Source organism: Danio rerio, chromosome 2 (assembly GCF_049306965.1).
Source record: "Danio rerio strain Tuebingen ecotype United States chromosome 2, GRCz12tu, whole genome shotgun sequence".
Classification (NCBI taxonomy): Eukaryota; Metazoa; Chordata; class Actinopteri; order Cypriniformes; family Danionidae; genus Danio; species Danio rerio.
In genome coordinates, this window is record NC_133177.1 from 8,399,489 (window position 1) to 8,471,577 (window position 72,089).

Consider the following 72,089-nt stretch of genomic DNA (forward strand, 5'->3'; position numbering starts at 1 on the left):
TCTCTTGGAAATTTTTCAAATAATATTGGGTGACGCTTTATATTAGGTGACCTTAACTAATATACACTCACACTGACATTAATGAATCATTACAATTTTACTTTTAGGTCAAAAACCTAACATTAGGTAATAAATATAATATTAATGTAATGGGTAACACTTTACAAAAAGTTTCATTAGTTAATGCATTTACTAACATGAGCTAATCATGAACAACACATGTACAGCATTTATTAATCATAATTGAACATTTACTAATGCATTATTAACATCCAACTCCATGCTTGTTAATATTAGTTAACGCACCATGAGTTAACATGAACTACGAACTACTGTATTTTTAATAACTAACATTGACTAACATGAACAAATACAGTAGTAAATGTATTGTTCATTGTTTGTTCATGTCAGTAAATGCATTTATTAACATTAACTAATGAACCTTATTGTAAAGTGTGACTATGTAATGTAATATTAATATATCTTAACATTAGAATATTAAGTAAAATCTTGTTCTATGTACATTTCCTACTGTGACTACATCAAACCTTAATTTGTGATTATTAATGTGCACGGTGAAGGACGTAATTTGGACATTTAAAAGGTGTTTTTCTCAGTATTCTGATTTTTTTGTTCACCCTCAGATTGCAGATTTTCTAATACAGTATTTCTTGGCCAAATATTAAGTGTCGCTTTATATTAGGTGGCCTTAACTAATAAACACTCACAATGAAATTAATAATTTTTTACGATTTTGATTTTATGTCAAAAATCATTAGAATATTAAGTAAAGATCATGTTAGTGAATATATTTTGTATATTTTCTACTGCGAATACCTTAAAACTCAGTGTGTGGTTAGTAATGTGCACTGTGGACTTAATTTGGACAACTTTAAGGTGATTTTCTCAAAATGTTGATTGTTTTGACCAAAAGTTTTCACCCTTGTTGTCCATCCTAAGAAACCAAACATTAATGGAAAGCCTATTTATTACATTTTCAGGTGATGTACAGTATGATCTGAATTTTAAAAATTTAAACTTGTGACTAGTTTGGTGGTAACCTTGTGAGGATGAGCAAATATTGTTTCCAACCCTGTTCCCAGAGGCACACCAACAGTACATATTTTCATGTCTCCCTTATCTGACTCAATAACGTCAGGTTTTGGAGTTGATTGTGTTTGATTAGGGAGAGGTTGAAGTGTGTACTGTTGGTGAGCCTTCAGGAACAGGGTAGGGAAACACTGGTTTAGACTGACACACAACATGTTTGATTGCCAGATGAATCCAACCTCATCAAACTGAATTAATGCGCAGATCTGCATGGCTCAAATAGTTCTGGTGGGCATCTTTATTTATGTATCGTTAAAAATATCCAACTATTTACAATCTGGCTCAAAAGGAATCATTTTAATGAGAAATGGAAAAAAAATAGTCACAGTTTTCAAGAAAACAGGTACTGCCTTTCAATAATCTTACATCTGCAAGCAGATTCTGCAAGACATTTTGAGATGCGCTTAAAGAGTTAGTTCAGCCAAAAATGAAAACTCTGTTATTGATTACACACACTGATGCCATTCCAATCCTGTGAGATCTTGGTTCATCCTCAGAACGCAAGTTAAGATATTTTAGATGATTTGAGAGCTCCCTCATCATCCATAGACACAGAAAAGGTTTCGTGATGTTCAAAGTCCAGAGAAGGAACCAAAAACATTGTCAGAACTTTTCATGTGACTTCAGTTTTTCAACTATAATTATACAAATCTCCAAAAACATGTAGTGATAGTCTATGGAGGATTCGAGCGCTCTAAGATTTCATCTAGTTTGTGTTGATGCGTTGTGACGAATCTTCAACGTTTGTCTCAAGGTTTGGAATGACATGTGGGGAGAATTTTTGTATGAACTAACCCCTAAATAGAAGCTTGTCATGAAAGACAAATGTCTGAGGAAATATATATATATATATATATATATATATATATATATATATATATATATATATATATATATATATATATATATATATATATAACAATTTGCCTTAAAGCAGTGTTTCTCAACCATGTTTCCAGAGGACCACCAACTCCGCACATTTTCCATATCTTCTTAACCAAACACACCTGATTCAGATCATTAGCTCATTTGCAGAGACTGAAAGACCTGTAATAGGTGTGAAAGTTGAAAGAGACATCCAGAACATCCAGTGTTGGTGGTCCTCCAGGAATGTGGTTGCGAAACACAGTCATGGGGATTGAGGCTATGTCTACAGTGGAGATCAAAATTAGAGAACCACATTTCCTAAATTTTAAGGTCACTACTTGGTCCTGTCTGAAGTTATCCTAACAGGAGAAGTGAAGACTCTACATTGATTCGAAAACAACATATTCACTTTAAAGCAATAAATGGAAGTCAGGAGGAGGAAAAGTGCAACGTGAGGGTTGTGTGTTTCTGACAAGAGTCCTTCATAAAGGTCAGCCGTCAACTTTCTTCAAGCCTCTTCCCATAAGGCACGCGAACACCGTCATCACCATCTTGGGTTTGACCTCCACAAGGTCATCGGGCAGGGCGTACACCTTGACTCCTATTTTTCGCGCCACAGAGATTGCATATCTGCGAGTGGGAAACAGAGATAGGGAGACAGTTGCTGGAGGCGAGACAGAAGGCAATTTGGCGTCAGATGCGTATCGGGGTAATTTATGTGAGGGAACTTACTTTGCATTGTTTAGCTTGTCCTCTGCCGTCATGTCGCCGCTCTTCACCATCTCGTATTTAATGGCTTTGGGCACAATGGTGTCGATCAGATCAATCACTGGCAGGCTTGTGCTGATCGATTTGTCCTGTATTGATGCATTTTTTAAAATATATTTAAACAGTTTTTTTTTATATGATAATGGTTTGTTATTGTTATGGCACATTATGAAAGCGATTCTGACTGTAAATGTCTGATGGGATTCACCTTGAAGCTGCTAATGGAGGAGTTTTTATCGCCTTGTTTCAGAGTGCTGTTCACCCAGTTGATTATTATTTGGTCACTGACTTTTTCCCCATCACCAAGATCAGACAGAACCTTCAGTGTGTATCTGGGAGAGTTATTGTTTATAAGAAAGAAGGAAATTAATGAGACATTAAAATAAAAATATAAACAGTAGAAGTCAGAATTGTTAGCCCCCCTGAATTATTAGCCCCTGTTTATATTTTTCCCCTAATTTCTGTTTAACGGAGAGAAGATTTTTTTTAAACGCATTTCTAAACATAATAGTTTTAATAACTCATCTCTATTAACTGATTTATTTCATCTTTGCCATGATGACAGTAAATAATATTTTACCTGATATTTTTCAAGACACTTCTATACAGCTTAAAGTGACATTTAAAGGCTTAACTAGGTTAATTAGGTTAACTAGGCAGGTTAGGGTAATTAGGCAAGTTATTGCATAACGATGGTTTGTTCTGTAGACTATCGGAAAAAAAAATAGCTTAAAGGGGCTAATCATTCTGACCTTAAAATGTAAAAAAAAAAAAAATAAAAGCTGCTTTTATTCTAGCCGAAATAAAACACATAAAACTTTCTCTAGAAGAAAAAATATTATCAGACATACTGTGAAAATTTCCTTGGTAAAGTCCATTTGGGAAATATTTAAAAAATAAAATAAAATTCTAAAAGGAGGCTAATAATTACGACTTTACCTGTAACTGATAAATTATGTGCCGGAAATCATCGTGAAGATTGTGGAAAAAATAAAAAATGCTAGACTTTCTGCGATGATGTTGTGAGGCGTCGCAGACATGGTATATATATATATATATATATATATATATATATATATATATATATATATATATACAGTTGATGTCAGAATTATTAGCCACCCTGAATTAGTAGACCTCTTGTTTATTTTTTCCCCAACGGAAAGAAGATTTTATTCAACACTTTTCTAAACATAATAGTTTGTTCAGTAGATTATCGAGAAAAAATATATAGCTTAAAGGGGCTAATAATTTTTTCCATAAAATGGTGTTTAAAAAAATATAAAACTGCTTTTATTCTATCCGAAATAAACACATAAAACTTTCTCTAGAAGAAAAAATATTATCAGACATACTTTGAAAATTTCCTTGGTAAACTCCATTTGGGAAATATTTAAAAAATAAAATAAAATTCTAAAAGGGGGCTAATAATTCAGATTTTTACTGTAACTGATAAATTATGTGCCGGAAATCGTTGTGAAGATTGCGGAAAAAAAAAAAAATGCTAGACTTTCTGCGATGATGTTGTGAGGCGTCGCAGACATGGTATCGGTTGTTGTGAACTATGCCAGGTTACATGAGAAGAAAATATTTTTTGTCGTTTATGACTCCCCACGACATCCTACGTCAAGGTAATCGTACTGAAATCATGACAAAATCATGTGATCTGATCGGGGCTTTAATCGTTTTTTACAAATTTAAGTGGACTAAACATAAAACTGTTAATTTGTCCTGAAAAAAAAGACTTAAGAAGTGTGTTGTTTTAACTCATTTTAAATAAGTAGTTTGAACAAGCAGCAAAGGTATTTTATTTTAGATCCTCTTCCAGTAAACCAACTTGTATATTAGATTGTAAAAATTAATACATACATATATATATATATATATATATATATATATATATATATATATATATATATATATATATATATATATATATATATATATATATATATATATATACAGTTGATGTCAGAATTATTACCCCCCCTGAATTAGTAGACCGCTTGTTTATTTTTTCCCCAACGGAAAGAAGATTTTATTCAACACTTTTCTAAACATAATAGTAACTCATTTCTATAATGGATTTATTTTATCTTTACCATGATGAGAGCACTTAATATTTTACTAGACATTTTTAAGACAATTCTATCCAGTTTTAAGTGACATATAAAGGCTTAACTAGGTTATTTAAGTTAACTAGGCAGGTTAGGGTAATTAGGCAAGTATTTGTGTAAAAGTGGTTTGTTCAGTAGATTATCGAGAAAAAATATATAGCTTAAAGGGGCTAATATTTTTTTTCTCCATAAAATGGTGTTTAAAAAAATATAAAAATGCTTTTATTATAGCCAAAATAAAACAAATAAGACTTCCTCCAGAAGAAAAAATATTATCAGACATACTGTGAAATTTTCCTTGCTCTGTTAAACATCATGTGGAAAAAAATTATAAAAGGAAAAAAATTTGAAGGGGGCTAATAATTGTGACTTCAACTATATATATATATATATATATATATATATATATATATATATATATATATATATATATATATATATATATATATATATATATATATACACATACACACATATATATACATCATACATCAACTGTGTGTGTGTGTATATAATATATATATTTTTAAATATATATATATATTTTTAAATATATATATATATATTTAAATATATATATATATATATATATATATATACATATATATATATATATATATATATATATATATACATATATATATATATATATATATATATATACATATATATATATATATATATATATATATATATATATATATATATATATATATATATACACATATATATATATATATATATATATATATATATATATATATATACACACATATATATATATATACATATATATACATATATATATATATATATATATATATATACACACATATATATATATATATATATATACACACATATATATATATATATACATATATATACATATATATATATATATATATATATACACACATATATATATATATATATATATATATATATATATATATATATATATATATATATATATATATATATATATATATATATATATATATATAATTTCATTAAATTTGCCAAAATGTAAAACAGTCACGAACTGGCATGCTCGTGTACTGAAAGCAATATCATATATAGATCTAGTACCTTCTCATTAGTTGCCAGACCAGTGCCAGCGTGTGCATGGGGCTTCCCTCATTGATATTCTCACCGCCGATTCCTACCAAGGAAAACTTTGCTTCCTTTTTGCCCAGTGCGACCGCATAATTGCAATTCTCAAGCTACAAAACAAACATATGTCAGGCGAATTAACATGACATGTATAATTCAACTCCATCTACAGCAGCGTTCCATACACAACTAGCATTTTTGATGAATAAAGTGTGCATTTGGAATTCTAAAGAGTTAGCCGCTAGCCTGGGGGAGCTGCGCTAATCAGTTTAGCAGATACAGGAATTCAACATAGCTGGGTGCACTTTTATTTTAATCTTCTGCCAGAAACGTATTTTTTGACTGGCTAATGTTCTGAAGTTACTTGAAGGTGATCTCAGCTATTAGCTTTTTAATACTTTTAGCTTGTCAAAAGGCAAACCTTCTTCATGTTGGAGCCGAGTACAGGGTAGGGAGGTTTGTTGACTCTAGGCCAGTCAACCGGTATCTGGATTCTCTCATATAACTGAAGAATGATGAGGCCGTCGTGCAGATCACTGGAGAAAAGAATGATCGGAATGAACTTTACTCTTTTGGTTGTAATGTTTTATGCTTAAGACAATGAATTAAGATCAACTGTGTTTAAAGGTTGACATTACCAGAGATATGTCAGCACGTTTCTTCATAGCCACTCAACAACAACAACAAAATAAGGTGTGTATGCTCTGGCATTTAAAGGGATAGTTCACCCCAAAATGAGAATTTACTGTCTATGTATCCTCATTTAATTACAAACCTTTATTTTCTTTCGCTGAACCTAAAAGCAGGGTCCCCACACTTCATGAAAGTACAAACCCAAATCAGAAAAAGTTGGGTCAGTATGAAAAATGCTAATGAAAAAGACAGAAGTGATTTCTAAATTTACTTTGACTTGTGTTTTACTGCAGGCAACAAACATTATTTAATTTGTTCCTCAAAATTTTTATTGTTTTTTTAATACACTGAAAACCCTAAAAAGTTGACTGAACTAAATTAATTGAATAAACTTGTTGCCTCAATTTAATTGAGTAATGGAGTCTCTCAAAACCACTACCTGACACAAGTCTTGACGTTGATCCCAGTTGTAAGAGCAACAAATAATAACTTGACTTCTAGTTATGGTAGAACTGCATCTTAATCATCACAAATACCGCAGAAGACCTATTGTAACCCGAATGCACCCAAGATTCTCAATGAAATTCATGGTTTGGGGTTACATGCAGTACGGGGGCGTGCGAGAGATCTGTAGAGTGGATGGCGACATCGACAGCCTGAGGTATCAAGACATTTGTGCCGCTCGTTAAATAACAAACCACAGGAGAGGGCAAATTCTTCAGCAGGATAGCGCTCCTTCTCACACTTTGGCCTTCACATTAAAGTTCCTGAAAGCAAAGAAGATCAAGGTGCTGCAGGATTGGGCAGCCCAGTCACCATACATGAACATTATTGAGCATGTCCGGGGTACAATGAAGGAGGAGGCATTGAAGATGAATCCAAGGAGTCTTGATGAACTCCGGGAGTCCTGCAAGAACGCTTTCTTAGCTATTCCAGATGACTCTAAGTGATTTGAGTCATTGCAGAGATGTATGGATGCAGTCCGAGCTCAGGAGTCAGACAAAATTACATTCTTTTTCCACTGCACCATGACTTTATATTCTATACTGTACATTATTTCTGACAAGACTTTTGTCTAATTAAAGACCTCACTGTCCTAATTCAATAATTAAAAATCAAGGCATGATCATATTTTATTTCGGTAAAATAAGCGTAATCTAGAGGCCTTTGCCTTTCAAATAAGCCATTTCTTAAGTCAAATGATCAACTAGAAGTCAAGTTATTATTTGTTCCTAAAAAGTCTTTTCTCAGATATAGGGTATATTCTGTGCAAACCTTAGTTTAGTTTGGCCTGCCATTTTTAGAGTATGTTGTCATAATAATAAAAAAAAGGAGAAACAATTACAGTAAATGTCTGTATTACCTGTACAGGTGATTAACGTATGGAGAGACCCCCAGAGAATTCATCCAGTTCCTGAATGTTCTGTCCTCTCTCGTTTCCCCTGTGCCAAGAGACAGAGATCACTTATTAATAACACGCCACCGTGTTGTGCCTGCTATTTATTTTAAGGATCATTATGGACTTTAAATATAGTTTATTTACTGAATTATTTTCATTGGATGCCCATGTTTAAATCGACCTTAGTTCACCAAACACTGTCCACCCTCTTACTCAAATAAACAGGCTATTTTTGCTGCCATAGCTTTAGGGCTTCTACTTTATATACAGCCTATTAGCATTGCTGAATAGACTGACATTGATACAGTTAAAGTCTGAATTATTTTTCCTCCTAAATTCTTAGGCCCCTTGATATATATATATAGAAAGTAGACTTTTTTTTAATCACATTTCTAAACATAATAGTTTTAATAACTCATTTCTAATAACTGAATTCTTTTAGTTTTGCCATGTTGACAGCAAATCATATTTTACTAGATATTTTTATAGTTTTCAAAGTACTAGTATTCAGAGAACAACTTTAGTAAGACTTTTTTTTTTGCTGAATATGCACTGGACTCATCTCACACAATGTAGTTTTTATGCTCAAATAATCACTCATACTATACATTTCTGTTTATTATTTTACAATTAGAAAATTGAGGAGGTTTGTGAAATTACTAAAATAGTTGTTAGAAACCTTCAGTACACACGATCATCAGACTGCTTCTCCACAAACAAGGAGAGGGGGAAAATCACAAGATATCGTCCCAAAAAAATTCCAGAAACTTTATGATGATTAAAATTTATGATTTTGCTATCAAATTCAAAACATATACTCAAGAGATGTGTGGATTTTGACCTATTACTTTTGTGTATTGCTCCAGGACTCATTTTATATTTGTTTATGAAATAATAAAATGTTTAGTGCGATGCATTTTCTTTTTACATTACTTAAACATCGATAACCTTTTTTTTTTTTTTTTTAGTTTTGAGCATTATAAATTAGATGATGAATACTAAAGCTCAAACTGTCTTCTTTGCAAAGATTCATGAAGTGTGAATGCAGCCCAAATTCTTCAGCAACTGTTATTGTTTTAGTTTAGGAAGGTCATTTCTGAGAAAATGCCTCTGACAGTGAGGGAAAGAAGGACATCGATGTAGTCTCGAAAAACTTTTCAGAAATCTCAATTTGCATGCTATCTCCATCATATTTTAAATATAAACCCATGACACAATTGGCTTTCAAGGTATATCTTTTTAGGTGATTACATTAATGTCAGGCTGTGTTTGTATATGAAAACACAAATATTGCATTTTTCCTTTCTCATTACTTCATAATGTATAACTTTTCATATTTTTCAGCATGAAACTTTCTAGATCAGGGGTCACCAATCTCGGTCCTGGAGGGCCGGTGTCCCTGCAGGGTTTAGCTCCAACTTGCCTCAAGACACCTGCCTGAATGTTTCAAGTATACCAAGCAAGACCTTGATTAGCTTGTTCAGGTGTGTTTGATTAGGGTTGGAGCTAAAATCTCCAGGACACCGGCTCTCCAGGAACAAGTTTGGTGATCACTGTTCTTGATGGACTATAGTAAAGCTCAAAATGTCTTCTTTTCAATGATACCTTTCCAATGATTTACATTTAAATCTCACTGGGGTCAAGAACTGTTAAAATTTTAAGTTAGGTAGGTGTAAATACCCAAAAGTGAGTGTTAAACAGGTTTAAGTGCAATTTAAATGCGTAACTAAGTTAATTAAGCAAGTTAGGGTAATTAGGCAAATTATTACGATGGTTTATTCTGTAGACAATTAAAAATATAGCTTAAGGGGGCTTATAATATTGACTTTAAAATGTTTCTTTTTTTATTTTTATAAATATATAATAATTTAGCTGAAATAAAGCAAATAAGACTTTCTCCAGAAGAAAATATATTATAGGAAATACTGTGAAAAATTCCTTTCTCTGTTAAACATCATTTGGGAAATATTGAAAAAAAAAATATAATTATAATAAAAAAATAACAGGAGGGTGAATAATTTAGACTTCAACTGTAAATGTGATATATAAATAACGAAGAAGTTTGTGAATTTTAGCATATCCTCCCTCATTAATGTGTTTAAATATACAGTATAAATCAAAATTATTAGCCCCCTTGTTTATTTTTCCCCCAATTTATGTTTTTATTTATTTATTTATTTTTATTTATTTATTTAAGTTTTTTCAACACATTTCTAAACATAATAGTTTTAATAACTCATTTCTAATAACTGATTTATTTTATCTTTGCCATGATTTCAGTAAATAATATTTGATTAGATATTTTTAAGACACTTCTATACAGCTTAAAGTGACATTAAAAGGCTTCACTGGGTTAATTAGGTTAAATAGGCAGGTTAGGGTAATTAGTTGGTGTATTCAGGCAAGTAATTGTATAACAGTTGTTTGTTCTTTAGACTATCGAAAAAATATATAGCTTAAAGGGGCTAATAATATTGACCTTAAAATGGTTTTAAACATTTTTTTTCTAGCAGAAATAAAACAAATAAGACTTTCTCCAGAAGAAAAAACATTATCAGACATTCTGTGAAAATATCCTTGCTCTCTTAAACATAATTTGGGAAATATATAAAAAAATAAAAAAATAAATTCAAAGAGGGGCTAATAATTCTGACTTCAACTGTAGATTAATATCTATGCTGTGTGCTCATCCCACTGCTCTTCATGCTGCTGACCCATGACTGCACTGCTAGGTTGAGTTCCGGTGATATCTTCAAGTTCGTCGATGACACAACAGTGGTATAGGTCTCATCAGCAACAATGATTAAACGCGCTACAGAGGGGAAGTTTCACAGGCGTTATTTCTATTGCTCATAGAGATTAATGCAAAAGACGCCCAATGTGAATGGCCCCTAACGTGTTTATTCTGGGATTACCTCTCTAAATTAATACATTTGTATAAAGTAAATTGTATCTCAAAGATTACTGGGGCACAGCTGATTTACAAGATGCCGATCCCTGGCCGATCACCCATATTGCCCATGCCTAAATTCGCCACTGCATCTCTCTGACTCTTGCGCCAGGTTGCACATTTGCACTATTGACACTTTCCTAATCACTCCATGTCTTTTGGAAACACTGTGCATTTCAAATCGTGCTTCTTATAGGTGAGTGGGCCTGACAAACCACCTGTAGAAACATCTTACAAGGACTCAATAAGGAAAGCCATGTTTGCTACAGTGTAAATGTACCACAGTCATGTTGCACTGCTTGCTTTAACCTTAAATAACTCATTTGCACAACATTAAACCTTAAATACCTCTTTTGCACAATATCCTGCACAACATTGTTCAGTCCCATGTAAAAGTACTTGTATAGCCTGTCTTATAGGTAAGTATCTTACAGAATGTGATTGTATTTATGATTAATTTATGTAGCACGGTGGTCCTGCGAGACACAACATTTCATTCCTGTCTGTATGACCACACATGTGGCGGAATGACAATAAAGCTTAAATAGCAAAACTTCTGAACTAAAAAAGATCTTTTAAACATTGGCTTTAATTAAGAAGAGACTCAACACTGCGAGCTGAATAAAAGCGTTATGTGTTCAGCCAAGAGCATTGTGGTAAAATAATCATTCACAGTATCTCTCTTTGCAATGTAAATGGAGAAAAAAGGCAGTTACTGTAAGTGGGTTCAGGCAAATCAGCTTATCTGTATCGGTTTGATGGCATACAGACACAGAATGGAGGAGAAAATGGGACAATCGGTTTAGCAGGACAGAAGAGAAATAAAGAGACAGAGAGATGAACTTAATTACCCACATTTACTGCTGTCATCTGTGAGCCTCTAAAACGTGCGCAGGCTCGCATTGGTGACCCTCTGACAAACATGAAAAGTCATTATATGTGCAGAAACCACAGCGCCCCCTGTTGCTCACAGATGTGACTACAAACATTGTTGCAAACTGTTATTAGCCTTTCTGATATTATAAATTTAGCTTAATTCATTAACTAACTAACTATCATTATTCATAATAATCATTGTTATTTAAACTAGTTATAGTAGCAGCAGTATTGTCATTTATATTACCAACAATGTTATTAATAATAACACTAGTTTCTATTTGGTCAATTATATTTAATTAATTATATTGTTATAATTATATATTTGGTTTATTAATTATAATAATAATAATAAAATAATAATAGTAGTAGTAGTTGTTGTTTCCAGCAGCTGTAGTATTGTTAATAATAATAACAATTATTATTATTTTTACTGTTGTGGTTGTTATTATCATTATTATTATTCCTAGTTATAGCAGCAGAATTGTTATAAAAATTATTAATAATAATAAAAATTAATAATAATATTTGTAGTAGTAGTAGTTGTATCAGCAGCGGTTCTATTGTTATTATTAATTAATTATTTAATAATAACAAATATTATTATTATTGATCTTGTTGTTATTATTATTAGTTATAGCAGCAGCAGTAATGTTGTTTTTGATAATAATAATAATAATAATAATAACAATACTCATTATTACTATTATTGTTATTATTTATAGCAGCAGTATTGTTATTATTTTAAAACATTACATGTAAAATAGTAATAAAATAATAATAATAATAATAATAATTAAAATAATTAATAGTTAATTATAAAATAATAATTACTTCTACTACTACTAGTAGGTTTTGTATCAGCAGCAGTACTATTGTTATTATTATTCATTCATTCATTCATTTTCTTGTCGGCTTAGTCCCTTTATTAATCCGGGGTCGCCACAGCGGAATGAACTGCCAACTTAATCCAGCAAGTTTTTACGCAGTGAATGCCCTTCCAGCCGCAACCCATCTCTGGGAAGCATCCACACACACATTCACACACAGATTCATACACTACGGGCAATTTAGCCTACCCAATTCACCTGTACCGCATGTCTTTGGACTGTGGGGGAAACCGGAGCACCCGGAGGAAACCCACCCGAACGCAAGAAGAACATGCAAACTCCACACAGAAACAGCAACTGAGCCAAGGCTCGAACCAGCGAATAATATAATAATAATATTAATAATAATAATAATAATAATAATAAATATTAACTATATAATAATATAATGATATTAATACTAGTACTACTAAGAATAATAATAATAATAATAATAATAATAATTATTATTTTTTATTGCATATAGTAAAAAAAAAAATTAAGCAACAATCCACTGCTAATTATTGGTATTTACATGATAGGGAAAATTAAATATAAAAGTGTCTTATAGAAAACCACCCTCATTATAATTTATGCACAACCTTATTTCAATCTCATTTCAGATTAAACCATTGCTCTCAGAAAACAATCATGTCTTGTTTTGATCATGGGAAACGTGTGGTTGTGACAGGACGCAAGCTCAGATGTAGAGCACAGATAATGCAGCGAAAGGGCCTGATAAACACCAGAATGCGTGAGGCGTATTCACATGAAAGAACTCACCCTCGATCGCATAATCAATGCCGTTGTCGGTGGGTCTGTTCAAGGCTGGGTACATGTTGAAAAGATTGGCCACGAACGCCATGTTGAGCTTATGGTTTCCTGCAACCACGTCCTTGGGAGTGACAAACTGTCTGCAGTCCAGACGAGCCGCCTGCCTCAACATCAGCTCTGCTCGCATCTCATCATCACGCTCCTAAAACACAGTCATTAAATCAGAAGAACTGCTCTACATCGAAACCGTCTCATGAAGCTGTAAAGCAGAACGTTTTTTTTTTCCCAGAGGACTTCTGACATATGATTATTGGATGCTCTGTGCTACAATAAGAAGATAATATGTGGGCATAAATGTTCATTTTACTGCTTCATTCAGCATTCTGAGTCACTTTTGTTGGCATTAAAATTAATGGGTTTTGCCACTGATCTATAATAGACAACTGGATTGCTCATTATATCATGAAAAGCGGTCACCACCATATTGAAAAGCCATACTATGCTCGGGCATTCTTTGAAATTAATAGGAAATTGTATGATTTTAATGAGAAACACACTCACTTGGATTTAAAACACTCATGTGTACTTTCCTGTCTACACAAATGTCCTAAATATGAAAGGTTAAGATGTCAATAACATCATTGGAAGAGGTCGCTTTGAACTTTTTGTTCAGATACTGAATGTTCACTCGTACACATATAAAGATGTGTATCAAGACTAGAATTATAGTCACTGAATAAAAAAGTCTTGTGTATTTGTAGCCTTTTCTGATTTGGTTAATAGGGGTTTGCTAAAATTACGTATTTGTTTGTTTTAGTAAGTTACGTTAAGTAAATTCATATGATGGCAATAACATTTGAAGTTAACAACAAATTAATAAATGCAATTGTATTTGTATATATGGCCTGTTTTAAAAAGATACATTGCTTCCATCAAAAACTGTCAGACGGATTTGCTATGAGTACATTTTAGACCTACACTCACCGGACCCTTTATTAGGTACACCTTACTAGCACCGGGTTGGACTCTATTTTGACTTCAGCACTGCCCTAATCCTTCGTTGCATAGACTCAGCAAGGTACTGGAAATGTTTCTTAGAGATTTTAATCCATATTGACATGATAGCAGCACGCAGTTGCTGCAGATTTGTCAGCTGCACATCCTTGACGTGAATCTCCTGTTTCACCACATCCCAAAAGGGCTCTATTGGATTCAGTTCTGGTGACTTTGAGGGCCACTTGAGTACGGTGAACTCATTGTCATGTTCAAGAAACCAGACTAAAATGATGACATGGCGTGTTATCCTGCTGGAAGTAGCCATCAGAAGATGGGTACACCGTGGTCATAAAGTAATGGACATGGTCAGCAGCAATACTCAGGTAGGCTGTAGCATTGACACGATGCTTAATTGGTACTAATGTGCCCAAAGTGTGGCAAGAAAATATCCCCCACACCATTACACCACGACCACCAGCCTGAACCGTTGATACAAGGCAGGATAGATCCATGCTTTCATGTTGTTGACGCCAAATTCTAACCCTAACGAATATCTACCTTCAATAAATGAATAAACCACCTTGTTTTTTATGTTAAATATTTGGAAGACTGCAAAGCACTTATTATAAGAGATTCTTATTAAAGAGATAATTCGGCCAAAATTGAAATCTACTCACTAGAAAATCACTCTCCCAGGTTTCAAAATCAGTCACAAAAAGGAACTGCATGTGTGTTAATCTCAACAACTAGGCTGAGAGAAACCAAAAGTAAAACTAATCCATATATATATATATATATATATATATATATATATATATATATATATATATATATATATATATATATATATATATATATATATATATGTAGTAGAAGTCAGAATTATTAGTCCCCCTGAATTATTAGCTCCCTCTGTTTATTTTTTCCCCAATTTCTGTTTCACTGAGAGAAAATTTTTCAAGACACTTCTATAAAACTTAAAGTGATATTTAAAGGCTTAACTAGGTTTATTAGATTAATAGGCAGGTTAGGGGATCTTAAATTCATATTTTTAATAGGAAGCTATGCTATATTGTGCGTATACTGTACATTAGATTAGTCAATACTGAAGCCAAATCTGGAGCTTATCTAACAAAATAAGTTAAAGAAGCGGTCCGAAAACTAGTACACTCAAATTTATATGATATAGAAAAATATTAAATACAAATTAAAAAAATCAAAAGAAGCAAAATAAATTGAAAAATTTAGTTGAAATTTTGTAGGTTGTATTTTTTTTTTATATTTTGCTTGAATTTAATTGCACTATCTTTCAATTTCTAAATATGTTCGGTGACTAAAAAAATATATTTGAATAAATATGTCTGTTTAATAAATCTGTTTTGTTTAAATGCACCAAAATACATTGCCCATATTTACTTAGAAATTAATACAAATGTTTATTTCTAAAATGGGGTGTACTCAATTATGCTGAGCACTGTAAATCAAAAATTTTGGGGAGCCAAATGTTGCGTGATTATACAGTACCATGATAATGTGATGATATTCTTGTATCAAAAAGATGCTTTTCTATTGAGCTATTCAAACTAGTTGTAATCAATTGCCACATGACTAAGCAATGTCTTTCCTGTGACCTGTTTGTTAATCTTTACTCCATCGACCTGTGATAAAATGGGCCATTAAAATAGATATGAACTTAAGGACACGCTCCCCGAGCTGCTGCAGTTGAACAAAAGATGAACTTTAAAGTACAGAAAGCCGGTTTGAAAAGCAGTGTAGTACAGGCCAAAGAAAAGTGTTCAGGGAAATAATGGATGTCAAGCATGTGTTATCTTTGGTGTCTGAAAACAAAGAAAACTCTAATGGAAATCACAGCCGCTACAGAACTTCAACAAAATAAAAGAAGTTAAATGACAAGGAATTGTAAAGAAAATGAGACTCGGTGGAAAGTTGAATCATTGATTAAAAAGACATTCTACCCAAAAATGAAATTCTGTCATCGTTTACTCATTTTTCCACTTGTTACGAACCTGTTTAAGTTTCTTTCCTCTGTTGAACACCAAAGAGAATATTTTGGAGTATGTTGGAAAGCTGCAGCCATTGACTTGCATGGAATTTTTAGTTTGGATGTTAATAACTGGGCATAGATATATACATTAGATGTCGCCTGGCCTATTGTTGTCTATTGGACGGAATGCGTTAATAGCGCTGCCATCTTGGTACAGGGTAGTGCTCCTTTGAAATGAATGCGGGACCAAGGTACAGTGGAGGACTGTGGCCATCCAAAGCCAGAGATATACACATATATACATATATCTATGATCGGGAGTTTTCCTGGATTATAGTATGTTTTTTTTTTCTAATTACGAAAATTATAATTTTACATCACTTTGCTACATTGATGGATCAGTGACCGCACGGGCATTCCTGACAAAAAGCTTGTGTTTGTGTGTACAGAAATGTAATATCCACCCTCAATGTTAAATATGTCCTGAAGCACACCTCCTCTCCTGCTTTCACTTCTCATACTGACGGAGGGAGCGATTCGTTTGTGAATGAATCCCCCGAACGACTCTTTCACTAGCCGACAATAATACAAGTTTCTGGCAGCGCAGCGTCTCGTTGTCATATTTCTTTTGCATTGTTTGCTGATTTTATTCAACAAAACTAGCATAAGCCGAGTGTTTAGTGCGAGTTGGAGCTGCTTTGCCTTATGGTGAATGCAGTAAGTGACTGTTATCATCATTAACGTTACCTGATTAGCAAAAAAGTTCATAACATACAAAAACAGAAAAAAAATTAATATTACCTATGAAATGTTCTGCCTTTGTGCTTTGTTTTCTTTGTTTCCTTGTTACTACACCCGTAGACAGCGCTAAAGTCCAGCATCTTCACATAATAACACTGTCTTGTCTAGTGCGGTTGAATGACATTTGTCCTGGGAGCACTGTACTAATGTGGCGGAGCTATTGACGCATGCTCAGGGTCCCTATGCGATATCTAGTGTATATATCTATGATAACTGGGCGGCATAGTAGCTCAGTGGTTAGCATTGTCGCCTCACATCAAGAAGGTTGCTGGTTCGAGTGCTGGCAGAGCCAGTTGGTATTTCTGTGTGGAGTTTGCATGTTCCCTGTTGGCATGGGTTTCCTCCAGGTGCTCTGGTTTCCCCCACAGCCCAAAGACGTGTGCTAAAGGTGAATTGAATAAACTAAATTGGCTATAGTGTATAGCTGCATCCCAAATCACATACTTATGCACTATTCTATGCCATTTTGTAGTATAAATAGTGTAAGTAGTGCGTTCACACTGAAAACTCTAAAAATAATAAGTGCACTTTAATTACCAGGATGATGCACTCATTCAGCTGGTAAAATGAAGTGTGTAATGTTGGACCTGTGTGAAGCACACCTCAAAAATGCACATACAGGGGTGCTTTAGCGCTACTAATAAAAGAACACAGGCTCATTGTAAACACATGCCTAAGTCTATATGTTTTTGTGCAGCTGCAAATACATACACTCACAGGCCACTTTATTAGGTACACCTTACTAGTACCGGGTGAGACGCTCTTGTGCCTCCAGAACTGCCTTAATCCTTAAGATTCAACAAGTTTCTGGAAATATTCCTCAGAGATTTTGGTCCATATTGACATCATATTTGCATATTTGTCAGCTGCACATCCATGATGTGAATCTCCCGTTCCACCACAGGCCAAAGGTGCTCTATTGGATTGAGCTCTGGTGACTGTGGAGGCCATTTGAGTACAGTGAACTCATTGTCATGTTCAAGAAACCAGACTAAGATGATTTGCGCTTTATGACATGGCCACGTTGTCCTGCTACCATCAGAAGATGGTTACACTATGGTCATAAAGGGATGGACATAGTCAGCATTAATGCTCTCGTAGGCTGTAGTGTTGACACAATGCTCAGTTGGTACTAATGGGCCCAAAGTGAGCCAAGAAAATATCCCCCACACCATTACACCACCACCACCAGCCTGAACCGTCAATACTAGGCAGGATAGATCCATGCTTTAATGTTGTTGATGCCAAATTTCTTCTGCTGCTGTAGCCCATCCGCCTCAAGGTTTGATGTGTTGTGCGTTCAGAGATGCTCTTCTGCATACCTCAGTTGTAACAAGTGGTTATTTGAGTTATTGTTGCCTTTCTATTGGCCATCTATTAACCAGTCTGGCCATTCTCCTCCGACCTCTTGCATCAAAAAGGCATTTGTGCCCACAGAACTGCCGTTCACTGGATATTTTCACGGTCAAAGTCACTTAAATCACCTTTCTACCCCATTCTGATGCTCGGTTTGATCTGCAGCAGATCGTCTTGACCATGTCTACGTGCCTAAATGCATTGAGTTCCTGCCATTTGATTGGCTAATTAGACATTTGCGTTAACGAGCAGTTAGACAGGTGTAGCAAATAAAGTGGCCGGTGAGTTTAAATTTCATGTGACATCTTGTATCGTCCATTAAGAAAAAAACAAAGTAAAAAAAAAAAGCTGAGTGAAATGTGATCAGGATAAGTTACTGTATTTCCAAGGAACCACTGGATTGAGCCTGTTGGGCAATTTGCATTATGAATTTGCATTATTATATTGCATCCTGTTGTTTTTGCATTCACCAGCTGTCGGGTTAGTGGCTGGATCAGTCTCATCACAATGAAACAATACACTCCTTCACCAAATATAGAGTATTTTGGCTTCATTTTAAAGCATTTGGCTTCATTTTTATTACATTAAAAAAACAATCTAAGCATGTTGGGTCAAACATTTAACGCCACCAGCTTCTTCACACAAATCTCAGTCCTGAATTTGTTCATATATAAAACAGCACTGGGTTACCCCCAAAAAAAGAAGTGTTTTTAGAGGGTTGTATCTTTCATGTCTGTAACACAAATGACTTTCATTCATTCATTTTTCTTTGGTTTAGTCCCTTATTTATCAACCACAGCGGAATGAACCGCCAACTATTCAGGCGTATGTTTTATGCAGCGGATGCCCTTCCAGCTACAACCTAGTACTGGGAAACACCCATACACTTTCAGTCACACACAAACACTCATACCCTTTCGCCAATTTTGTTTACCCAATTCTCTTATAGCACTGTGTGGGAACTGAAGCACCCAGAGGAAACCCACACTAGGGAAGTACATGCAAACTTCACTCAAAAACATGACCCCATTCCTATATTAGTTTTGGCAAAAATGCTGATTATCGATGCAACTTTCCCTGAATCAGCTATATTACCAATTAAAATATTATTTATCTAGTTAACGTTGGTTTGTTTACAATAGCTTGTTGCATAGTGCACTTCAACTGACACACCAAAGCCATTTTAAATAAATTAATTTGTTCTGAAACAGGGATTAAAACTGTTACATTGTTGCTCTTTGTTCTTGGTGCGGTTTGCATTCATGCGTCCTTATTAAAGTTATGACAATAAGCAATAAGACAATAAGTTATGTGAAGACCGGGAGATTTGGTGGTGTTTGACCGGGTGCGCACGACGTGTCTGAAGAGCGAGGAGGGATGAGGTGGAGAGGTGTGAGAAGGGTGTGCTACGTATTTGAGGACCGGGAGGGAGACGCACGATTTCAGGGAGATTATCACTCGTTTGAGGGCATCAAGGAGTCTTTGTGCATTTGCGGGACGTCTGGAATGATCTCCCGCCCTACTCATAATTCTCCTTCATATAGCCATATGCCTATTACATATCCATAAAACACTGTGATTTAGCCGGGCTCGGATCGTATCGCTTTCTCACTATAATCAATCCGCTCCAGAGTTCGTTTCAATCAAGCTGAGACTAACTCATTCAGGCGATCTTGTCCCGATTGTTTTGGCGCGGATTCGAGCACGATCGCTGCATTCACATATGCCAAATGAACCGCGCAACTGGGCAAATGAGACAGGTTCCGAAACAAAATTCTAGGTGTGAAAGCACCCTAATTTTTATAGTGACATTTTGTTATTTATTTAGTTTAGCAAAGGGAAGCAGTGGCCCGGAAGACTGACTTATTTTTTATTCTTTTCCTGGGATCTATAGGTAAGATCTCTCCTGGAAGAATAGCTATAGTCAGGGAATTGTTTTGTTTAGCTGCCCTACCTGTTTACAGTTATTTGTTATTAATATTTTTATTTTTTTGCTTTTTTTTGTAAAGTTTGATTTAACGAAATTAAAAAGTATATATTGATGGGGATGTCAATCTGTCATATTTAGGCATCTGAGTCTTTCATATGTTCAGCTCAAAACATTGATTTCATTAATAGAGCCACTTTTGGATTTTTTTAACGCTAACATAGAATATATTTGAATTATTTGGAAGTAACTTGAGTTTGTCCCCTGTAGAAATGTGCCAAGCAAATGTGATCAGAACACAAAGGAGTCACAGGTAATGAAGTCTTAAGCATTTCTCCCAAAGAAAAGCCTATTTTTGTTTACCCCCGGTCGGTGCAATGACGTGCAAACAAAATGATGATGGTTGGCTATGCCCACTTGTTTCTGCGCTATTCAGAAACCTATGGGTGACACTGAAAAGTGTTGCATGCAGAACTGTTGCAAACAATTTATTTGTGTTAAATTTAAACAAACAAATTAAATTTAATAATGTTCAACTTAATTTGTTTGTTTAAATTCAGCCCAAATAAATTGTTTACAACCACTTAACGTAAAAAAATTTAGTAAATCCAAGGAATCATCTTTGAATATTTTTTTCCAGTGTACGCTATGGAGCTAATAATATGCCAAAACAATCTGAATTTCTGGTTTTGGAGTTTAGAATATTGAATTTGATGTTCTGATTTTTTTTTTTCATCTTGAAAACTTGAAGCTGTATTTCTACAAACTGAATATCTGCAGTCTATGAATTCTATAAATTCAGAACATAAAAATCTGAAGTTTGAAAAAGCGTTAAAAAAAATTCTGCCTTGAAAAATTCAGTTGTCTTTAGTTTTAGACGTTCAATATTCAAGTTATGAAATTAAAATTCAAAATAAGAAATTCAAATTCAAAACTTTTTAAAATTTTTTTTTTGATTTAGTCAATAATTAAAATTAACACAATTCAAATTCAGATTGTTTTGGCATATTATTAGCTCCATACTACACCCATGTGTGCGACGCAAAGGTATAATTCAGCTTTAACTGTGGCTCTAAAAGTACTTGTTTCCATTTTTATTCAGAAGGTGGTTTTGGACTAGAATGTACTAGCTTTTACACCATCATGGTGATACCACTTCTTCAGTCATTTAGCCATTCTACAGCTTGAGCCACGGCAGAAAACACAGCATAACAAAACCTTCTCAATGCAAATGTACAAAACCAAACTCGCTCTGTTTTTCAGGACTTGGCTTGTTTTCTTTTGTTCTCATATTTCCCTTCACTTTGTTTTGACAGCAATCAGTGTTGGGTATCATAAAGCCGTCGTCTTTCTTATCTGCTCTAAATCATGCTAATATGTGATAGAACAAACCCTGACACAGGAAGCCGATCAGCACGCTCACTTCCTGAGCAAAGAGGCAAAGGCTGTTGACCCAAGCATTCAGGCTGACTTACGGTGAGTCCTAACATGTCAATGTCAATCCTCATCTGGTCATCCAAGTCTCCTTTGGGTGAGATCTGATTAAGCAGGTGGAAATACGCCCTGGAGTCCTGAGAGAGGAAAAAAAGGGCTCTGTTTATGATTAATCTTAAGTGACAGGCAAAGACAGTTCAAAAGGATTTAATGTCAAACCAGACCAAAGGCTAAAGTATATGGTAAATATGTGTTCGTAACAGTGTTGTTTAAAGGTTCCATTTAGTTTTTTAGATTTTAGTATCAGTATTGTTTGTTTTAAAAATAACTATAAGCCAAAACAGTTACAAAACTTGCATTTAGAAAATATATAACTGATATAAACATGTAAAGCTTAAAGTTTGTCACTTCCCCCCAAAAAGGAATCAATGATTTTATTTACGTCAACCCATACGACAGTTTCTCAACAAATCATAACCAATCAAATGCTCTCTAGTATCTGACAAGCCCCACCCCCTTCAAGACGCTTCTCATTTGATTTTCATTTGATGCTCATGAACTCAACCACTGTCACTGGCAGAGCGGTGGTAAAACAAAATGCCATTGGCTGTTTTTTAAGTGGAGGAGCTACACTATACGTCCCACCCTCGATTCATGTTTTGCTTGAGATTACTTCAAACATTGAATAAAAGTGCACATTTCAAACCACTTTACATTTACATTTACATTTAGTCATTTAGCAGACGCTTTTATCCAAAGCGACTTACAAATGAAGACAAGGAAGCAATATACACAACTAAGAGCAACAATGAATAAATGCTATAGGCAAGTTTCAGGTCTGTAAAGTCTAAGAAGGGAAGTATTAGTAGTATTAGTATTTTATTTTATTTTTTTAAAATTTATTTATTTATTTTTTTGGGTACAGTTAGTGTGATATTCAGAGAGGCAATTGCAGATTAGGAAGTGAAGTGGAGACTAATTAGTTGAGTTTTTAGTCGTTTCTTGAAAGTAGCGAGTGACTCTGCTGTTCTGATGCAGTTAGGGAGTTCATTCCACCAACTGGGCAGATTGAGCGTTCGCGAACTATAGGTTCAGGGAACCAATAGTTAATGTTAGTTCATTTATATGAACTATGTATGAATTATATTGCACAGCATTTATTATTGATAGTTATTCAACGTAGGGCTGGGCGATATTGCAAAAATAATCATCATGATATCATGCTTCATATCATTCGATAACAATGATTATTGAATATTTTTAACAATACATTTAGGAATATTATGATTTTTTGTTATTTAAAGTCTTTATTTTAATTTACCAACATTAATAAGGAAAATAGTTTTAATAGTCAAAAACTAAACAAAAATTAAACAAAATATCTGATCTCTTTAGAATGAAATACACATGTTAAAGAGACTTTTAAACGTGATAAATACAATTTTGCAAAGTGTGTGCAATGGTATAGGTAGAGTGACATTCTTTTCTTGTGCATCAAGCACCCTGGGATGCACAAGAAAAGAAACCAAAAAGCCACTCTGGTGACATCCTTACATCGTTTTTTTATTTACAAGGTCCTCACTGCTGCTTTACGGCACTCATTTTCACATGTCTTGTTATTCTGACCTGAAGTGACAAGCGCGAGAATGTGGTTTCCTTTATAATTTTCTATATCGTCTCTCATAACTAGGCGACCATCAAGCGTTTTCTCAGAGGATGACAAACGAAAAACCATTGCTGCAGCTCTGATGCAAGTTTATGGAAAAAAGTAAAAAGCACTGCAGTGTTTGGATGTTCTGTGTTTGTCTGAGGTAATTAGTCTGCCGTTTTAACTGAAATGTGTTTATTCCATACAAAGTGTCATGCAGATTGGTTAGTTCTACTTGCACGAATCGCAGTGCGCATGCAGCATTCAGAGAAGTTCAAATGTTTTTTTAACTAGGTGTACCTGGAAAATGTATGGGCACACCATTGTGCAAGTCATGCGGCTTCATTGGAACTGACAAACTTACAAAAAAAAAGCTTACTGGCATTTCTTCTAAGGCGTACACTCAGCCACATTTTAATAAATCTACAACGATTCATACCGAAACTTCCTACCGAATTAGTTTTTATCATTATTGACAATGGTGTTCGGTCAATAAATATCGATACTGATTTTATCGCTCAGCCCTACAACATTTACTGATGCAATTTAGAATCCAAGGTTGCTCATGTTAACATTAGCTTATGCACAGTTACCTAGAACTAACAAAGAACAACTTTATTCTGATTAACTTAATGCTAACGAAGATGAATAAATGCTGTAATATATATGTATTGTTCTTTTTTTTTCTAACTACATTAACTAATTGACCATTATTTTAAAGTGTTACCAGATGTTTTGAAAACATAAAAAAATATGTCTTTAAATTAGATGTAATTAAAATGACAAAAATATCTATGAGAAAATAAATCTGCAATTAAAATTTAGGAAATATATTTTCGCCAATGCACAATGTATTATTTTAAATATATTTTAGGGTGTCACGGTGGCGCAATGGGTAGCATGATTGCCTCATAGCAAGAAGGTCACTGGTTCAAGCCCTGGCTGGGCTAGTTGGCATTTCTGGATTCACACTCATACACTATAGTCAATTTACTTAATCTAATTCACCTATAGCACATGTTTGTATGAACTGTGGAACCCAGAGGAAATCCACACGAATACGGGAAGAACATGCAAACTCCACACAAAAACGCAGGGACTCGAACCAGCGACCTTCTTGCTGTGAGGCAACAGTGCCAAGCGCTAATCCACCATGCCACCTGAATGCAGCTTCATTGTCATTTTTAACATCAGAAGATATTATTAATCTAATAATTTATATTTCAAAGATAGCTGTAATGATATCTGCTCCTAAACACACATTTCTTACCATTATATGAATGACTACAAGGTTGAAAACTTGCAGCCTTGTTTGCTTCTATCATTGGCTATCAGTCTTTTTTGTAATTTCTTAGTAGAATATATATATATATATATATATATATATATATATATATATATATATATATATATATATATATATATATATATATATATATATATATATATACACTGTACTGAACACTTCACCACTCAGAAAACATATTTCTAATGATGCTGTTGAATTAAAAGTGTCACCAGATGTTGGTAACAACCAAATCAAATATGTAAGGAAAATAATATTAATTAGTTTTCAAATGAAGTTATGTGTAATAAAATGAAATGACACAGGAACACATGAAGAAAGGGAGGTGTAGAAAGGCAGTGAAAGCCAAGACAGCAGCTGAAATCTCTCAGTAGTTCTTCAGCAACTATCTGCCCTTCCTCAGTATAAATGAATATCAGCTGCTTCAGTCCAACATCTACATTAGCAGAATGATGAAGATGAAACCAAGGTGAACATTTCAGAAAATGATCCAAAACACAGCCAAGGAAACTCTCAAATGCTTTCAGAGAAAGACAACCAAGTTGTAGAATGGCCTAGCCAATCACCTGACATGAATCCAATAGAAAATGCATATTAAATATCAGATTTGATAGACGAGACCCACAGAACCATCAAGACTTGTACACTCTGTTAAAGTCTGTGAAAAACACACGTCTGAGCAATGCATGTGACTTCATTCTCCAAATGAGAGGCGTGTTTAAGCAGCCATAACCAAAAAAGCCTTTGATATAATTTATTTAACACGTTTCAGTTGTTCAGAACTTTCTCCTTGGTCATTCTATTGTTATTACACAACTCAGATTTACCAGTTTTGTTTTATTTTTATGTTCTTATTGTTTGGGTATTTACCGAAATCTAGTTCGATTCCATGTCAACAGCTCCTTTTTAAATATTATTCCCAGGAAAAAACATGACGTGCTCAATACTGAATACAGAGATCGATATTTATGTCTCATGTAAACTCCAGTCAATCATTAATGTCAATTATGCACATCAACTGATAACCATGACTGATAAGCAAGCTACCTTGATATCTTCACTGAAGTTTCTGATCTGTTTCCATCCAGCAGCTTTGAGGTGATAGTTGACCCACCGAAGCAAAAGGTCCTCAGGGGACATTGACATAAGGTGGTCCAGCTCTTCTGACTCATCCAGCAAAGCAATTAGCGCTACACACACACACACACATAAAAACACAGACACGTGTTATTGTAATGCTTTTAAGAGGTGTAAATCAGTCACTCAGGAACAGGTGTGCTTTTACTTATTTATGGCAGCAATTACAGCCTCCATTTGGATAGCACTGTGATTACAAGAAAATCAATTTAGGCTATCAGAGCAAAGTAATGACCTTCGTTGCGAGAGATCTCAATGTCAGCGAAGAGGCCGATTTTTATGATTTGCCACAAGAGGCCGAGCACAAGGTGAGGGGTCCCGGCTTTCATGTCCTGCGCGTCGATGTTGACCACCGTACAGCCGATCGCAGAAGCAGAGTTGAGCGCCAACATCAAATTCTCCTGCATTAGTAGAGAAACACAATCAACTATTATTCAACTAATCAACTAAATTATTAGCCCTCCTGAAAATTGGCATTTATATCCACAGCGCAACTTAGGGTGCTTTCACATCTGTAGTTTGCTTCATTTGGTCCGGACCAAGCGCAATAAATGATACATTGTTGCATCTTCTGCCGTCTTTGGGTCGTTTTCACACCACACTGATGGCTTTGGTCCGAACCAGTTGAAACGAACCAAAATGCAGTCATCTGACAAAATCCACATCTCTCATTGGCCAGATGTTGTTGAACATATTTCCTAAACTGCATATTGATTGGTCAGAATTTACGTGCGGGAAAATGCCAGTGAACTCCCGCAGGTAAACAAAACCTTTTACTCTGGAGGGACGACTGCGCTGACTGATTGTAAGCCTGCTTTAGATAAACTATACATTACGAAAAATGAAGCACCGTCGCGGCTGGAAAACAGTGTTTAATGCATCGCTCGTCACTTCAGGAGGAGCCGTGAATTAATTTAGCTAAACTGCAACATGGTTATCTTGCGGAAATATTACCAACGATCCATCAGGTAATGTTGTCCTCCCTCTCTGTTGGTAAAGCGCTGTCAACAAATATTTTTCCTCCATATCCCATAATGCACAGCGCATCGGCGTACGGCAGCTGAATTAGTCCAAAACGCGCAGTACTTTTTGCGGTTGGACCTGTTTTAGTACGTATCATCTTCTCACCCCAAACGAACCGCTCCAGGGTTTGTTTGAAAGCGTACCGAGACCACCTCTTTAAGCAGGTCTTGGTACGCTTATTTGGTCCGCTTTTGGTGTGCACTCGAGTACGACTGCTGCATTCTCACCTGCCCAAACGAACCGTACCAAAAGGGGAAACGAACTCTAGTGCGATTCAATCGAACTAAATAAGGCAGGTGTGAAAGCACCCTGAATTATGAATAAGTCTCACGTTATACTATTAAAGGTATTATTAAATGTCCTGTGAATTTCGTTTTCTTTTTTAAAATATTTCCCAAATGATATTTAACAAGGCAAGAAACTTTTCACAGTATTTCCTATAATATTTTTTCTTCCTAAGAAAGCCTTGCTTCTTTTATTACAGCTAGTATAAAAGCAGCTTTTAAAACCATTTTTAGGTCAATATCATTAGCCCTTTCAAGCAATAATTTGTTTTCGATTGTCTACAATATTTTTTTTTAATTGTTGCAAATTTATTAAAAATAGAAAACCTGAAAAATCACATGTACTTAAATATTCACAGCCTTTACCGTGAATATTAAATTGAGTTCAGGTACATTCTGTTTCCACTGATCATTCTTGAGATGTTTCAGCAGCTTCATTGGAGTTCACCTGTGGTAAATTCAGTTGATTGGACATGATTTGAAAAGGCATACACCTGTCTATATAAGGACCCAGGGTTGACAGTGCATGTCAAAGCACAAACCAAGCATGAAGACAAAGAAATTGTCTGTAGACCTCACAGACAGGATTGTCTTGAGGCACAAGGCTGGGGAAGATTACAGAAAAATTTCTGCTGCTCTGAAAGTTCCAATGAGCACAGTGGCCTCCATCATCCGTAAGTGGAAGATGTTTGGAACCACCAGGACTATTCCTAGAGCTGGCCGGCCAAGCTGAGTGATTGGGGGAGAAGGGCCTTAGACAGGGAGGTGATCAATCAGGGAGCCTCTCTTTCTGAGCTCCTGCGTTTTTTTTTTAAGAGAGAGGAGAACCTTACAGAAGGACAACCATCTGAGCAGCAATCTACGAATCAGGCCTGTATGGAAGAGTGGTCAGACGGAAGCCACTCTCCACCTGGAATTTGTCAAAAGGCATCTGAATGACTCTCAGACCATAAGAACAGAATTCTCTAGTCTGATGAGACTAAAATTGAACTCTTTGGAGTGAATGCCAGGTGGTACGTTTGGAGAAAACCAGGCACCGCTCATCACCTGGCTAATACCATCCCTACAGTGAAGCATGGTGGTGGCAGCATCATGCTGTGGGGATGTTTTTCAGCAGCAGGAACTGGAAGACTAGTCAGGATAGAGGGAAAGATGAATGCAGCAAAGTACAGAAACATCCTGAATCCAAATCTGCTTCTGAGTGCTCTTGACCTCTGACTGGGGTGACGACTTATCTTCCAGCAGGACAATGACTTAAAGCATGTCGCCAAAATAGCAATGGAGTGGCTTCACAACAACTCGGTGAATGTCCTTGAGTGACCCAGCCAGAGCCCAGACCTAAATCCTATTGAACATCTCTGGAGAGATCTGAAAATGGCTGCACACCGTTGCTTCCCATCAAACCTGATAGAGCTTGAGCAAAGAGGAATGGGCAAATATTCCCAAAGACACGCGTGTTAAGCTTGTGGCATCATATTCAAAAAGACTTGAGGCTGTAATTGGTAAAGGTGCATCAACAAAGTATTGAGCAAATGCTGTGAATAATGATGGTCATGTGATTTTTTAGTTTTATATATATATATATATATATATATATATATATATATATATATATATATATATATATATATATATATATATATATATATATACATTTGGCAACAATCTAAAAAAAATCTTTTTTCACATTGTCTTTGTGGTATTGTGTGTAGAATTTTAAGGGAAATACCTAAATTTAATCCATTTGAGAATAAGGCTGTAACATAAAAAATTTGCAATAAGTGAAGCGCTATCAATACTTTCCGGAGGCACTGTATGCTTGTATGTATATATATATATATATATTTTTTTTTTTTTTAAATATAAATATTTATTGTTTTTAAAAATAAATTATTTCAAACTTATTGAACTATGACAAATATATGTAATTCTGGAAAAAAAATGCTAATACACACAATATCGGAGATATCTGTACAAATTTTGTCTTTATTTACAGTAATTGCATTCATTTAACCACTTTAAACATTTTTTTAACCTTAAGGTGTTAATGCCTATAGATAACAACAACTAATTAGAATATGTTGGCGCCAGTAGCCTTTCAGTTAGCGTGACGACATATAGCACTAAACTGCTTGCGGTGACTCAAGTTCAAGTTAGCGTGTTTATGTGAAATCAAAATTTACATGTTAATTTTGCTGCCGCTCATTGCTATTTACTTGTTTTGCCGTTTGTTATAGTAAGGATTTTTTCCCCGAATGAGCCTGTAATGCCCTTTTTTATTTATCACGGAAATTCCACTTTTTTCAGTGAAAATCAGGGAAAAGTTAGAAAGTTTAGCTTAGAGTAGGAACCTTAAATGTACTTTTGTCTAGTGCCACACATATATATATATATATATATATATATATATATATATATATATATATATATATATATATATATATACAGTTGAAGTCAGAATTATTAGCCCCCTTTTGATTTTATTTTATTTTTTTAAATATTTCCCAAATTTTCACAGTATGTCTGATAATATTTTTTCTTCTGGAAAATGTCTTAATTGTTTTATTTCGGCTAGCATAAAAGCAGTTATAATTTTTTTTTCGATAATCTACAGAACAAACCATTTTTTAACAATAACTTGCCTAATTACCCTAACCTGCCTAGTTCACCTTATTAACCTAGTTAATATATATATATATATATATATATATATATATATATATATATATATATATATATATATATATATATATATATATATATATATATATATATATATATATATTCTTTTTTTTTTTAACACATTGCTAAACATAATATTTTTAATAACTCATCTCCAATAACTGATTTATTTTATCTTTGCCATGATGACATTAAATAATATTTTACCTGATATTTATTTAAAGATACTAGTATTCAGCTAAAAGTGACATTTAAAGGCTTAACTAGGTTAATTAGGCTGCTTAGGGTAATTAGGCAAGTTATTGTATAATGATGGTTTGTTCTGTAGACAATCAAAACAACTTATTGCTTTAAAGGGCTAATGATTTTCACCGAAAATGGTTTTAAAAGCTGCTTTTATTCTAGCCGAAATTAAACAAATAAGAATTTCTCCAGATGAAAAAAATTCAGGAAATACTGTGAAAAATTCCTTGCTCTGTTAAACATCATTTGCGAAATATTTGAAAAGGAAAACAAAATTCACAGGGCATTTAATAATACCTTCAATAGTATAATGTAAGAATTAATCATTAATTAAGTTGAGCTGTAGATTTAAATGCCAATTTACTTTTTAGTTTATTATTATTATTTTTTAATTATTTTGATTTATAGATCCCATGAAGTAGACCTCTATGATTTAAAAAGTAAAAGTGCTTACAGTCATTGTGAATGGAGTGCATTTCTTGTTGATGACCCGCTCATCGATGGTGTCTGGCTGTGACAGGTTAATCATTTTACTGTAAAGAGAGACGCCAAAGCGAAAATTAAACATGAAAAAAAATGATACCCCAGCATATTTAACGGCATGACAAACAGAGAGCAGCCCAGAGTAAACCACAGTTAATGGTATATTACCACAGCAAAATTCCATCTTTCACAGATTTGAATAAACTGTCAGTCCCAGGGTCCATCGGGATCAGATGTTTGCAGTCGGGATCGTTTGCCAAAGCTTTATTGACCCAGTTCACAAAGGCCACCTTTTCTTCATCTGAGAGGAGATGGAAAAACAAAACATTAGCAGAATGACATTTGGTCCATCTGTGTCAGGGGTCATTAATAGACACATCTCTTTTCAAACTGTTCACACTCTTCAGAATTACAGCACAAAAAGCTTACATGTCATTTTGTTTTAGCTTTTCCAATTAGATCTACAGACCATCCGGAAATTGTTAATAGTGCTTTACTTTTACTTTTAATAGTGCTTTACTTTACTTCCCACATTTTTTTATGCTACAGCCTTATACCAAAATGGATTTAATTTATTTATTTCCTCAAAATTCTACACACAATACCCCATAATGAAAATGTGAAAAAAGATTTTTTGAAAATGTTTTTTGGTCTAACAGGGTTGAGCTTATTCTCTTAATGAATTATGTGTTTTGAGAATGAAACAATCAGAGTCTCATCTTCCATTACCTTTAAGAGTCAGTTGCGTCCGTGCCATGGCGCATTAGCTATTCACTTGGCGGACTTTGTAAGTGAAAAAACTAAATCTAAGCGCTTCTTTAGAGAGAAAACAGTTAAACAGAGCATCTGCAGCGCGAGGATAAAGAACGAGCCTCCTTCAATCGGCCTTTACTTTCACTTTTTTTTCTCTCTTTAATGGATAAGGAAACGGTGATGTATACATGAAGACATATATTAGCTTACATATTTAATTTGTTTGTTAAGCGTAAATATTTGTTTCTAAATGCAGTTCTAATTTCCAGCAAACAAATAAATGAACAAAAATAATAATAGTATGGTCAAAAACTAAGTTATATCCAAACATGTTCTATGCCCTATATGGTCCAAAACCCGACAGGTGGACAAATCTAAGCTTGTTTTTAATAAAACAAATATAAATATGCATATACTAAATATAAATAATAATAATAATAATAACAAAATTATACAAAAGCAAATTGTCATGAATAAACTACTAAAAGCCCCCCGAGATGAAGAAGACATGCAGGCAGTGAATTTTATATTTATATTTTATTATATTCATTTAATAATTTTTGTAAAATTTTAATCTTTTAATTCTTTTTCATTTGTAAAACAATTGCGTATTGCTCTACATACTGTGTGTATTAATCAATGTGTACAGCTTTAAGGCGCATAAATAACACGCTCTGCGCTGGACTTTAAACCTGCTTTCAGCTGGTCTTTCAATTGGGCAGTTTATTTTAGTTTCTCAAAATTGTAACGCACCAACAATGCGCCTTAACACACCTCTTTTCTAGATCAGCACACTCATAAGTCCACAAAGTGGCGCTAATAGATTTTCTTTTTAAACAGTGTGGCGCAAAATGGGAAAATTAGGGTTGCGCTGGTCTGAAAAAATAGCAACACATTGTTGCAAACAAGTCTTGCGCATTACTTTAAGCTTTTACTGATTACTTTAAAATTAAGTGAACTTAACCTTTTTTTTTTTTTTACAGTGCAAGTTTACTGGAAAAAAGTTCTCAACTCAAAATTGTAAGGCAAGTTGCTGCAGAGCTTTTTTGAGTTGACTCAACTTTTAAACCAAGTACTTGACTCAATTTAAGTTGATTAAACTCGAAAATATCCTAAAGCTGAATGCCTTTATTTTTAAAGTTGAGTTTTTCACAGTGTAAATGCTAAAATGAAGAAATCAAAATTTTAAACATCCTCAGCTGAATTCTTAACTTCCATAGAACAAACCTAAACATGCAGTTAAGTAGTTTTTATGAGTAAACTAAACACTGAGCTCGAAAATGTCCGATTACAATTTTGAACTGAGTTGACAATTTGTAAGTTGGATTTTTTTTACAGTGTACAGTTTAACAAAGTGACTTATACTGGCATTTTAGTTGTTTGAAATAATATAACGCATAATATAATAAATATTATAATGTTTATTATATAATAAGAAACATTGTTTAATATTTAGTAGAAATATTTAGAGAAATAGGTCTGTAAAATAACAGAAAATATAGCTGCAGTTCATTAGAAGGCTTTTGTACTATAATATACAACACCAACGCAGACAATATATCACTTTAAACTATTAAAAGTGTTAATAAAAGTCACTTTGACTAAATTATTGGTGTCAAAAGTTGCAAAAAAGCAGAAAAAAACGGAAAGAAATCACATAATTTGGAAAATTGCTATTAATATAATGTTTTTTAACAGTGTACTTCATAGTGAAATACAATGGAAGCAGTTGTTTAGCTTAATAACATTTCCTCCACACTAAAAGCCCATCCACATCAAGAGCAATAACATGGTCTCGTAATTATCGTAATTACAGGATTCACAATAAACAAGTATATACATCCTCCTACAACTCGTAATTACAACTACACACTTGGAATTTTAGGTATGTTCACGACATATTGGAATTACCATAATTACAAGACTCCAGCTTGTTATATGATTTGTCAAACTCATAATTACAAATTTTTAACAGTTTTAGTTTTCTGACAGCTTGTACCACATGGAACTGTGCACCTCACATGGAACCAGAGAAAAAAAATATTTGAGCATTTCTTTAATTATATTTATGTTTAAAAAAAAAATAATAAAATAAATATATATATATATTATATATTTGAGTGAGATGCTAATAGTCACAAATAAACACAAAGACTGGCTGAATGAATTCAAAAAGGATCAATCTAAACTGTTTAATTTACGCTAAAATGAGCCTATTTTCATAAACAACGTGGAGTGTGGCTTTAAAAATATAGGATTTGCAAACCACCTGAGTAGGACCTCTTCTGTCATTTTTGAGTGAGTGCTAATGGTCTAATCTGATTCAGTGATTTATGCTAAGCTAAGCTAAAAGTTCTCACTACAGATACAGAACCCAGCTGAATGGATTAAAAATATTTATGCTAAACTGCTTATTTTACTCTAAAATTATCCTATTTTCAAAAAAAGTGGAGTGTGGCTTTAAGAATATAGGATTTGTATAACACCATCTGAGTAAGACCTCTTTGGTCATTTTTGAGTGAGATGCTGATTCAATGATTTGTGCTAAGCTAATCTAAGCTAAATGCGATCACTCCAGACAGAAAGACTAGTTGAATGAATTCAAACACTGTAAAAACTAAACTGTTTAATTTACTCTAAAATGAGCCCATTTTCAAAAAAAAAAAAAAATAATAATAAATATATATATAAATATATATATAGCTTTAAGAATATAGGATTTGTATGGCACCACCTGACTAGGAACTCTTTGGTCATTTTTGAGCAAGATGCTAATGGTCTTATTCAATCTAATTCAATGATTAATGCTAAGCTAGGCTAAAAGTACTCACTCCAGACACAAAGACCGGCTGAATGGATTCATACATGGTAAAAACTTAACTGTTTAATGTACTCTAAAAAAGCTATTTTCAAAAAAAAAAAAAAAAAAAAGTGTAATGTGGCTTTAAGAATATAGGACTTGTACAACACCACCTGAGTAGGATCGCTTTGGTCATTTTTGAGTAGGATGCTAATGGTCTAATCCGATTCAATGATTTATGCTAAGCTAAGAGCTAAATGTGCTCACTATTTTTTTGAAGGGATTAAAAAAAAAACAGTAAAACTAAACTGATTAATTTACTGTTTAATGAGCCTATTTTTAAAAATGTGGAGTGTTCCTTTAAGAATATAGGATTTGTTTAACACCACCTGAGTAAGACCTCTTTGGTCATTTTTAGGTGAGATGCTAAATGTCTAAATCAATGATTTATGCTAAGCTAACCTAAAAGTGCTTGCTACAACCACAAAGAAAGACTGAATGGATCCAAAAATGGTCAAACTAAACTGCTTAATTTACTCTAAAATGAGCCTGTGTTAAAAAAAATGTGGAGTGTTGCTTTAAGAATATAGGATTTGTATTACACCACTTAAGTAGGATCTCTTTGGACATTTTTAAGCGAGATGCTAATGGTCTAATCTAATTCAATGATTAATGCTAAGCTGAAAGTGCTCACCCTAGACACAAAGACCGGCTGAATGGATTCATACAATGAAAAAAGTGTTGCATGCAAAACTGTTGCAAACAATTTATTTGTGTTGAATTTAAACAAACAAATTAAGTTTGATAATGTTCAACTTAATTTGTTTGTTTAAATTCAGCCCAAATAAATTGTTTACAACCACTTAACGTAAAAAATTGAGTAAATCCAGGGAATCATCTTTGAATAATTTTTTTCAGTGTACATGGTAAAAACTAAACTGTTTAATTTACTCTAAAATGAGGCTTTTTTTTTTTTTAAATGAGTGTGGCTTTAAGAAAATAGAATTTGTACAACACCACCTGAGTAGGATCGCTTTGGTCATTTTTGAGTAGGATGCTAATGGTCTAATCCGATTCAATGATTTATGCTAAGCTAAGCTAAATGTGCTCACTATTTTTTTGAAGGGATTAAAAAAACAGTAAAACTAAACTGATTAATTTACTGTTTAATGAGCCTATTTTTAAAAATGTGGAGTGTTCCTTTAAGAATATAGGATTTGTTTAACACCACCTGAGTAAGACCTCTTTGGTCATTTTTAAGTGAGATGCTAAATGTCTAAATCAATGATTTATGCTAAGCTAACCTAAAAGTGCTTGCTACAACCACAAAGAAAGACTGAATGGATCCAAAAATGGTCAAACTAAACTGCTTAATTTACTCTAAAATGAGCCTGTGTTAAAAAAAATGTGGAGTGTTGCTTTAAGAATATAGGATTTGTATTACACCACTTAAGTAGGATCTCTTTGGACATTTTTAAGCGAGATGCTAATGGTCTAATCTAATTCAATGATTAATGCTAAGCTGAAAGTGCTCACCCTAGACACAAAGACCGGCTGAATGGATTCATACAATGAAAAAAGTGTTGCATGCAAAACTGTTGCAAACAATTTATTTGTGTTGAATTTAAACAAACAAATTAAGTTTGATAATGTTCAACTTAATTTGTTTGTTTAAATTCAGCCCAAATAAATTGTTTACAACCACTTAACGTAAAAAATTGAGTAAATCCAGGGAATCATCTTTGAATAATTTTTTTCAGTGTACATGGTAAAAACTAAACTGTTTAATTTACTCTAAAATGAGGCTTTTTTTTTTTTTAAATGAGTGTGGCTTTAAGAAAATAGAATTTGTACAACACCACCTGAGTAGGATCGCTTTGGTCATTTTTGAGTAGGATGCTAATGGTCTAATCCGATTCAATGATTTATGCTAAGCTAAGCTAAATGTGCTCACTATTTTTTTGAAGGGATTAAAAAAACAGTAAAACTAAACTGATTAATTTACTGTTTAATGAGCCTATTTTTAAAAATGTGGAGTGTTCCTTTAAGAATATAGGATTTGTTTAACACCACCTGAGTAAGACCTCTTTGGTCATTTTTAAGTGAGATGCTAAATGTCTAAATCAATGATTTATGCTAAGCTAACCTAAAAGTGCTTGCTACAACCACAAAGAAAGACTGAATGGATCCAAAAATGGTCAAACTAAACTGCTTAATTTACTCTAAAATGAGCCTGTGTTAAAAAAAATGTGGAGTGTTGCTTTAAGAATATAGGATTTGTATTACACCACTTAAGTAGGATCTCTTTGGACATTTTTAAGCGAGATGCTAATGGTCTAATCTAATTCAATGATTAATGCTAAGCTGAAAGTGCTCACCCTAGACACAAAGACCGGCTGAATGGATTCATACAATGAAAAAAGTGTTGCATGCAAAACTGTTGCAAACAATTTATTTGTGTTGAATTTAAACAAACAAATTAAGTTTGATAATGTTCAACTTAATTTGTTTGTTTAAATTCAGCCCAAATAAATTGTTTACAACCACTTAACGTAAAAAATTGAGTAAATCCAGGGAATCATCTTTGAATAATTTTTTTCAGTGTACATGGTAAAAACTAAACTGTTTAATTTACTCTAAAATGAGGCTTTTTTTTTTTTTAAATGAGTGTGGCTTTAAGAAAATAGAATTTGTACAACACCACCTGAGTAGGATCGCTTTGGTCATTTTTGAGTAGGATGCTAATGGTCTAATCCGATTCAATGATTTATGCTAAGCTAAGCTAAATGTGCTCACTATTTTTTTGAAGGGATTAAAAAAACAGTAAAACTAAACTGATTAATTTACTGTTTAATGAGCCTATTTTTAAAAATGTGGAGTGTTCCTTTAAGAATATAGGATTTGTTTAACACCACCTGAGTAAGACCTCTTTGGTCATTTTTAAGTGAGATGCTAAATGTCTAAATCAATGATTTATGCTAAGTTAACCTAAAAGTGCTTGCTACAACCACAAAGAAAGACTGAATGGATTTTAAAAAAATGTTTTTAATTTACTCTAAAATGAGCCTATGTTCAAAAAAATAGTGGAGTGTTCCTTTAAGAATATAGGATTTGACCATGCAAGAACATCCTTAAAATGTTCATTACCCTGTTGTTTTTGCCAGATATTTTAAGTTACAGTATTAGATTTTATATACATCATATATGTTGTCAGTATTACATTACATATATACTTATATAAAAAGAATATAAGACTTGTATAACACCACCTGAGTAGGAATGCTGCGTTCCTTCACTCGAGATACCTGATGTCCCACCAAACGACCGAATCCCATCCCGCCTGGAGATACACTTGCGGAATGTTTCTCTCACTTCTTTACTTCTCAGCTCTTGGGATATCTGAAGACATTATTGAAATCAGAACACGCGATCAGCAGCTGAGACATTCTCTGACCAATAACACAACACTCATAGTCAGGCTTACGGCAACAAACTCTTCGAAACTGATCTTCTCATCTTTGTTGGTGTCACCGGCAATGAACTTCTCTACAATCTCCCGTATCTGGTATCCCGGGAGGTGAAAGCTGGCTTCACGAAAGAGCTCTTGAAGCTCAAAATCACTCACGTAGCCACTGTTATCGATATCTAGAATGAAGTACAGTGTCAATATTGCATTTTAGAGCAGCTGAATCCATCACTGCAGCAAACCGTTGACAAAATACATTGGTTTTCCACTTAAAACACTAACTAAACACTGCTAAAACCAGCGTGACAATGATCATCCATAAAATAAAAAAAGAAACATTTACATGAAGTCAGTTATTGTAATCTTTGGTAATGTTTGACGGACTCAGTCATGTGATTCCAAACCTTTGATATTTTTCAATGCACAATGACTTGAACTGACCAATCTTGTTGAAAGCTTCTCTCAGGTCCTCCAGATCTTCTCGAGAGATCTGCGTGACTTTGTTCTCCATGCTGGTCTCCTCGAAGCACTTCACACCATGCAAAAAGGGTCCTGCCAAACAGGTTCAGAGAGAGTTTGAGCACTATATATCCAGTTTGTCCACCCTTATATCTTAGTGATAAGCAAATCCTCAGTGGACACAGCTGGTAAAAACACAAATGCTAAAAATGCAGTTATATGAGTTGCTGGCACACTGACTGTACTGTTCAAAAGCTTGAGGCTGGTAAGACTTTATTATTTTGTCAACTTTATTGAGATAAAAGAGATATATTTGATTGAAATACTGTATTGTGAATGGTTATGACGGTTTAAAATAATGGCTTTCTCTTTTAATGTAGTTTAAACAGTAGTTTATACGTTCCAATCTTTAATTTCACATGGTCCATACGACACAACTGCACAAAGTTCCTAATCTCAGACTGATATTACATTATATCCTTAATTCTCCTCAGCAGACTTAATATTACAGTGTCATCAGAGTGTTTGATAATGTTATTGGTCTCATAAAGACTAAATCAATCATCTGTGTATAAGTAAACAGGATAGGAGAGAATACAAAACCCTGAGGGGCATCTATACTAGTTAATTTAACATGGTCACATGGTCATTATACTAAAATTGCACTTTATTTTATAGAATGTGCTGTTAAAGTGTACAGACAGTACTGTTAATATAGAGCAAGTACATGGAATATTGTTAGGATTGGTTGTAAGTTCAGGGTTAGTAATTACCCAGATGTTATTGTAATTATTACAATAAGTATATAGTAGTACTTGTGGTACTGGACAGCAAATTAAAGTGCTTCAACTTTTGGAAAAAATTGCTGTTCAATAATGTTTGCAAAAACAATTTTTAAAGTTTAACATTAATTAACATTAATTTAGAACAGACACTTTTAAAACTTTTGTAACAAATATAAGTATTCACTGCCACTTTTGGTCAATTTCATGCACTCTAATTGCATAAAATTGTTAATTTCTTTAAAAAAACACTTTTTAAAATATTTAAATAACTAATTTTACAGTTTTTTAAAGTTCCCATGAACCAGCCTTTTTCTTGTGATGCAGTTTCTACAGAAACGAAATTTTAAATAAGAAAACAGCGGGCGTGGCCTGTTTTTTTTACTGCAAGTTGATTGGATGCAGAAACGTAGGCATTTTATTCAGAAAGATAGGACAACAGATACCTCATGCACACTATTTCTATTTGTTGTCAAATCTGACAGTTGGAGGGACGTGGTTATGTATGTTAGCCACGCCCAATTCCAAAAATGTACATAATCTAACAATTTAACTGAAAACAAACAGGAAGTGCATTTTCAAATTTCAATTAAAGATTAGAAGGGGCTTTTTTTTTTTTAAAGACACGAACAGATGAATTGTTCATCACAAAACTATTGTGAGCTAACAATTTCATATGGTTAGTTTTGATTTCTTAAGGATTTTAATTACCCTTTAGTTGATTCCAAAAAAAAATTTGCTTGAGTGACATCTGTGGGAATGTAAACATAGTATTGATCCCATGACCAATACCAGGTTGGGAACAATGCAATCTCATGGCAACTTTGATTTACTGGCTAAGTCATATTAATTTTTTAAATCTCATTTAGTAATATTTGCTCATCCTCCAATGAGGGGTGAGGTTAGGGGAGGGATTTGGGGGCATGTTTCCTTTAAAAAATCATATATTTTCATACTAATTAAATTGTATGAATTATCTACTTTTCTGATAACACGTAAAAGAGATTAAGATTGAACCAAGTAGCATTGACGCGATCAGCCTCGTAACAAGCACAGTGTGAACAGAAGCCAGAACCAATATTGTAAATAAACCTTTTTCATTCAATGGCTGACCAGCTGCCACATTGATAAATCACTTCCGCTTTTCTTCTTATCCTATACTTCCTGTTTTTGGCGGCCTTGCATTTTTGCCTCATTGTAGGCCACAACCCAAATGTCACATGTCTTTATGGGATCTTTATGGGTTGTGTGTAAAAGCAAACACAGAATCTTAACTTTTGGATTAGGGTGGGGCCAATAGGATCTCTCACTCTGATCCCTCGGGCTCTGCAAGGGTTGGGGAAATTCTAAATTGAACCAAAACAAATGATTACAATTGGCCTAAGATTGGCATAGAAAATTAGGCAATTTTAGTATAATTTGCTCATTCCCCATAGTTTAGTGGTGGGATTTGGACTTTTTTTAAAATTACCATACAAATCATATTACTTTTTCGGCCAACATGTAAAATAGTTTTATTTCCTCTTGAGATTAGGCTAAACCTAAATCAAATTGATCCCAGGACAATTCCCGAATCACATTATCCATGTTTTCCAGAATCACTGTGTGAAAGAGTCTTATATGATTTTCCAGAATTGTAAATAACGATTACTCGCTGTAAAAAATACTGGGTTCAACATTGTTTCTTCATGTTGTCCCAACACAGATAGATTAACTTAATTGTTTAACTAATTTAAGTTGATTGAATATAAAACAATTAAGTTGTCCCAAAAAATACCTCAATAATTGTGTTGTTTCAGCTTATTTCTATAAGTAGTTAGAACTATTTTTTTTCTGGAATACTTCTATGGGAAGTATCATTTCAGTCTTTCTACTAGGGCTGGGCGATACGGCATGAATGCAATCTCGATAATTATTTTCCATATTAAAGTACAACAATATATCAATATATACTGAAATAAGAAGATTGGCCAGAAAAGAAATGGTGCCCAACAGAGCCTGGTTTCTCACAAGGTTTTTTTTTCCTTTACTTCGTCAATTGGTGAAGTTTGTTCCCTGCCACTGTTGCCACTGGCTTGCTTGTTTTAGGGCTTGTGTAGCTGTGCATTGATGGATTTGCTCTTCAGTGTTTGGACTTTTAGCAGTGAAATTAAAACCACATTGAACTACACTAAACTGAACTTCAGCTCTGAAAACCGGACTAACAGTTTTAAATTACTAGAATATCTTTGTTAAGCTGCTTTGACACAATCTACATTGAAAAATTTATTGATATGAGCTGTTAATGCTTCCAGATTAAAAGAGTACCCCAACAATGACTGAAGCCACAAAAAATAGAGGGTTCATTAAATAGCATAACATATTTTCGGCCAATAAATTTTCGGTGGCCGAAAATTGGTACATCACTATTAAACACACTTTAAGATTCCCATAATTGCACATTTCTGCTGTGATTTGCTAAAACAGAGTAAAAAGGCCCTGAGCTTATCATTGTTGTGGACATAAATTTTATTGTGATTCAATATAATATAGTTTATCGGCCCTGCCCTACTTTCAACCCTAAAATGCCCCATTTAATAGGGCTTTCACATTTTCATGTGAGACTAAGAATTAACATTATGAAACTCTGCTCCAGATTAGGTCCACTGCTCTGCCTTTTTTTTTTTTTTTTTTTTTTTTTGCAGTGTAAACCCAGCAACGTAGTACCAAATCATACAATATGAAATTATATGGTATTAAAAACTTGCAACTACATGCACTCTCAGAAATAAAGGTACAGGAGCTGTCACTGGCGCCATTTTAAAAAATACATATTGGTACCCAAATAGTCCACAGTGGTACCTACAAGGTGCATATTAGTACCCAAATGTACCTAAAAAGTACCTTTGAGTAGGGCCAGACAAAATCTGCAGACTTTTTTTTTGCTATTTCGGCTAAATTATTTTGGGAGTATCATAACTAAAACCTTAATATATGAAATAAAAATAATATCTTTTAAACTTTTATTTAATGTTCATTCATTCATTCATTCATTCATTCATTTTCTTGTCAGCTTAGTCCCTTTATTAATCACCTTTTATTTAATGTTTAAAATGCAAATCCAATTAGATTCACTTCATTTGGTAAATGAAGCAAGTTTGTCATATAATATATCTAGTAAAAGACAGAAAATATTGCTGTACAAACTGCATTGTACATAAATCAGATGAACATTTTCACATGAGTCAATAATATTACTGAAATTAATTAAAAAAACTGAATAAATATAGATTTACACACATTTACTCAAGTAAATAAACAAATTAATGATGAAAAAATCTGCGGAATTCTGCGCGTGCAGATTCCGGGTGGGCCTATCTTTAGGGTACCATTATGGACCCTTCAGGTTCAAATATGTCGTTTTAAAAAGTTACTGCCCCAGAGACAGCTCCTGATCTTTTATTTCTGAAAGTATGCTAATAGGCAATTACACACCTGTTATTACAAACACCATTCATTTAGCAGTATGTCTCAGCTATTGAGCAGAAAAATGGATTAATAAGAGATCATAATTACTTTTATTCGAAAAGCCCACTCAGGATGTGCAACGCAAGCAGATTTGTCCACTGAAGTGTCATTAGTTAGTGTGAAACAGCAGTTTATGAGTACCCAGGATTAACTGTTAACCCAGGGTAAATTGAGAGCGATGTCAAATGTGAAACAAGGTAACGGGATTCCTTTTACCTGAGGTTTAAAATGTCCCATTGACTCTTTGACATGCCCTAATGTGTTACACGCAGTAGCTTGTAGCTAATTGTAAACACCGACTAGCAAACTGTTTCTATAAGAACATTTTTTGTTAGAGGTAGTATAATTTTAAAAGCCACTGAAGTGTTAAAGATGATGATTACAAGTGCAAACATAGCATGTAGAAGCTCAAATAATATGAGACCATAAAAGCTATAAGGAAAACATCTATAAAAGAACTTGCGAAATGCTACGCCATCACACCGCAAGACATTAACATCCTAGAATAGCTGAAACCAACATTATCTTCAATCAACAGAATGCTAAACAAAACGAAAGCTACCAAACATATAGACATAAAAATCAGCATATTTATAAGATGACAAAGCTTCACCCCTGCGTCATATGGAAATTATACCTTCCTCCAAAACGTTGTTGACTTTTCGTAAGATTAACTAAGAAAAGATGCAGATATTCCTGTCGAGTGCTTTGCAGTGGCGTCTGTCGTCTTTTACCGTGTACGTGGAGCTCACGAAGATAGCAGGGAGGTAAGAGACCTTTGGCCCTTGATGTCAATTAAAGGCAAGGGCCTTGTACTAAGACAGATCTGGAGTTAACGTTTAACACCCAACCCAACGCTGCGTCAGCTGAAGCTGTCGTGACATTTGCTACTAGTCCTAAATCTAACTGTGACACGCGAGTATACTTTACCCTTTCTCATTCACTTAACACTAACTTCCTGGCCAAAGACTTCACATTTGACTGGTTTTATTATCAAAGCTCATAAGTGACCTTGGACCACAAAACCACTCCATTTTTGGAAATTGAGATTTAAAAGCGAAATAAATGGGATTTCTGTTGATGTACACTGTAAAAAAGATGTACTCTTGCGCTACACATAATTAATTTGTGTTGGGGCAACATGAAGGAATTAAGTTAATTTATTAGTTTTTATAAATTCAAGTGGATTGAGCTTAAAACAATTGAGTTGTCCCTCCAAAAAACTTAAGAATTGTGTTGAACATAACTCATTTTAATTTTCTGAATGTTTTATTATTATTATTTTTTTGATTGTATGGTTTGCTAGGAAAGGACAATATTTGACCCAGATACACCTATAATTGTTCTGTAGACTATCTGGAAAAAATATAGCTTAAAGGGGCTAATAATTCTGACTTTAAAATGAGTTAAGAAAAATAAAACTTCTTTTATTAGATTAATAATCTTTATTAAAAAATTTTAAAATTAAAAATTAAACTTTATTTTATATATATATATATATATATATATATATATATATATATATATATATATATATATATATATATATATATATATATATATATATATATATATATATACACACACACACACACACACACACACACACACACACACACACATGTATATATATATATATTTATACACACATACATACATACATACATATATATATATATATATATATACATATATATATATATATATATATATATATATATATATATATATATATATATATATATATATATATATATATATATATATACATATATATATATGTATGTATGTATATATTTATACACACATATATATAATTATTGCCTTTAAAGTTGTCCAAATTAAGTTCTTGGCAATGCATATTGCTCCTTTTTAATACGTTTTGATATATTTATGGTAGAAAATGTACAAAATGTCTTCATGAATTATGAACTTTACACAATATTTTAATGATTTTGTGGATAAAAAAAATTATTGTACATTATTTTCACCCATACATTGTATTTTTGCCTTTTCCCACAAGTGCGACATAAGGCTTGTTTTGTGGTCCAGGATCACATAAGTTTACCTGTAACACGCACAACCATAAACATAATTAATCTGGAAGGGCTCTTTGATAAAAGTGAAATCAGCTGATTAACCGGTCTTATAACTGGAGTGACTGGATATGGCTCATGTACAACGATCACAAAAACCTCATGATACCCTCCTGCCCTGCAATAAGACTTTATCAGTTTACCTGATGATCAGGAAAAGGGAATCACCGTCCATAAAACCATAGAACAAGCTGGAAAATATTATTCTACCACCAGTCACTCCTCTGTGCTGTTAAACGGATAGTTCACCCAAAAAAGCACATTTTGTTATCATTACCTGAGTTAATAGTTCATTGCACTTTGCAGGAAACCTGTCTTAGACTCAATATACATCTAGCAATAGATCACAAAGTATAATAAAAGTACCATAAATGTCAATGCCAATAGATGCAGGTATAAATTCTGTCTTGTATTGCTTACTTCTACATAAAGAAACTCTGTATCGCTTCTCTGATAGCATTTGTTTTGTACACTGCCCATAACTTGACCATTTGTAAAAACCAACAACCAACCATTGACTGTTGATGACTGACATACATCAACTTTGACAAGACATGCAAGTTTTGCTTTTGATTGAACTGTAGGTTTGCCATTCCCTGCACATAAACAACTTCTTGATAAAACAGCAGCATGAGATATTGAAGTGTGAGCATAAAATATCTTGGATGGATTTTTGAGCAGAGATAGTCAATGTGGGCTTTCCAAGTCAGTGTACGGTCATTGACCACCCCAAGATACTTGAAAGTATCCACTTGTTTGATCAAATTACCATGGATAATCATGGTCAGGGGGATGGTGGTGGTTTGGTGGTGTTTGACGGGGTGTGCGCGACGTGTCTGAAGAGCGAGGACGAATCCGGTGGGGAGGGGTGAGAAGGGTGCGCGACGTATTTGAGGACCGGGAGGGAGACGCACAATTTCTGGGAGATTATCACTCGTTTGCGGGTCTCTGTGCATTTGCGGGGGACTCGCAAAAGTTCTAGGAGACTTTGGATGTCTGGAATGACCTCCCGCCCTACTCATAATTCTCTCTTTATATAGCCATATGCCTCTTACACTGTGATATAAGCGGGTTCGGATCGTATTGCTTTGTCACTACAAACGATCCCCTCCAGAGTTCGTTTCTATCTAGCCGAGACCACCTCATTCAATCGATCTTGGAGCAATTGTTTTGGCGTGAATCCGAGCGCGATTGGTGGTTTCACATTTGCCAAACGAACCGCACTAACTGGGCAACCGAGACAGGTTCTGAAACAAAAGTCTAGGTGTGAAATCTCTCTTAATCTTGCTTATTTTAAGTATATCTGAGTATGACCTTGTTAATGTTAACTGCAAACATATTTTCCTTTTTTTTTTTTGGCAAAAAACAAAAAACAAAACTTCAGCTCCATCAAATGATTTAAAAGCAAAACAACAATACAAATTCTTCAAACTTTCTATAATTTTTAAATATTTTTTATTATTATTGGCAATATGCATTAATTTTATTTAACATCTGAATGGAAACACTGCAAACTCTAATGTAAAAGTGAAAAATTAGGTTTGTCTGTTAGCAGTGGGACATAAATAACTGTTACTTTCGTACAGGAACTCTTATACCATTTTAACCCGATTTACCTTCAAACTGAAAAACTCACACATTGCAGACTTAAGGACGTTATTGCACTAAATGACCTGCAGATTGATTATCACTGTAACACATGAACAGAAAAACACAACTTGTAATAAGGAAAAAAGAAACGCTACAATAATTGGTAGCACTTTACAATAAGGTTCATTAGTTAATGCATTTACAAACATGAACTAATCATGAAAAACACTTGTACAGCATTTATTAATCATAATTGAACATTTACTAATGCATTATTAACATTCAAGTCCATGCTTGTTAACATTAGTTAATGCACCATGAGTTAACATGAACTAACAATGAACAACTGTATTTTCATTAACTGACGTTTATTGACATGAATAAATACTGTAGTAAATGTATTGTTCATTGTTTGTTCATGTTAGTAAATGCATTACTTAACATTAACTAATGAACCTTATTGTAAAGTGTGACTCAATAATTTACTTTCTGCACTTAAAAACTGAATTTGGACCTAACTGCTGGACACGGTCCTAAAATCACATGATATTTGGCAGCTCCATCAAGGGTTGCATGCTGAATATGCTGTTAGCCAGGAAAGCAAATGTTGTTAGGGCTTTGAGAAAATCGATTTGTTACTTTTGTCCCACGTTACTTTCATCCCCGCTTTACCCTATTTTATGTTCATGTGGTGGTACAAACATGTCTGCTGAAGCATGTTTCTTCGAGATATTGATGCACTCAGTTTTACTTGATAATTTACCTTACACTTATATTAAAGAAATTTTATTTTATTTTAAGAACAATTGTTTGAAACGTTATACACTTTAAAAAGTCAGTGTCATTCAATTTTAATAAAAGACGTGATGCTTGATTTTATGTATTTTGTATTTATTCATTTATTTTTGTTATTGTGCTCGTCTGCACCCTCTTGTGGACATAGAAGGCACCGGTAATGGTACTTTTCCCTATAACATTATTATTAAGTTCTGATGTATGGAATACTGTTTCCAGGTCCAAGCTCATTTGAATTGTTTATGACGACTTTTTGGTCATAGCAAACTACAATTAAAGTTTAAAAATCATGGTGTAAACAACTATCTCTGGACATGCCACATCACAGAAATCAATGTTAGCAATTTCTAAAAAAATAATCCCTTTCTGGCCATCTGAGCGTTGATTTATATATTGCGATCGTGGTTTTCAAAAGTATTACAGCACTTTGTAAACATTTATTATTTTCATTTGTTGAGTCTACGCATACAGTTTGATAGAGCTATGCGATCTGGAAGCCGATTTGCGTGCCATCACACTTAACAAGCGGATACTCAAGAAATATCTTGAATAATTCATTTTCGTTTTTTGGCCATATTGATAGTCCTAGCCTGTTCCAAACCTGTTTGAGGGTTTTTCTTGCTTTAAACACAAATTTTTACAAAACAGTTTGTTCCAACTATGGAAGTCAATGGATGCTTTTTCAGTGTTTTTTCAGAATATCTTGTTTTGTTTTCAAAAGAAGAAAGAAATTCAGTTTAAAACCTACTGTAAAAACTACTGTATTTTCATTAACTAACGTTAACTAGCATGAACAAATACAGCAGTAAATGTATTGTTCATTGTTTGTTCATGTTAGTACATGCATTAGTTAACATTATCTAAGGAACCTTATTGTAAAGTGTGACCAAATAGTTTGTTCCTACTATGGATGTCAATGGCTGCTTTTTTTCCCAGTGTTTTTTTTCAGAATATCTTGTTTTGTTCTCAAAAGGAGAAAGAAAGTCAGTTTAAAACCACTTTAGTGCAAGTAAATGTTGAGGAAGTTTTAACTTTTGAGTCAACTGTCCCTTTAAACTCGCTGGAGGAGGAACAAGAAACCTCAGCTGACAGATGTTTGACAGCAGGCCTTCATGTTTTAAACATGACCCTGCACAATGCAGCATTTGTACAAAGTAAGACGATGTAAGAGAGAGGGGAAAACAAGCAATACCCCATTTCTTGATTAAACCACTACAAATAATTAAAGGGTACATGAAAAAAAAAAAAAAAATATATATATATATATATGTTGGAACTACTTTAATAGTATACATATTTTAATAGTAGAAATTCATTCATTTCGGCCTAATTACTTAATTGATCAGGGCTCACAACAGCGGAATGAACCGCCAACTTAGCATATGTTTTACACAGCGGATGCCCTTCCAGCCGCAACTCATCACTGGGAAACACCCATACACTCCCAATAACACACATACACTACAGACAATTTAGTCTACCCAAACTTTGGACTTGTGGGCGAAACCGGAGCACCCGGAACATGCAAACTCCACAGAGAAATGCCAACTGACCCAGCCGAGGCTCGAACCAGCAATCTTCTTGCTGTGAAACGATCGTGCTAGCCAACGTGCCACCGTGATGCCCAGTATAGATAATAAACAGTGAAATAAAATGGAATAATTATTATTCAATACTGAAACAATGTACAGCAAAACTAATTGAAATGCAGAAATAGAATAGAATAAATATATAAACAAACCACACTACAAAAGTAACAGGATAAAATAATAATATTAATAATAATAATATATAATATTTAAAAAATCAACTTATGTTTTTTTTCAGCCATCAAAAAATAACCACTGGTATAGTATAGTAAACTATAAATAATTTGTTGAGATAAAAACAATTCTGCAAAATATAAAGTTCAAAATAAAAGTGTGCCAAGACCAACAGAAAATGAAATGTTACTATTAAAGTTCCTTGATTATTGCACCAGAACGAGATTGTAGTTTCTATATAGAAAATAACAACTTATATTGTTTTTGTTTGCCTTAGTACACAATGTCCCTACAGAACAGTCAAGCTTCAAAGAGAAAATCTATCTAAACTCTTTTGTTGTTGTTGAGCCAGATGCTAATGGTCTAATCCGATTCAATGACTTATGCTAAGCTAAAAGTGCTCTCGCCAGACCCGGAGATTGGCTGAATGGATTAAAAAAGTTATAAAACCCACTAACTAACTAACTAACTAACTAACTAACTAACTAACTAACTAACTAACTAACTATATAGGGAAGTTGTAAAATATCAAAAAGTGGAGTGTGCCTCCAAACAGAGAGTAATAGTACAATTACAGGATACAAATATACACTAATAAATTTTAGCATGCTAATTGCTATTGTTAATTACTGCTGAAACACAATAAGTCACACAAAATACTTAAAACAATGCACAGCAAAATGAAATGAAACCTTAAAAAAAAAGTAAAAAAAACAAACTAAAGTAAAACACACTACAAAATTAGCAGGATAATAAATTAAAAACTTTAAAATATATACAGATACAAAGTATATACAAAGTAAAGTATAATAAGTAAAATAAAACTTTTAAAAATAATAAAATAATAAAAAATTGCTGAATATATTTGTTTATTGGACTTTCAAACCACTATGAAAAATAAGGATTTTTTAAAATATATATTGTTACATCATTAAAATAAAGACAGTATCATGCAGGTCATGTCTTTGATCTGATACGGAGAAAATGAATAAAAGTTTGGAAAAAATAACCAAAAGAAAAAGAGGAGATTGGCAGTTCATCATTGGCACTCTTATTCAAGCAGAGTCAGTAAAACAAGCTCTTAAAATGGCACACGTTATCAACTTACCGCTCACAAATCTCCTCACTTCCTGTTTTTTAAGAGATCCAGTCAACAATTGCCATGGACTAAAATATCTATGAGCTGTCCATAATAAAAAAAAAAAAATGCTGATTCTGCTCTCCTAATGTTAAAAAAGCCTTCTTAGTAAAATATCTCAAATGAACCAACTGGCTGGAAAGCGTCCGTTTCAAAGCCTAAGAATGTTTCACTGATACCCAATACAGCACTGACTCCTTTAAGAGACTCATCAGCCTTGGGGTGTCCACCTGCATTATTGATCGCTCTGAAAAGAGGATCAGTTTCCACATTTCTTACATCCTTGCAACAGGATGTAGATTAAACATGCCAAAGATCATTTCCTTTTTTTTTTTAAATAAGTTTACTTAAGGTGATGTACAGTTAAATTCAGAATAATTAACCCTTCTGTATAATTAGCCCCCTTGTATATTTTTCCTCATTTTCTGTTTAACAGAGAGAAGATTTTCTTAACATTATAGTTTTAATAACTCATCTCTAATCACTGATTTTTTTTTTTTTATTTTTGCCATGATGACAGTAAATAATATTTAAATAAATATTTTAAGATACTAGTATTCAGCTTAAAGTGACATTTAAAGGCTTAACTAGGTTAATTGGGCAGGTAAGGGTAATTAGGCAAATCATTGTATAATGATGGTTTGTTCTGTAAACAATCGAAATATATATATATATATTGCTTTAGGGGGCTAATAATATTGACCTTAAAAGGCTTTAAAGAAAAATTTAAAACTGCTTTTATTCTAGCTGAAATAAAACAAATAAGACTTTCTCCAGAAGAAAAAGGATTATGAGAATTACTATGAACAATTCCTTGCTCTGTTAAACATCATTTGGAAAATATTTGAAAAAGAAGAAAAATAAATAAATAACAGGAGGGCAAATCATTTTGACTTCAACTGCATGTGCATATGAATGCACTGTCTGGTTACTGCATATCGATAAAGTCTCTGTTGGTGTCATTATTCAACAAACATGAAAAAATGAGTAGTGCGTAAACAACCGGCTTAAACAAAACTAGTTTAATTGTATTATTTTCCATTTGTGTTTAGCACAGCTGTTTTAGGATTAAGGGAAAGCAAATTTTCTTATCCCTTTCACTGCCGCTTTCCCAAATGGTTGACCATGTTTTTACTGTTTTATATAATGACTGTTAAAGTCATTTAAAGAATGACTGTTTTGAATAATGCATTGTTGGTTTAAAAATAATAATAATAAAATAAACATCTGCACTACTACAATTGATTTTGGTTTTATTGTTAAGAAAAAACAAGAAAACATGTTAACTGAGAATCTGAAATATTTATGGCACACTTCAAAAAGGTGATTAGGTATTCAGAAATGTTTTATTTTGAATATTTTTAGAAATAAATTGGTCTTACACTTCATATTTTCAGATTTTTCATAGTATATGCATTAAACCTTAAACTGACATATCAACCATTTGGTAGAGGCTGATTTTTTAGAAATGATGTGTTGAAAAGAATGTGCCAAAAGTGTGTTATCTAGCAACAATAGGAGTTAAGTTGTTCTTGGTGGGGTAGTTAAAAGGTTATTTAAAGCTAGACTCTTCTGTAGTTACATCATGTACTGTGTAAGATAAAGTAAAAGTTGCTATTCAAATTCCTTGATTGTTGTGCCAGAATGAGAGTGTAGTTCCGAACCAAAAATAGCAACTTTCATTTTTTCCGTCGGTTCCTAGCTAAATCGGCCTAGACAAAAAGAAACTTTCATCTTTTAGATAGTCTTCTTAGTAATGTAACTGCAGAACAATCAAGCTTTAAAGAGGAAACTTATTCATATATATATATATATATATATATATATATATATATATATATATATATATATATATATATATATATATATATGTTTTTTTTCCTTTTTTTGTAAGATGCTAATGATCTATTCCAATTGCTAAGCTAAGCTAAAAGTGATCTTGGCAATAGCAAAACTCCAAGGGAGTTGTAAAATGAACCTATTTACCCCCCAAAATGGAGTGTTCCATTAAGAACAAACAGAAAGTAATGGTATAATTACAGGACAAAAAAATATATACCAATAAATTTTAGGATGCTAATTGCTATTGCTTTATACTTCTGCGGCTGAACTGCAATAAGTTACACAAATACACAAAACATTTGTGGAAACAGAGTTAACTAGCTCAACTTCTTGTTAATTTAAGTAAAGAGCAAGTTAGTAGAAATGTTTTTATTTTTAGTATTAGTATTTTGTTGAGCACAAACATCATTATAATATATTAAAATGATGAATTAGTTAATGGTAAATAAATAAATAAATAAATAAGGCAGCATAACACACTTTTTTTAAATGCCATTAGCAGCATAATATCAGATTACAGTATAACTAATAACCTGTGATACACATATAGAAAGCATTTGAAAATAGAATTTAGCCAAATTAAGTTTAGTTGATGCCACATTGAAGAGGAAAATAGCATTAGTTTACAATAAAACTATGAAGAACAACATTTATCTCACCTGTAATTGTACTATTTTGTCTTTTGGTCCACAAGAATATCCTGTGGAGTCCTCTGGTGATGAGCGCCATGGCTTTCTTCTGGATAACTGAAAGAGCAGACAACAATCCACGGATAAACAGTTGCTACAAACTGCATGAAGATCACACACTGATCAAGGCGAATAAACTAGTGGTGAGCACAGCATCACGGCCTTCTAAAGAATAAACTAGAAACAAAGTAAGAGAAACAAGTCTGTATTGCCCAAATAGTGTTCAGTCTTGAACAAACATTCCCACAATCCCACACAATACAAATTCTAAGTTGCCTAAAGCAATGTGGCAGAACTCCAGCCTAATGCGCTGCTGCAACTGCCTAATGTATTATCCAAATCTACTTTCACAAACACAACGTGAGACAGCAGAATTTTTCCTTGTTTTTTATGTACCAACGTCTTGTTATTGTTCATTAATGGTTTAATGTAAAATAATAGGCAGAGAGAACTAAAACAGATAGTGGAAAACCAGCAGCAGGTGGCGCTAGCCGCTAACTAGCAGTTAGCAGAACGGGCATTGTTTGGTTATTTGTATTGAATTAACTATCACTATGTCATTGTTCTCAAATTACGTAACAAATTTCTGCTTACACTGATTTAATCACAATTAATCGTTGTTTAATACAGGGTTTGCAACCTTTAAAACGAAGGGAATCCTCACGAGCAAAGGTTAATTAGTAAAAAAATATAAATAAATAACACACACAGACACAAACCACATTATAGACACTAGTATACCATATATACAGTATTATATCATATAGACAGTACTCATATGGTTAATATATTAATATATAAAGTGCAATATTAATGTAATAAGTATAACACTTCCCTTTAAATCTTGCTCATCTAAATAGTGTCTATAAATAAATATGTCTTTAAATATGTAAAGATTTGTATATTCAAATTCATTCCCCTTAATTTTTCAGACAAAACCCGTGCGCTTTAATGGACAAATATCACACTTCTTTATGATTTATAGTGCATCATGTTGCTATGTAGCAGTCTATGTGAGCGGAAAGCTTTGACTGGCGTTAGGAAGACCCAATAGCGTCAAAAGAAAGCGCCAAGACGCTCGTCCTTCCACCAATCAGCGCTTACAGGAGGCGGATCTTTTGCTCCCTTTGCTGCCATTGACTTCGTGCAGTACCAATTAGTTATAGCGTACGCCCGGACAACAGAGGTACCACTCCGAGGGGAGATGCCTTTTCTTTTGGTTCTTTCGCATTTAAAATGAACTACGTGATTACGTGCTGGCACTCAAATGGTCGCGCACGCATCTATATCGCCATTTTAGCCCAGCTCGTGGCCCGGACGAGCTGTGATAACGGGATGAATCCCCCCGCCGCGTTTCATCGGTAAGCAAACGAAATAAGCTTGACTTTGCATTGCAAACCCGTTAAATATTACGAACGGCATCCGCTGCCTCGCATCCGAATGAAACCCTGCGCATTGCGGTGCGGTTTGTTTTCATTTCGTCTAGTGTTTTGGAGCGTCGGGCATTCCCTCCTCTCCCACGCACCACCTAATCGATAATCGATTGCATGGGCTTGGGGCAGATGTCACGCTTCTCTCTATGCCATCGTCGGCGCGTGTGATTCTCCGCAGCTGTGTTTAGGACATCCCCGATTCGCCTGTGTCATAAATGAAAAACAAACCCTACCCTCTAAAATTCACACCACCATGGGAGAAGAATGCTGGCTTTGGAAGGAAACACAAGCCTTGCGCGAGGAGCCACACCAAAATAATAGCCAACCCAGGGATTGTGATGAAAGTGCTACGGCGGAAGAAGATCATCATGTTTCTGGCCTATTTTCTGCTGGTGGCTTTGACCATGCTGAACCTGGCTAACTACAAATGGACCAAAGAGCCTCAGCAGTGCAGTCAGCCAATGCAGGGAGTGAACTTCCAAAGCAGATCAGACATCCGCTATCTTTATAAAGCCCCGCAGGTCAAGAAAAGGCAGCTGGTGTATGTGTTGACCACTTGGAGGTCTGGCTCATCCTTTTTCGGGGAGCTCTTCAACCAAAACCCTGATGTGTTTTTCTTGTATGAGCCTATGTGGCACATTTGGCAAAAGCTATACCCGGGGGACGCTGTCTCCCTACAAGGAGCAGCCCGGGACATGCTAAGCTCCCTTTACAGGTGTGACTTCTCAGTTTTTCAGCTGTACAACAGCCCTGGAGGGAAGAACATAACCTCTTTGGGACTTTTCGGGGCCGCCATCAATAAAGTCATCTGCTCCTACCCATTCTGCTCATCCTACAGGAAGGATGTGGTGGGAATGGTGGATGAGAAGATCTGCAGAAAGTGTCCTCCGCAGAGTCTTCAGATGTTAGAGGAGGAGTGCTTAAAATACAACACCATCGTGATAAAGGGAGTGCGCATTCTGGACGTCAACATTCTAGCGCCTCTGATGGAGGACCCCTCGCTCAATCTGAAAGTCGTCCACTTGGTCCGAGATCCACGGGCGGTGGCTAACTCCAGGATTAAATCAAGACATGGACTCATTCGGGAGAATCTGCAAGTGGTGCGCAGCAGAGACCCCAAGCTTCGTCGCGTGCCATTCGTGGACCCCAACCACAAGATGAACAAAAAAGACGGTTCAGATTACCACTCCATCGGAGCCATGGAGGTGATCTGCGAACAAATGTCCAAAACGCTGAAAACTGCTCTTCACCCGCCCAGCTGGTTCAAAGGCAAATACATGACGGTGCGCTACGAGGACCTGGTGGAGAACCCAGTCAGATCTGTTAGGAATGTTTATCGATTTGTGAATCTTTCAGCCAATCACGACATTGAGATCTTTGCCATGAACATGACAACAGGACCCAGTGCCTCCACCAAACCATTCATCGTGTCCTCCAGGAACGCCACGCAGGCGGCTAACGCCTGGAGAACTGTGCTCAACTATCAACAGATCAGACAGGTGGAAGAATACTGTCAGCATTCCATGTCTCTGCTGGGATATCTACGAGTTCGCACGGCCGGCGAGGCCAAGGATTTGAGCAGGCCATTATTGACAGTGCCCAAAATATAAATCACTGCCAAAGACGTTTGATGTATTTTATTTTTTTTTTGCATTTGATCACAGCCTGATACTCGTCCTGTACAAACTGTTATTTATGTTATGCTTAATGGCTCAGTGGAATGTATCTGTTTGCATCATACCGTGCACAGCCACGTACTGTATGTTCGGGACCAGAATGTCATCTGTGCATCACCACATGTTTGACCAAATAAGAGAGAAAAGGAAAAAAAAAGAAAGTACTTTTGTGTACGAAGTGTTATTGCTCATTAAAGCTATGCCAATATATTTATTTAATCAAAGTGTTTACATTTGGCATTCACTGCTTTCAGTATTCTCGAAACGTACTTACTTTTTTTTTAATAGAAATATGGCGTCATCAGGGATGTGCTCCAGTTCTTGTAGACTTTTAGCATACTCAGAAAGGGGTCATTCCCGTTATGTGGCAAATATTCATGACTGTATTAATTCATGGGATTAAAATTTGATCTGAGTTTAATGATTAAGTGGGTTAATTTAAAATATTTGCTAAAAATGTGAGTGGATGTTATTTTTTTTACAATGTATTTTGAACAAAATTGGTTTTAATTTAGTTTACATTTACATACATTAAATGAATAAATTAATTTATATAACATTTATTTAATTAAATGCTGCCAATTATTTCATGTATAGTGCACAGCATAAATCAGTACACCTCATTTTAAAAAATATAATTTTTATTGTTCTCAGTAAACATATTTTTGCAGGTTTAATGGCAGTTTTATTATATCCATTAAAATAAAAGTTTGATTAAAGGATAAAAAGATAATTCATTTAAAATGAAAATAAAAATGTAAACAAAATGTATTATTTTATGTTACTCTTTTTTTTTTGCCTTATTAGGTTTATTTTCTTTTTAAAATATATATTTTAACATATTCAAAAATTTTTCCAACATGATCTCAAGTTAATTTGTTAGGTTAGCTCCAGTTTTTGCTTATGTAACAGGCCTGTAGCCAGCCTGGGGAAAGGGGTGGTTCTCTTTTCTCAAAAAGCGGACCTTTTTTGCAGTTATTTGCCTCATTTTCTATTTAATTATGAGATTTAAATACTGCATTTTAGTGACATTTTAAGCTGGATTAAAACTTTTTGATGTACCAAAAAATTTCCTAAAGATAAACGATAAAGAAATATGAAAACAACACTTAATTTTTAAAATGCTAATTTATCACATCATTTATCAGTCACACTTTACAATAAGGTTCATTAGTTAATGTTAATGATTGCATTTACTAACATGAACAAACAACGAATAATACATTTACTACTGTATTTGTTCATGTTAGTTAACGTTAGTTAATGAAAATACAGTTGTTCATTGTTAGTTCATGTTAACTCATGGTGCATTAACTAATGTTAACAAGCATGGACTTGGATGTTATTAATGCATTAGTAAATGTTCAATTATGATTAATAAATGCTGTACATGTGTTGTTCTCGATTAGTTCATGTTAGTAAATGTATTAACTAATGAACCTTATTGTAAAGTGTTACCCATTTATCGTTAGAAAAAAAAAATCTGTTAAAGTGTGTGACCTTTTGTCATTTATTGTACAAATAACAAATTGGCCCACATTCAACTTTCCTCAGAATTTGGCCATTTGAATGATAAAAAATTCAAACATTATTTTATAATAATGTTTTTTAATGATATTTTATATTAATTATAATAACAATGTAGAGCTTTACAATTTATTTAGCCTTCTTTGTAAAAAAAAAAAAAGTATGTAAGACAAGTCAGGGATTACAACAACAGCCAAATAAGTGTTCAAATTAATTTTAATATGGGCCGCTTTTGATGCTTCACACCTTTTATTTGTCATTCTTTGTTTCAAGAATAACGTCTAAGGGTTGCACTTTATTTTGATGGTAATTTTCATTAGATCATAAGTAGATCGTTATTTGGGTTAGTGTAAGTTAACATGTACTTGCAAAATTTATTATAGTCAGTTAAATGTCTGTTGAAGAAGCAGCAACAACAGATATTAAGCATACAGCAATACTCAAATAGACCATCAAAATAAAGTGTAACCGGTCCAAGATTTAGAATAAGTTGTTTTCTCTATTTAAGAACATTAAAGCAGCAAAAGATGACTTCACCCATGTCAGATCCTATGTTTTCTTGCAGCTGGATGTTTGACTTATTAAAAAGTATTTGTTTGCATTGAACTAAATTGGTTAGCTGAAGTCACAACAGCCAGTAAAGGATTCCGCTTGGTCTTAAAGCCTTTCTGAAACAGATATATTTATTAAAGTAATATTTTAGTCGCCAAACAAATTTAGAAATTAAAAGATAATACAATAAAATAAAATTCAAGCAAAATAATAAAAATAAAAATACAAACTATACATTTTTTACAAAATTTTTAATTTTTTTGCTTCTCTTGATTTTTCCTCTTGAAATTTGTATTTAATATTTTTCTATAACATAAATTTGGGTTTACTAGTATTTTGACCGCTATTTTAAGTTATTTTGTTAGATAAGCTCCAGATTTGGCTTCAGTACTGACTAATCTATGTACAGTATATTCACAGATATGATAGTCTATAGCTTCCTATTAAAAATATTAATTTAAAAGAGAGATTTGTAAGGGGGGTATATGCTGGGCATTGTATATACATTTTTTGGACGAAGTTATCATCCACTCACCTTTTTTTGTTGCTGTATTTTCAATCCTTCTTTTCACTCGGTTTTCATAACAAATGACATTAGGAAATAACATAGTTTGGGGCAGGAAAAACAGCATTAGTGATTTATTTGAGTAATTCTGTCATGTTTTGTGGCATTATTCTGTTTGTCTCAGTCCAGATGTGTGTGTATGACAGCATGACATAAATTTGCATAATTTCACTTCAAGTCGAAACTCTTTATATAAGCAGTCAGTCTCTTCAAGCAATGACTAACTTTAGCTCTTCATTTCCATCCTATTATGCGAGTTATAATTACATTTTATATGCCTGAGTTTGACTTGATAATATTTCTAAAAAATCTTCCAGGCTATGCTTCAGCTGTACTGCATAGAATGACCCAACCGCTGTATTATTGCAGCTCATGTTAAGAACACATGAAAGTGACATGGTTTCTTTCAGTTCCAGTAAGTCTATATTTACTTCTTTGTTTGTTTGTTTAAAGTGAAACATTTGCTTTTTTTCTGCGGATGCTGAAGGAGTAATATTGCCCTCATTTCACTGAGAGAAAAGAAAAACGATTCCTGAAGTGAGTGTAGCAAGTAGAACTGCTTTCTGACGACAAATTCGGTTTAATTTGAGCTCCCTTCGAGGTATATCAGTGCGGTTTAAGTGAAGAGGAAATGAATGTGAGCATGTGATATAGTTTGAACAATTCAAAGACTATCTTCGCTTCTGTGGTTTGGTAACTCAGTCACTCTGAAAGTATGCAAATATGTTTCAACACACAATCTGCATTTCCTTAACATAACATTGCTGATAATCCATAAAGATACTATGAAATCATTGCTGTTTATATACAGTTCTTATATTTCCCGCCGGCGTATTAACACCATCATCTCGGTTTCCCAAAGTGTTGTCACGTTACGCTTGAATGTTCCATTCATTTCCATTCAAAACACACGAGAGTGCGGATGCAAACGCGTTGAAGTGTTGTCTTTCACTTTGTAGAGTCAAATTTTTTTCTCAGACTTCAGAGTGGCAAGATGACAGAAAGCATAGCTGATTATTGTTATTATTCCAGTTTGTTTCTGATTGATTTGAGTAAAACAGCGGGTTCTGTTACATGTTCCTGAAAGGATAGTTCACCAAAATGTGAAACGTTCGCCAACTTTTCCCCAACCTCTCTGAGTTTCTTCAAAAACGCAAATATTTTCAAACTAAAACATGTAACCACTGACTTTCAAAGTTTTTTTTTTTTTGCTTCTATGGATGTCAAGTGGTTGAAGTCTTTAGCATTCTTCAAAATATACATTTTTGTGTTTAATGGAATAATGAAACCTGCAGGGTATCAAGTAATTTTGTCTGGTTTAAGTCCTGTGTCAATATACAAAATAAGGATTTTGAAATCATTATGTTAATTAGCAAATATAAAATAATAATCTCCAAAAATAATAACAATCAGAACAAATTTAGCATATTAGAATTGTTTATGATAGATCATGTATGTGACACTTGATGCTTAAAAGGGTAGTTCACCCAAAAACATTTAATTCTGTAACCATTTACTCTCCCTTGTTTAAAACCTGTTTAAGTTTATTTTTCTTTTAAACAGAAGAAATATTTTCTTTATTATTTATTTCATTTATATTCATATTTATTTATGTATAATTTATTATTATTTTTAAAGGTTTGTATATATATGTATATATATTTATACATATATACATATATATATATATATATATATATATATATATATATATATATATATATATATATATATATATGTATGTATGTATGTATATATTTATATATATATATATATATATATATATATATACATATGTATGTATGTATATATATATATATATATATATATATATATATATACATACATATGTATGTATATATATATATATATATATATATATATATATATATATATATATATATATATATATATATATGTGTGTGTGTGTGTGTGTGTGTGTGTGTGTGTGTGTGTGTGTGTATATGTATAGATGTATGTATGTATTTTAAAATATATTAATTAATTTATTCATTCTTTTGCAGAAATAAACTTTCATGCTTTTTAAAAAATTATAATGTACACAGTATAGGGCTGGAAATTTGCAAAGTTTAAAAATTACTTATAAATAACCTCTTAAATGAATTTCTTATTTCTGCTGGGGAAAAAAACAAACATTTTCAAGCTGGAAACCTGTAACCATTTACTTTCACAGTATTTGTTTTTCCTATATGGATGTCAATGGTTCCCAGTTTTAAGTTTCTTCAAAATATAAATTTTTGTGTTCAGGAATAAAGAAACCTATAGGGTATAAAGTACTTTGGTTTAAGTCTTGTGTCAATATACAAAATAAGGATTTTTAAATCATTATGTTAATTAGCGAATTTAAAATAAAATAATAATAAACAATAATAATAATAATCAGCTTACAATTCTGTAACTAGTTACTCTCCCTTGATTTGACTTGTTTAAAATGAATTTTTCTTTTAAACAGAAAAAGAAAAGATTTTCTTTAATATTTATTGCATTAATATTTATTCATATATAATTTATTAATATTTTTTAAAAGTAAAAAAAAAAAAAAAATATATATATATATATATATATATATATATATATATATATATATATATATATATATATATATATATATATATATATATATATATATACACACACACACACACACACACACACACACATAAATACATACATACATAGCTTATGAATATGCGCACTATACTGACACTGTGGAGAAGAAACGTCAAAATTTTGCCATTAAATCACGTGGACTGTTTTAACAATGTTTTTAATACCTCTCAGGACCTGTATCAGGATTATTGCTGTCTATGGAGGATCAATGAGCTCTCAGACAAAGATTTCAGACGAAGGTCTTTAGGAAGTTTCGGATGGCAGGTGATAAATAATTAATCATTAATAATTAATTTTTTGTGTGTGAACTATTTCTTTAAGCTCTGCCTTATATGGCTTAAATTTACTTGTATAATCGACAATCTGATTGGATTGGAAAATTCTGATTTTGTTCTCCAGGGATTTTCTGAAAGATTCTTCCTATGCTCAGGCAAGTTCCATTTAATTTTTTTTTTAAATCTAGTCATATTATGAAGTAGGGCAGGATGCTAAAATGAGGATGATCCTCATTTTCTTTTGATAAAGCGCGGACACACATTTAGTTAATGTTTGATATGATGTTTTGATCCAAAGTGGAACTACTGTAAAAGCTGCTGGACATGCACAACAGCAGCGCAGTGCGAGTTTAGACTTGTTTATAAGTGGACAGGTCTCAAACTGATCCCACATAAAAAGATGTCTCTGTGATCTATTTTAAAGCTGACAAATAGGAGAAACTGTATCATGAATTTACCAGTTTATTAAGATTATTACTTAGGTTTACAGTGGATTTACTGTAGTACATATAGCCACACCAGAATGGTATATTTAGTTTTATTAGGATTTATATATATATATATATATATATATATATATATATATATATATATATATATATATATATATATATATATATATACACACACACACACACACACACACACATACATACATACATACATACATACATACATACATACATTGCTATACACACACACACACACACACACACATATATATAGCTTTTTGGCCAACTTTAGTTTGTTTTTAAATGTGCCATGAAAACTGAAAGAAAGAAAAGATGATTTTGAACAATATATACGTTTGTATGTATTTTGTTCAACCCGCATTTATTGTAAATACTGAACGTGCAGTTTTTGCTAAACATGAAATGTGTTGCCCCATTTTGATACACGTTTCAGATGACAAATCCACCAGAGGGTGCTGTTTACGTTTTTGCGAGTCTGATATACGCTACTTAGGGTACCAATAGTGTTTTCAAAAGCAAATGCAGTTATGTTTTACCTTAATTTTACATTGAGTCCTTCACCGAACATTACAACACCATATAAAGTGAGCTATTACTACGCTGGAAAAAGTCTATATAGAGATGTTTAAGTGACGCAAATGTATTCGATTACAAATTCTGAACATTTTTAAGCCGTTTTGTAGTATTTATTTGGTGTCATGCAATGAACTGAACAAATATATTCGTTTATCCATCAATAATATGGCCCTGCAAATATCATTAGAGTGAAAAGGAATAAAAGTTGTTAGTTGAGAAATGCAGTTTTCTGTTTGTTCTAACTACTTGTTTTAAATGAGATGAAGCTACACAATTCTTGAGTTTTTTTTGTTCCATCCATTTGAAGATTTAATAAGTTAACTTAAATCCTTCCATAAAATCGATGTTGTCGCAACACAAAGCAGTTGTGTGGATCCCAGCCTTTTTTACAGTGTGTATTGCATTTATTCTAACAAGCAACTGCAGTCAAACCTATGTTAATGTTTTTTTTTTTTTTTTTGCAGTTTCATAACAATGTATTTCCAAGTGCTTTTGGCACCGACTGCTTCCAGTGAAAACCAGGTTACTGTTACGCATCTATAGCGGCGTCTGCATTAGAGCAAATGCTATTTTAAGAACCAGGTTGTCTGTAATATCAGGGAAATAACAGTGGCAACAATCAGCTACAGTAGGAAGAGGCTTTTAAACGGTGGCAGACTGTCAAACTGTAGTGTCCCTGACAATCAGAGCTGTCCCTCAGGAGCATCCGGTGACGATGACCCCTTGATTCGTTGAAGTGGGTGGTGCGTTTGTTTCTGGTGTTTCTCTTGTAGCCTTGTGTGTGTGAGAGAGAGTGACTACGCGATGGGAACCGTGAGAGAGCGGCCTCTGTTTCTCGCAGACAGCAGCTGCGAGTGGGGAGGCCCCTGAGGGGTCGGAGCAGGGGGCCGGATGTAGATTGGGTGCTGAATGGATGGGCTTGAAGATCTGTTGGCGCTCGGTCTGGGTCCTAGCAAGTGCCCTGGCCCGTCGCCATCTTTGTGCCCTTATCCTGCCGCTGTAAACCGAGCATAAGGTAATAGTGAAAACAGAAAGAGCTTCTTGAACGTGGGCATGTTAGGGCTTTCTGATTACACCCATGCAATTCCTGAAATACAGGATATTTGTCTCCTTCTTGATCTGGTACGTTACTGCAAGCACACATTTCCAATGAAATGTTTGAAGTGGACACACCTAACTGAAGATTATTAAAATGCATTAAGAGTTGAGTTGGGTTCACGAGACAAAACATTTGCCCTGTGCATCCTTAAGGATATTAAGTAAGTAACTAACTAACTATAGAACTAGATAAACAAATAAAATTAAATGACTGTGATTGCGTGGGTTTCCTCAGGGTCTTCTGGATTCCCCACAGTCCAAAGATATGTAGGTAAATTGAATAAGCTAATTTGGCCGTAGTTTATGTGTGTGAATGTGAGAGTGTATGGGTGTTTCCCAGTGTTGGGTTGCAGCTTGAAGGGCATTCGCTGCGTAGAAGATATGCTGAATAAGTTAACGGTTCATTCCGCTGTGGCAACCCCTGATTAATAAAGAGGCTAAATGAAAATAATGATTGAATGAACTAATTGAAAGTCAATATAATGCATATTAATCTAGTTAAATTTCAAGGAAAAATATCAAATAAAATGTTGAGAATGAACTCGTTATGTTCAGATTAAATTATTGTGATTTGGAAAGAATAAATAGGGAAAAAAACCTTATATATAAAAAAATATATTTGGACAGAAGAGGAAACAGAAGAAGGCCTGTATATATACTTGGGTGTCAAAATAATTTTTTTCTTCGGTGCACCATGATGCAGATGGGAATAATTCGATATCAGTTCAGTAATAGACCATAACCGGGTATTACGTACTGACAAAATTTATCCACAGCAGGCTCATTTTGAAAACGTAGTCCCGTGGATGTTTCTGGAGACCGCAAAATACATCCCGGGAGGTACGTATTTGTGCAGTTTTTGTATTCGCAAATCCGCGAGAGGCCGCTGTGTGCACTTTTTCGCATCTCAAATGTCTCACTGTTCTCACGTAAACCCACGGTAGACCGATGTCTAGTGACCGTCTGTTTGACTGACTGAATGATTGACTGGGCGACCGGCCGACCCCAGGGCCGGCTCATCCATATAGATGACCTAGGCGACCGCCTAGGGTGGCAGAATAGAGAGGGCCGCGTCCGCAACACCAACCTCAACACCCACGTCCTCAATTATGTCAGCGACACCTCCCTCACCTCCCGCCGCCTCAGTTATATCCGCGCCTAGGGCGGCAGAACAGAGAGGACAATGTCCGTGACCCTTCCCTCAACACCCGCGCCCTCAGTTATGTCCGCGACCCAGCACCCCATAAAACCCCCCGGCTCTTCAATTTGAAATCCGGTCATTTCCGTTTTCCTTTTCAGGTTGAGGACAGCGTGATCGTCCCTTGCCTAGAAGGGCATTTCAGCTTGCTCCGGCCCTGGCCCACCCATCCTCCTCCTCCTTTCCTAAACCCAACCAATTTTACAGATTGACCCGCCCGCCCGTTTACTTCCCCAAACCCAACCAACAATTTACAAAAGCCATCCAGAAAAAGAAAAGCCCTCGTCTGATTTTTACCACGTTTTCAGATTTCACCACATTTTTACCCTGTTTTGTTTATATAAACAGGGGGGCTAATAATATATACATTTATTTATAAAAGAAACATTTTTATTTACATACCCAGCACTGTTTGAAGGGGGACAAGTTGGTTGGGGTGTTGGTAGAAATTGTAATTTCACAATATTATTATGGAAAAACATGTTGGTCAAATAAACACAGCATATTAAAGAGGTTTCAAAAAAGCAGGTTATCTATGTTTATATATAATATCTTTAACTGTCCAAAGCTGTTAGTTACTAGTGTAGTTTAGTTAAATTAGTTAAAGTTAATTGGTTATTTGTAACTAACAACCTTAGCTTCAACAGTCACAGCTAAAAGAGAAACAAAAATAAAATTAGAAAGTCAAAGTAATGAGAGAGCCCTTGGGACAAAAAACTCCCAGCATGTGATAAACATGTGGTTTGAGTGGGAAAGTCTCGTTACACCACTATGTTCTTACTGAGCCCGGATGGTGTTAACACTCCAGATTCTGTCCCATTGTCAACTCCCGCCACACTCATCGCTAAGGCCAGAGAGACGGTCTCTATGCAGTTGTCATGGTTACTTGGTCAGTGATGCCCATCATGCAAATGGAGCAGATGGTGACCATGCAGACGAGGACGGCTGAGAAGATGGAGTGTATTTAGATGGCCTGAGGGAATGGATGAAAAAAAAAAAATCCCGGCTAATTCCCCAATAAACACTATTTACACCAATCGCCTCATTTTTCCCTCCCAAGTACCCATATTATTAGATATTGGAAGCCTTCTCTGAGCAGTTTAGTGATCATTAGGCACATTTGGTTGGGTAAATATGTTGTGAATAATCCAGCACTGCAGTAAATAAGATCGCCTCAGTCATATATTTTAGTGAACACCAGAGATCTTTATGCATATGCATAGACTCCGTCTCTCCGCTGACCTCGGCGTGAGGTGTAATTAGCATACTGCCTGCTCTGAATATGCTAATTTCACTGCTTCGCTCCTTCTCACAGCCTATCCCGTGATTAAAAATTAATGAGATCTTATTTGACTGGGGACACTGTGATCTCTGTGCCTAGCCAAAGCACTATTGTTATTTATTCATTTATTTATAGTGTCAAGCGTTACGTCTATGAGATGTGATATATGCATTATACATGTATACACTCAAAAATTGCATACTTTTGCTGCTTGTTTAAACTACTTATTTAAAATGAGTTGAAACAACACAAATCTTAAAGCGGTGTTCCGCTACGATATCATATGTTAAACTTTTATTGATGTGTAATGTAGATGTGTGAACATAAACAACAGCCCTGAATGTAAAAGTTCAATGCAAAAGGCATACCTGTCAACATTGGGATGCGATAATAGGGGATAAGCCCACCATAATGAGGGTTTCCCCCGACCCCCTTTAAAAAAAAACCCCAAACTACTGAATATGCTCATTTGGAGCTGTTTTGTTGTAAATAAACAGTTAAATGGTCAGTAGTATGTTTTTTTTATTATTATTTACAAGAGAAAAAAATTAATATATACATTAGCAGCGAATAAATTAGCAAACTGTTCAGCTTATTAAAATTAATAGCAATTATAATGACATAGAATCAAATCTCATTAGCCGTTTCTTTCTTTCTTAAAAACGATTATATTTTTATTTATTTAAGATTATATTTATATTTTTTTAACTACACTTTAATAATATAATTATAACCTATGCTAAACTTTTAAACAGTGATCTAACGCACACTCATCCAGCACTATAACCTGAGCTCAATACAAACAGTACAAAATGGGGCCTACAAGCAGAACATCCTATAGAGAGTCTCTTTTGTGAAGCCTAAACTCACTTCAAGTCTAAGTCTGTGAAATGTCTATTGAGTGTGAATAATCCCGGGAAGTGAAGATTACATCTGCTGAGACTTCACTTTAGTCTAGAGCCAGACAGACAGAGGTGTGAGTAACACAGCATGACATGATCCTTTGAGTCGCTCCGGTACACAATAGACAGCGGCGGAGAAGCGGAGTAGCAGGTGGCTCTGAGGGACAGAGATAGAAATGGACAGAGTAATTGGAGAAGTGAGAGTGTGTCTGAAGCCGGACAATGGCCCTCGTGACCTATATGGGTTTCTCTGTGGGATTGCACTGAAGATAAGGCTATAGCCAAGGATTTTGTCCGGCTTTTCCTATTGGCTGAGAAGACACAATGGAATCTTTTTAGGATCGGGGGACTGGGCTGTGTGTGTATTAAAAACAACTGCTTCTCATTGGAATTTTGCAAATAAAATATGTGCATTCGTTATTAAAGCTATAAATGCCACGCTGGACAATCAAACACACATTTGGTAACAAAACGATTCCATCATTCTTTAAAAAAAGTGTGTGTGAGAGAGTAATATACAGAGAATTTGTTTTCTTTTGTTTTGAAATTCTGAAACTAATTCTTGGATATTGAACACTACACACATTACCCACATAGCAAAACCTTTCTGGCCCAGATCTGGTCCACACAATCAGCTTTTGCCTATTAAGTTTCTATCACTCCAATATGACTGGACATATTATGGGTACACAGTTCTGTCCAACTTCCAAAAATTATTTTCATCATAGGTGTCCTTTAGTGTTGGCTTTAGATAGCCTACCCAACATGCACCTTGATCCCAAAATATGTCAAAACACAAATCAGTTTTATGTCAGTTGACTGCCTTAAAGGGCCATGACACCCCCTACTTTCGGTTAAAGTCTACTTCAGAATTTTTTCAAAAGATGCATGATTAATGGGCGTGTAGCTCCGCGAGCATCGGGCAGGAGTGGGCGTGGCCAGCAGGGGAGAAGGGGAGCGAATAACTGCTGTTGCCAGTCGGCTCACATACTGAGACACAAACCGTGAAGAGATGCATGAGTTTATAGTACACAAAGTTAAAATGCAAAGAAATAAACAGTAATTTAATGCCCTGCAACATTTGTTATTCATAATTTCATATACACATAACCACAATTTATATCATTATAAAGATAAGTGTGTTTATGTAAACACTACAACTAAATGAGGATTCTCCCTCGATTCCCGTGTCTAAATTATAGATCTTGAATGCAGACTCAGTGCAGCAGGTCTCCTGACGTGTCTATTTTAATCATTAGCCCTGCTGGTAACATAGAGGATTTAGGATTATTTCCTGATAAAAGTCAACGTCCGCCATTCTTCAATTCTCGCACTGCTCTCCCGACAAAAATGCTTGCATCACACACACAGCTTTGCTGTATGATCGGCCCTGACAGGATTGCGGGGAAAAAACATGCAACAAACCCCGTGGATCAAGAAAAAAAACACATACGAGCCTTCATGAACGGCTACGTGCCGTTGGTCTGTGTCTCACTGCTTGCTTGAAACTGGCAGGTCTGTCTTGCCTTCGGAAAGCACGTGCTCTCATGAATAATTAAGCAGCCGATTCTTCTCATAGGATAAGAAAACTCCGCTATGAATAATAATGAGAAACCGACGCGTCATCATTGCACTTGCAGTTCTGCGCTACGTCGCCGATTTTGATCCCGCCCCAAAAATCATTTTAAACCCGGAAGCTGAAATTAGCTGACAAAAGCTCAAAATTATCCAGTTTACCCCACAATTAAAGCTGACAGGTGCTAACATTGTCTTAACTGATGCTCAACACACACAAATCTGTTAATATGAAAAAAAGAGTTCTCCAGGGTGTCCTGAACCTTTAATGTCAAAATGACATCAAATTGACAAATCCATTTTGACGGCAATATTAGATATTAATTTGATGTTGTTCTGACAGTAGTTTACATGCATTGTATTATTTACAAAATCCATTGTAAATTTGGCGAAGCAGTGGCGCAGCTGGTTGTGCTGTTGCCTCACAGCAAGAAGGTCGCTGGGTCACTGGTTCGAGCCTCGGCTCAGTTGGTGTTTCTGTGTGGAGTTTGCAGGTTGCCTGCGCTATAGGTGAATTGGGTAAGCTAAATTGTCCTTGGTGTATGTATGTGAATAAATGTGTGTGGATGTTTCCCAGTGATGGGTTGCAGCTGGAAGGGCATCCGCTGTGTGAAACATATGCTGGATACATTGGTGGTTCATTCCGCTGTGGCGACCTCTGATAAATAAAGGGACTAGGCTGAAAAGTAAATTAATGAATTATTAGGTAGAAGGTAAATTGCTTAGAAATTTAGAATATTAGTGAACTTAAAAGATTAAATGGGTCTACCCATTTTAATAACTTAAACTGTATTTAAAAAAATATTAAAAGTACAAATATAATAAAATGAAAAATGTTCAAATGAAGCTGAAATATTAATGCAAAACCTAAAATAGCATTGATCCAAACTCCAAACTATTGATTCAGATATTACTGTATATTAAGCACTAACCTCATTATTTTCAATAATTATGTGTTAAAAAACATTTAAAAATGTTATTCTTTTATTTAAATTAAAGTTTGTGTCAGATCATCTCTGCAAAATAAATGTATAAAAATGACTATACAATGATAATGGTTTCATTTTCACACATTGCATTGTGTGGTACAGTACAGCAGCATGATTTCATGTATTCAGAAATGTGTGGTGGTGTGCTGTGAATTGAGTTGAGGAAAGGAAAACGAGAAAAAGAATACAGTTTATGCAAATGACGATTCAAAATCACCCCACATCTCAAACCTTATTCATATTCATGAATATTTCAACTTGTTATGCTGCGATCCATTATGACAGCCAATGGCATTTTATTTTAAGGCATCAATGTCCAATGTCATTTCAATGAATCATATTTGGATATAGAAAAAGAAGAGATTTGAATGTTTAGATGAAGGGTAATGTTTCATAACTTAACAACTACAAATTGTGTCTGTTGGCAATGGGAAGCATTTTCCAAAATAGGAATAAAATCACACAGCTTTTGAATGACAATACTGTTCTATTTTTGTTTTGTTTATATTGAAAGTCTTGGTCTTATCCCCGACACAGGGCTTCAGCAATGCTTGACAAAGGGCGTGTCTTAAGTTCGAGCTGGCGCGATCGTCATATCAGCATCAGCCAGTCTGACTTGATCTGATTTGATCGATCTGATTGGCTGATGCTTCCGTCTGCACTTGAAAAGTTGAGAAAGTCCCAACTTCTGTAGCGAGCAATGCCACTAAATCGGCGCTGATGGATCCATGATGCAGTTCGGCAATGCCTAACATCACCCATTCAAAGTAAATGGGCCGTTACTGGTATTTGTGAAGGGATCTCTGCTTCATCTGTGTCTGAATTGCTTAATTGACACCTGACGCTGGGTATCCTAATCTCAAGTGGTATAGAGTGGAGGAACTATGACATCAATTTGTATGCGAAAATTGTAAAGCTTCCGACAAACAGTTTTGATGGAAACAGTGGAGTTGAGATGCACATTAAATTCTGCACCCAGACATCTCTTTCAGACATCTTCTTCTTGCGTACAAAGTTACTCCTGTTGGATGTGGTTTGGTCTTTTTGGTGGTATGCTGACATTACCCTGGATACCCTGGCTCTTGATGCATCACAAAGACTTGCTGTCTTGGTCACAGATGCTCCAGCAAGCCGTGCACCAACAATTTGTCCTCTTTTGGACTCTGCACTGCAATATTTGTTGCAAAACTGTGCCATTACTCTGCTAATTAAACCTTCACATGCTGCTCTCACTGTTGGAATGGTCAAGCAATAAAGATTGGCCACCAGGCTGTTTAAAATTAGCCATGAAATTTCAATGGTAAATTGGCCAGTGTTTAAGTTTCACTGATAACTCTTGTATTTTACACTCAAGTTTATTTGTATAGCACATTTGTCACCATCCTGCACATTGACTCCATTCCCCTAGAGCAGGGGTTCCCAAATTTTTTAGCCCGCAACCCCCAAAATAACAATGCCAGTGACTCGCGACCCCCAATATCCTCTGAGGTGGTAATAAATATAGAAAACCTTGCATGCAATGACGCAGACACACCAATTAAATTTGTGTCCGTGCTTAAAATGTGCCAGAAAGTATAACCTGATGTTATAAAATCAAAATGCATCTGACGCTATTGCTGCCTTTAATATAATGTAATTACCCCAGGGGTCACAATCCAATAGAACTAGTAACTATAAGCTACTATAGTAACTATATAGTATATAGTAACTATAAACTACTATTTTTATTTTCAGTATAGTTATTGATAAAATATGTTAATTCTTATGGTTTAATAAAAATAAATAGATTTTTGGAAATCACCAGGCGACCCCCCTTCATTTTCCCGCGACCCCTCCGGGGGGTCCCGACCCCCACTTTGAGAACCACTGCCCTAGAGGACATTTTCACTGACAGCCCGTTGCGATCAGATTTTTCCTCTGATGAAATTCTGGCAGTGTCAGAAGATTTCAGACTCTGCAGTGTGAAAACAGCTAGGATGAGCGTCAATCCAAGAACCAACAGAAGCTCCGAATTTGATGACGCAATCCATGCGACAATTCAAATGACCGTGGGAAAAGTCAAAACAGCTTTTTTTCGTCCTGGTTTTATTATTGAGCAAACTGTTTATTATTGGCGCATCTTCATTGTCGTTCCGTCTGACTTTATGACAGCTGAGATCTTAAGGCTGATTTATACTTCTGCGTCAAACGCCGGCGTATGCTACGGCGCTGACGCATAGCCCTTTGCCATGGCCGTCGGCGTCGCTGACATGCACCTCTCAAAAAATGTAACTACACGTCGCAACGATGCGTAGCGTAAGCTCTGTGACTGGTCGGCTTGGTAGCGATGACGAGTCTGGGCGGGACCGAGAGCTGCATGAATGGTGCAAGCCTGATGGAGCGATTGTTTACAAGTGTGGAGTCCCGTGAAGGAGCTCCGGATGGAAAGTTTTGTTTTGTGTTTACCTCATAGTTAAAGTTGTTGTACGTCCGCCGGTTCCTGCCTCAAAATGAGCGAGTTTGAGCCACTTGTACATCCCGGAAGTGTTCAGGAAAAGCAAAACAACAGCGAAGAAACTCGACACAGAGGAACATTTACACCTCACAGCCAACTAGCGTTTCTGAAGTGTTAATGCAGACCGACAGAGACAGCACGCAGAAGTATAAATGCACAGCTGCGCGCGTTGCATGCGCCGTGGGTTAGGCCGGTCACTTGACGCAGAAGTATAAACCATGCTTTACAGTGTGAAATGAGAGCCATGTTCGTGCAGACTAACATCCTACAATCATTTAGGATTATATGAAATCACTTAGTGTGAGCCGGCCTTTATCCAACACAACTGCCACTGTGTTCACTCACTAGTCTCCATACCA

General features: G+C 34.4%; 2 protein-coding genes across 7 annotated transcripts; one reads left to right on the plus strand and one right to left on the minus strand.

The window, feature by feature from the left end:
- Positions 1-1,317: 1,317 nt before the first annotated feature.
- Positions 1,318-58,262, minus strand: pls1 (plastin 1 (I isoform)). 6 transcript variants are annotated; one of them, NM_199881.1, is given in 17 exon segments: positions 1,318-1,967; positions 2,028-2,607; positions 2,710-2,834; positions 2,954-3,077; positions 5,955-6,088; positions 6,400-6,514; positions 7,975-8,053; positions 13,489-13,681; positions 22,040-22,135; positions 26,000-26,142; positions 26,325-26,490; positions 30,776-30,854; positions 30,973-31,105; positions 37,627-37,756; positions 37,842-38,002; positions 38,265-38,375; positions 43,209-43,320. In NM_199881.1, coding segments are annotated over 15 exon segments (1,887 nt in total). In that variant the 5' UTR covers positions 38,335-38,375; positions 43,209-43,320; the 3' UTR covers positions 1,318-1,967; positions 2,028-2,468.
- chst2a (carbohydrate (N-acetylglucosamine-6-O) sulfotransferase 2a) lies at positions 53,644-55,803 on the plus strand. Its single transcript, NM_001079995.2, has one exon. It carries the CDS (start codon positions 54,133-54,135, stop codon positions 55,525-55,527), a length of 1,395 nt encoding a protein of 464 aa, NP_001073464.2. The 5' UTR covers positions 53,644-54,132; the 3' UTR covers positions 55,528-55,803.
- Positions 58,263-72,089: the final 13,827 nt, after the last annotated feature.

What these genes read in the sequence shown, in the direction of transcription:
- pls1 (XM_073912606.1), bottom strand. Translation starts at nt 52,524, where the DNA reads ATGGCGCTCATCACCAGAGGACTCCACAGGATATTCTTGTGGACCAAA. An exon ending in GCACTCCATTCACAATGACT is followed by an intron (nt 26,491 to 30,775) that starts GTAAGCACTTTT and finishes CTACTAATGCAG; the next exon opens with GAGAATTTGATGTTGGCGCT. An exon ending in TCGGCTCCAACATGAAGAAG is followed by an intron (nt 6,089 to 6,399) that starts GTTTGCCTTTTG and finishes TTTGTTTTGTAG; the next exon opens with CTTGAGAATTGCAATTATGC.
- chst2a (NM_001079995.2), top strand. Translation starts at nt 54,133, where the DNA reads ATGAAAAACAAACCCTACCCTCTAAAATTCACACCACCATGGGAGAAG.